The 50,481-nt window shown below is 48.8% G+C and overlaps 1 long non-coding RNA gene across 1 annotated transcript; it reads right to left on the reverse strand.

Moving 5' to 3' along the window:
* Positions 1-20,052: 20,052 nt before the first annotated feature.
* LOC109318556 lies at positions 20,053-40,891 on the reverse strand. Its single transcript, XR_002103270.1, has 3 exons — positions 40,825-40,891; positions 27,485-27,488; positions 20,053-20,065 (listed from the first exon to the last, which is right to left on the reverse strand). It is a non-coding gene; the product is annotated as an uncharacterized LOC109318556 (long non-coding RNA).
* Positions 40,892-50,481: the final 9,590 nt, after the last annotated feature.

Genomic DNA, 50,481 nt, shown 5'->3' on the forward strand with positions numbered 1-50,481 from the left:
CAGCGTTTTGGTCACTTTACTAGCCGCAGCATCGCACTGCAGGCTCATGTTCATCTTGTGGTCAATGATGACCCCCAAGTCTCTTTCTTCCGTAATACAACAGTGTATGAAACAGTGCTCAGGACTGTAGCTTGAAGGCAGCCTGTTACATAAGCCAGACCCACCTCAAATGCAAGCTGGGCTTCCAGCTTCCCCGAAGGGATGGAGTGGAGGCTGCTGTTAGCCCATTAGTAGCTATAGGGTAAGCCCAGGCCATAGGAACTGAAGACACCCGTTCTGGCAATGATGAAGTGGCTGGCTGTTATATTGCCCCTGGGACAGCACTCAATGGATAAATGATTTACTCACTCTATACTAGTTAATGCCTCTTCCACAGTTTATTTCTGGTTCTAATAAAAACATTTCAGTCTCAAAGGGAAAATCTAAAAAACAAGACAGAAACACAAAGACTAAATGAGGCCCAAGGACCCACGCAGTGCCAACTGTTGCTCTGCAGTGGGAAGGCCTATGGCTCCTTATTCCTTCTATAATTAGGCCCTGTCTGCATTTGCCCCAGCATCCACCACTGCTGTAGTTGTGTCCTGGTTTAGACACAACAAGCTGTTCTCTGCAAAAGAGCTGGAAAATCGTCTGAGTGGCACTAGTGCAAATTGTAACCCAGGGCAGTTCATCCTGTTCACATGAGAGATTTGCATCAGGTGCAGCTACACCAGAGGCTGAAACTGGGGCAAAGGCCTAGGCCCCAAACCCTTATATTACAAGGCCGTCCAACCCAATGGGCCTGTTACAGCCAGTGGTACAGATTGCCATTGACACAACAGCCAACTTTCATCTCTCCAGCAGTTTCCTCTTGCTGCCAGGCACCATTACAGGCCAGAGGCTTCTAAACCTGATCTCCATCAAGAACTAAGCCCAGTACCTTCATCTTATTCTACCTTTAGTTTTTATTATGACCAGCTGAATTCATTTGGCAAGGATTTTTATCTCCCTGCCTTTTCTTTGTAGATGGAGGAATGGCTGTGAAAACCCACCTATCATAGAACTGCAGCTAAACAGTTAACCTCTCCTAGGGCCTGTGGCATGAATGCCATTTATAATTGTGTTTTCTGAGAGAGCTATAAAGTTGTTTCCTATCAGTTTTCTGGCTGAGGCTGAGAGTCATCAAGAGTTGCATCAGGGATGAGGCATAATTCAACCAATTATAACTGGCAGGTTATGCTGCACTTGTAAAGTACAGATTTTAAAGCCTGCAATTGCTGATAAACAGTATTACAGGCAGAGAAGAGAAAAATCTATTTTCAGAGAAAGGGGGAATTGTGCACTTAACCCCTTCTTCACATGGTCCTGCTGTGGGGTTGCTGTATATTAATTTACTGTCTTCTGCGACCAGTGGGATGGTGGGACATCCAGAGACATAATCAATATATGCTGTATGAGGCACTGTATGGGAAGAGTTGTCTGAGTACTCAGCACCACCTCAGGGCATTTGATACTGCTGGGAGCTCTTGGCACCACATTGCAGGAAGGTGTCCCAAAGTTTCAGCACAGCTGCTGGATTCTGTAAGGACGGTGCAGCAGGACCCAGGGAGGAGACCGCTCCTAATCCCATCCCGGCCTTTCCTTTTTATATTCCATTTAGATCTGAAAGGGTAAGTGTTTCCCTTTAGTACAATTAATTGCAATCTTGCTATTAGATAAATTGTCCTTTGGTTTCAGTTCAGCTGCTTTAGAATTACAGTTTCATCACCCAAGAGCAGACACACTGCTCCAACATGGCATTTGTGTCGAGGAGGGGAAAGAATAATAACTTAGGTTAAAGTGAAGTGAATCCAAGTGAGGGTGAGGACAGCTACCTGGATTAGGAAATAACACTCTTGCCTTCGCAATACTGCCCCCCCCCCCCCAGCATGTTCAGCTGAACTAGATAAACAGTGTAGTGATCTTAAAATTCTTGCAAAGTGTTTGGAAACCAATGAAGGAGAAATGCTGCCGTCTTGATTTTCAGAATTACTGAGCAGATGCGGTTCCCAGGAACTGCAGCTGCAGCTGCTTGTCCTCAGCAGTTCTGAAAAAGCATCCTCTTCTGTGAAATGCTCATCTTGAGCCACATAACTGTGGACAAACTGTGAGAGCGGGTGTTAATCTTACCACTAGAGAGAGCCCTTACAATACCTGGGGAGCAATAAAAGCAAAGCTGACAAGTAAGAAGTGCTGCATTGTTTAATTTAAGGAGGTACAGGCAGAGAATGCCAACACCTACCATGGCAGGCACCAGTTTTTGATGGTTGTACAAGAGGAATTAAAAAAAGGCTGGAGGGAATTTGCCGTTTTTATCTAGATGTTTATCTATCACACAAGCCACAAGGATTCTTTGTGTGGGAAGTTAACAGGAGTTTCCAAAATATATGCTTTAATCAAACACACAATATTCTTGCATGAAATTCAATGGCCTGTATTGTATAAGAAGCTGACGAGCTGATATATGTACGAGCTGCCCAGAGGGTTTGGTGTTGGGTGCCCAAATCTCCCAGGAGGCACCAGACAACTTGGCCAAAGAACAACAACAAAATCACCCTGTTTTGGAATCATCCTGACGATACTCATTTACCCATGGTGGCAGTGTTATCTCATTATATGCACACCTGGAAGCCTTGAATAAGGAGACTGTTGGAGAACTTTGTTCCCGAAGTAGGGGCAAAGAGGCTGATCAGCTCACTGAAGGGACTCAGCCTGAAGTGAAGCTAATTGCTGGGGAACACTACCCTTTGCATGGAAGATGAAATCTGCTTCACACTGAAAAGGGAGAAGACACTGTAGGGTTTAGCAGGCTAAAGTGTATGCCCTGCTCACACAGGCAGCAAACTGACCTTCTAACCTGCTGCCCGATACCTATGCTCATTTTCAGTATAACCTGCAGAGAGCAAATGCAGCAGATGCAATTTTTTTTGGCTCCTGTCAAAAAAGTGCATTAAGTGCTGCTTACACCTGCAGCTTTATTAGGGTCGTGACCCAGCTCTGACTCCTGCCATCTGGACCATAATCACAAAGTCATCAAAAACAAAGATCAGGCTCTTCCAGGTTTGACATCACACCAAGAACATGCTGAGGCAGATGCACTGAGAAATGCTATTGTGTCCCATAGCACTATCTGTTAGCGAGCACTGAATAACAGTGGCCTCTCTTTAGAGTTTATGCTGGAATATAGCTGGAGTAACTCAAGTGAACTCTACAGAGTCACATTGATCTAAAGTGTGTTTAAATGAGAATATTCTAAGGTTGGCATAAACTCAAGTCGAGCAGTGCCGGGCCACGCACACTGCACAGACCAGGTCAAAATTTCAGCAAACACTTTTCAGCTGTTCTCTTGTACCTTTTACGTATACCTGTGCAACTCCACTGACTTACTGGGAGTACTCCTGATTTCTACTAGTATCAGTGCAAAATCAGAGTCAGTTCGCCAGCTCCTTAGTGGGAGCATCTACATGAGAGGCTACTGCACAGTAGCGTCAGAAAAAAATCTGTATGGTGATGGCACTGAATAGTAAGGCAAGTATGCAAGTACTAACAACTGCACAGTCCCCTGCTAGTGTAGACACAGCCAAAATCAACCTTGTTCCACTTCAGCCAAAGACTCTAAACCAATTTGTTTCCTCCAGGACCTGGTCTTTCAAGATAGTGAGTACCTTTCACAGCTCACACTGACTCACAGGCCTTGACCCTTAAGAGTGTAGTAGGTGCTTCCCATTACTCTAAGATTTGGGTAAAGATTCAGGTCAGCTATTCTGAGAGATTCCTGCATTTAGTAAGGCTTGTCTGGATCAAGGAGTCATTGACCCAGGGTTTTCATTCTGCTGCTGCCAGGGAATCTCTGGCATTAAACAAATCACAGAGGGTGTGTCTACACGATACGCTCAACTGCTCAGTAGTGTAGTTTACTGCACATTAAGCACATACATCTGTGTGCACATGCTTACTGTGCAGTAAAAAACTTTGATCATGAGTAAATTTGATACCTTAAAACACAGGTATCACCTCTTCTGCTTCAGGGCCAGGCTGCCTCTGTGGCAGCTCCTGCCTCAGACCTTTAAAAGTATGCAGGCATTTTGAGCCCTGGGGCACACCAGCAGGCAGCATGTAGGTGCTGCCTCCATAGCTGGGGCATGAGGGTGCATCAATGGAGGGACTGCCTGCTGGCTAGTCCCGTGACGAAGCACCCTCGTGCCCCAGCCAGGTTCTCCACAGCACAATGAGCCTGGTCGGAACAGCCCTGGGCTGTTGCTAGCTGGGTGCAATATACTCCATCTGGGGTAAATATACTCAAAAGTTTTTTTGCTCCCAGGCATGCATTCAAATGGCACACTTAGAAGCAAAAAATTTCAGACCAGTCAGCTCCAGAGTGTATTTTTGTGCATTAAGTGTACATGTAGATGTGCCCACTAGCCATGTGATAAACTCCTTCTTGATCCCAAGTATGGCAATGGGTCTGACCCTGAGTAGAGGTGCAAGAAGACCCTCTAGCCAGGAAACCCTGGTTTTAGTCCCAGCAGGAGAATTGGCACACCCCAGTCAAAATCCCCAGCCTTGGCTACAGCCAACACACAGTGCTTCTAAGAAATTCAAGAAAATAAAAACCCATGAGAACAGGAAGGGAAAAACATTTCTTCTCAGCCCCATGTAGCAACCAGCAAAGCCCAGAAGCATGGAAAAAATAAGGACACTCCATTCTGCTCTGCATCTTGGGGACAACACATCTCCCCCCAACTGGACAGCCAGGATTCCCCTTTCAGTATCCTCTCCAAAAACTTATCCAGCTTCTTTAATCTTCTTTTATAACTTATCCAGTTGTGGAGATCTGCTTCATTCTCACACTGCAGAGCATGGTCCTCTCCAATATCCACCTGCTTCAGGCTGCATAGCTCTTGTCACTGTTTCCCAGGGATCCTTGGAGAGGGAAGGCACTCTTGGGCTTCCAATTGTTACTCTTTCTAGAACTGTCCAGGCACAGTTATTCATAGATCATCGCTGCCCAATGCTTGTCCAGTCACTTCTTGACCACCTCCAACAATGGAGATTCAATAGCTAGACACTCTACTCCACTGCCTTACTGCTCTAACAGTGAAAAGGTTTTCCCCGATACCCACTCTAAACCCACTTTTCTGCAACTTCAAGCAACTGGTCCATGCCTTGGTCTCTACAGCAATGAGAAAGGTGTTCTCTCTCTTCTTTCTGGCAGCCCCTCAGATATATGAAGACTGCTATCATGTCCCCTCTTAACCTTTTCCACAGGCTCAACATGACTGTTTCTTTCAAATTCTCATATGCCTTCAAGCCCTTTCCCATTTTTGTCAGGGGCCTCTGGACCCTCTCTAACTTCTCCATATTCTCTTTAAAATGTGGACCCCATAATGGCACACAGTCCTCTAGATGAGGCTGAACTAGAGTTATCTATGTAAAGAGGCACTATCACCTCCTGCATCCTTCATCAAATGCTCCAACTGATTCAGCCCGAAGCCACATTTGCCTTTACTGCACCTGCATCATATTGCAGACTCATATGACATTGGTAATCCACCAAGATTCCTGGAGCCTTTTCATTAGCATTGCCCTTGTCACCTATTTTGTGTTTGTGCTCTTGATTACTCCAAGATGTAGCATTTTGCATTTGTCAGCAGTGACCTTCATCCCATTGGATCTAGCCCAGCTTTCCAATTTATCAGGATCCTTCTACACCAGGGTTGAGCAAAATGGCAGATCTGGTCGGTAGCCAGACTCCATGTCCCAGAAGCCTCTGCCAGTGTTGCTCTGGCAGGTCTCAATGGAGACCCAGTGATGTACCGTGGATCTCCAGTGCCCAGGGGCCAATGCTTGCATTTGCACCCTCCCTCCCCTGTCCTTCTCATAACAATACTTAAAGTAATGTTGCTTTAAGAACTCTGAATAGCCTGGCAGGAACCCCCGCCCCCCCAGGCTGGCTCCCAGGGACCATAACCCCCTCCTCCCCCCACATTGGTCTGCCACTGTGGAGACCCCATGAGTGACAGGGCCATGACAGCACAGAGCCAGAATCTCCATAAAACCCTCAGCATTGGCAACAAGAGGAGAAAAATTCCTTCCCATTCCCATTTGGCAACCAGCAAAGATCATAAGCATGGGAAGAAATGAACCAACCACTCTCCATTCTGCAACCTGGGCTAGAAACAGACATTACACATAAACCGGTTTAAGTGATCAGAAACTGGTTTAAATCTGTAACAGAACAGATGTTCAGTGCACATAAACCAGTCTGAGAATGGCCGAAACCTCATTATGAGATAAACCTGGTTGAATGTTGTATCAGACTTAAATGATTTGGCTCAAACCGATTTATGCAATATCTGTCCCAGACCCCTTGCTGGTTTAAATTAAATCAGACTCCCCCAGCATCCTAGCGTGCTCTCTGGGTGGGGCTCTCTGCTGCCCAGCAGAGCTGGTCCCTCCCCTCTGCTACCTGGCTGCAGCTCCGACGGTCTCTGCAGGTGTCCTCTGGCTTCTGCTCCCTCACCCCACTCCCCACTCTCTGCTAAGCAGGCATTCCCCTGTCCCTCACAGACACCTCTCAGCATTAGCTAGCAGACCACATGCTGGCTACCTCTGAGCTGTGGAAGATGGGACAATGGCAGAATCAACAGGTAGCTGGTAATGTCCCTCTGTTGTTTTCTTAACGGGGTGATAAACACTGAATTGGGGTGATAAATGTTCCCACCTGGGCTGGTCAGGAGAGCGGGGAACCCCTCCCTAATCATAGCCTGCTGCTATGGCCTGGACATGCCCCCCTCCACTCAACCCTGTGGAAGGAAAGGGAGGGCTGCTCTAGCACCCCCTAGCTTCTAGCCTGAGCCACTGTAGGCATGTGCCTGCATTTCTGGGATGTCTATCTGGTTACAAAACTAATTTAGTCAAGCCAGGTTAGACTAACCTGCAAAGATTGAATCAATTCAGGCTCAGGCTTTTTGAGTGTCTGCCCCTATCCTTAGAAGCAGGAAACTTCATAATTCACACCCCATAACTGGACAGCTAGAATGCCGCTGCCTGACATCCCAGCCCCTTTAAATTTCTTTCTCTGTAGTCTTCCATGGTTCAACTTTAAGAGTCCTCTGATCATATCTCACCTAATCATTTCCCCACCATTTTAGGGGCCTGGGGCATTGGAGACATCTTCTTTCCTGTTCTCTTCCTGTAGCACACACTGTAGTTTTGACCTAGCACAAGCCTTTGGGACTGATAGACGGCATCATAATAGAGGGTGGTTGATGGCTGGTTTTACTGAGAGGCCAGAGTGGATAATTTAATGGTCCCTTCTGGCCTTGAACTCTGTAAAAGTACAAAACATTCATGTCACTTTGGTGGCCAAAAGCCATCATCTGGAGGTAGTGATCGGTCACTGCCTTCCTGGACACCTGAAAGGGAAGGATCCATTTCTCTTACCTGTACCTTTGGCTTTTTTTCCCCCTAGGTTTTGAGATGTTAGCCCCAAACAGCCCAGCCATGACTCTGTGATTCTCCTACCTATTATTTACTAGGTGGATTGGACTTCAGGGTTGGAAGGGTCCTCCTGGGTCACCAAGTCCTGTTCTCTGCATTTGCAGGTAATCATTTACCCCAAAAATCCTAAAAATTGTCCACTTTAAACCCTTCCTTCCTACACAAATACCAGAACCACAGAACATATTACACCTCCATATTACACCCTAGAGCCTGCCACAAGTAAAAACAGGGAAGACACGGCACTGCCATGCCCTACCACTGCAGTGACACAAAATTAGTTAATATATGCTCAGAGGATCTGAGGAAAAGGATCATACCTTACACTACAAAGAAAGGCAATCCTCCACTCCAACACACACACGGCACCCATCCTTGGATGAAAAATTCCTTCCTCATCCTAAATCTGGGAATTGGTTTGGCCCTGCCTAGTTGAATTGAGGGGGATACAGACAAATTGCTGAGGTTGTTAGCTCTGGAGCCTGAAAGCCCTTCTGGAGCAGCAAGATGAAAAAGGAGCATTCAAGGGCTTTTAGACTCTAGCACTTATAAAGGTTTGAGGATTATGGGGTATGTTCATGAAGGTAAATCTGACCCCACCCTGGTAAAACTCAGTTGTTATCAGATCAAATTATTTTCTCAGATGGTGTAGAGGCAGCATGATGAGCACAGCTGAGTGTACTGTGACAGAGGACAGACTCCTAATCCCAGTTTCTCCTAATTTATCCCAGTCTCCTCTTCCCATCATCTTCTTTTCCCTAGAATGTTACACTGTCAGATCTGATTAGATAAAACACTGGGATTTATTCCTGCATGGCTGGTGATAAGCAGGTTGGATGTGTGGATCACCACATGGGACTAAATGGATAGGTATCTGGAGGGCCATGTGTAGTGGAAAGTCCCACCTATATGGATTCAATTGCAGTCCTCTCCCCTGACATGTTGGGGGTTTTTTTTATTGCTATCCCCCTCTCAGTTACACAACCAGTACACCCATAGGGGTTTACTGGGGACATGAGTCCAACAGTGCTTCAAAATTTATCAAAGCCTCTGTGGCTGGAGTTAAAACTTGGGGATTTTTATGATTCTTGGTTCTTAATAGAAACTGGGAGCATAGGAGAAATTGTGTAAAAAAAACCCTCGACAAAATACAGAGCAGACTTCAGTGACACCTGCTGGTAAATGCAGGATGGGGGTGGGGGCAGGGCTGTGATTAGTCCATCTGCAGCACCTGCTGGGAAAGGCTGTGTTATCTGTGCTTATTTCCAGGGCTGCCACTCCCAACCCCTAATAAACAAGTGCCAGTGGTTAATGATCCTCAGTGTTTACCTAGCAACTTCCACTTAAAGACCCTGAAGTATTGCACCAGCTGCAATTAAACCTGGCAATGCCCTTTGAGGCAGATAACATTAATGATATTCCTCAGCTGGACAAATTAAGACCCACTCAGGTTAAGTGACTTGCTTATATTGCCACAGGGAGTCAGTGGCAGAGCTGAGCTGAGCTGGTCGGGTCGGGTCGGGTCGGGTCGGGTCGGGTCGGCAGGCAGGCAGGCAGGCAGGCAGGCAGGCATTCTGACTCTTGGTGCCCTGTGCTAATTAGGGATCAGTGCTAATGGACAAGAAGTCAGCCTCAGAGACTGAACAAAAGTGAGGTAGGACAATGAGATGGGTTTAAGAAGGAAATTGGAAGGTGGGTCTGATTTAGGATAAACCAGAAACTCTGGTGAGTCTGAGATGGCATTTGTGAGAGATTCAGGGATGGTGGTGGCAGCCCCTGGGCTAAGACATTTGGAGATCACAAGCTTGTGAACCCATAGGGATAGAAGAGAGAGCAGGACAAGATCTGGGGAAGAGTGTAGGAAGCCCAGTGAGGACTGAATGAAGCGGAAGCAGAGAAAGGAGCCAGTGAGCACAATGGCCCAGAGACCAACAGGTCAGCAGCATGGTCACATACTTTGAGGAGCAGATTGCATGGCAAGAACAGCCGTGGCAGGAACTGGAGAATCTGCAAGGGGGGCTTGGCTCGGGCACCCTATCATCAGCAATGGACCATGGGAAACCCTCCCTCCTACTGTAGACTGCTGCCCAGGAGAGGAGAGAGGAACCATTGTCACTGCATTTTAACAGGGAGTTAGGTATTTTTCTGACTAGCTAGTGTCCTGGTAGCTATATCTGTTAAGTGGTCCATTTTTATACTTCTAAGCATGAGCTGATGCAGTGCAGGAATAAGAAGGGAACTCTTACTCCTGTCTCTTCCCCACCATATTTAGCATTGCAACCACTATGTTTTTGCCTTATGTGAAGATGGCAGCTTTTCAGTTTTAGGAATCTGCAGGTTGTCTGAGGGAGTTGTCATTAGGTATCAAATTAACATGCAGCATGCCATAGCTGAGCTGCACACAGAGTGGTCTGTTGTGGAAATGTCACTATTTTGTGTGCCTGGCTTTTTTCTTGTTTTGTTCTTTCCTTTCTAATGTAAAATAAAAGCGATTTAGATTATCCCACGCAGATGTCCTCTGTGCCTGGAAATCCAGTCATGCCGCTTTGTACAATGATGCATACGGAGCGCGGCTCTGTATGTGTGGTTTCTTCAGTACATTGAAGAACAGTAGGAGGCAGAATACCGCGTTTGAGGTCTCCATGAGGTAGCTACTCACACCGGCTCTTTCTAAGTAAAACTAAACTCGTAAAGCTTCAAAAGCAATAGGTGACTTGCTTCATAGATAAAAGCATATCCAAAATGGCAGCTGCAGCCCTCTTCCCTGGGCTGGCTGGCCTGGCTACCTGGTGGGGGGCTTTGCTACCCTTTTAGGACTTCCCATTGACTTCTGCGCACCTCTTGAGCCACAGTCTAAAACAAGTTCTGAGGGGTATTACTGTATGCTGTAAAGTCAGTTCAATATTTTGCTGACAGGGCCACTGCCAAAAAGGAATGTAGTAAGACAAGGGCAATCCTGAGAAGGAAGTGGATGAGCTAACTGCTCTCAGGGTTATCAGCAGGGATCCTAGTTTCTCTGATAAAAATTGCAAATTCTCCGATTAAAACCCCCAAATCAGCAATTGAAATGAAACACCACTATATATAAGTACCAATTGAACACAATGTTTTATTTATATATTTACAATTTTAAAGCAATTTGGAAGCCTACCAGTGCCTCAATCACTATAATAAAATAAATTCCAAATACCTATACGTAGTGATATTTGATTTAGTGTTTATCATGGAAAATCAGAGCTCCCTGCGCCCCCTTCACTCACCAAGATGCAGATCCAGGCCCCTCACTATCACCCCCAGCCCCCTGGCCCTGCTGATGCCCCTCACTCTCCACCCACAGCCCCCTGCCCTGACCTGCTGGTAACACTTCCCCCCTACAGCCCCCTGCCTCAAAGCCCTGCCAGAGGGGGCCTCAACTGCCAAAGCTATAGGGCCAGGGACCCAGGTCCACAGCCTCCTGCAGCAGTGTTTAAGTCCTGGTTGCCACCCGGAGGAGACTGCAGCCCCAACAGGGAGCAGAGAATGAGGCCCAGATCCCCCTCCCCAATAGGCAGTACTGCTGGAGCAGAGCCTGGAAGAGGGGAAGGGGGGCACAGATGTGTGCTCACTGCAGGCTCAGGCTCTTCGCCCTGCTGCCCTCTCCGCAGGGCCTCCATAGCCCAGTAGGCAGGACCCAGCATGGCATGGCAGCACGGAGCCAGGAAACTCCTTGCCACTGCAAGCCCTGCACTGCCCTGGAGAGGCACCCCCTGCCCACCCAGCAGCAGAGGCACAACTCTGCTGCTGCCCCTGCTGCAAGGGGCACCTCGCCAGGGCACTGCGGGGCTTGCAGTGGCAGGAGTTTCCCTGTCCTGCTTTACCCTGCATCCCTGGCTCTGTCCCACTCCCCACCAGGGCCCTGCAGCTGGGCGGTGGGAATATTATCCTTCTACTGTTGTCATAATGGGCGAGTAAAGAATAAGGCTCCAGGACTGGTAAATTTTCTTGACAACTTAGCAAGGCCAATCATACCTGATAACCAGAGATCTGGGTTTTCTGTTTCCCAGGGCACAATAGAAAAATAGTAGATATTCCCTTTTAACTGACAAAAATGTAGATTTCTCATTTTAACAGAGAAACATGCAGATTTTCAACTTTTGCAAAGAGCTCTCTGCAGACTAGTAGAGTTCCAGCCTGAAAGGGGCTGGGGGGACCAGGAGCAAGGCAGTGGGACAGGGGGTGCCGTGTGCATGTATATGCACATGGCTGCCAGGCAGCCTGGAGAGCAGCTCCTGCAGGTAAGTCTGGTGGGGGGTAGATTGAGGCCCCCATAGGGAGAGAGGGAGTTGGGGAGAGCTGGGGCATGGTGGTGGCAGGAGCACAGCAGCAGTAAGCAGGAGCTCCCCCCAGTGTTGGCGGGGGTGGGGGAGCGCCGATCAGGAGTCAGTGATCACCTGCAGACACCGCCGGCGACAGCAGCAGTGGCCAGGAGTGATTGTTGACCGCCCACAGATGCCACCAGTGGTGTCAGCAGCAGGGTGGCGAGCAGTGACCTTTTCATAGGGGGTATACCGCCACACACCCACGTGCACCTCCTACATGTCACCAGTGGGTAGAGTAGGGAGAAAGAGAGAGAAAGACAGATAAAAAAAAAATTGTCCCAATGTCTGGGAACTCCTCCCTTCTCCTCTTCTTTCCCCTTTTTCTGAGGTCTGAAGGGATTAATGCTGGAGAGGAAGGTATTGATTCCTTGGGTTGACTGCCCAGGAGTTAGGCCTGGCAGTCTTTAAACAGGGTTGAAACCTGGGAGTTTCTAATCCTGCCAGCTTTGGGAAGGGTTGAGGTTTCTAACCTTCTGCTCCCAGTGGAGCTGTGTGACCCAGACTACCTGCAGCCCAGGCCTGGAGGGTAGGCCTGGCTTTCCCCCTTTGTTCTTTTGATGGTCCTTTGCTCCAGCCAATCTGTGTGGTTGGGTCAGCTGCAGCCAGTAATCAACCTGGCTCCCTTTTTAGTTTTTCCTGCAGTTTCTATCTCAGCAGGCCATATAGTTTCATAGTTTCATAGTTAGCAGGGTCGGAAGGGACCTGAGCAGATCATCAAGTCCGACCCCCTGCCATGGCAGGAAAGAGTACTGCGGTCAAACGACCCCAGCAAGGTGATTGTTAAACCTTGTCTTAAAGACCCCCAGGGTAGGAGCCAGCACCACTTCACTTCTGGAAGTTCGTTCCAGATCCTAGCCGCCCTGACAGTAAAGTAGCGCCTCCTGATGTCTAATCTGAATTTACCCTCTGCCAGCTTGTGACCGTTATTTCTAGTCACTCCTGGGAGTGCTTGGGGGAACAGGGACTCCTCCAATGCCTACTGGTCCCCCCTGACTAGTTTGTAACAGGCCACTAGATCCCCCCTCAACCTTCTCTTATGGAGGCTGAACAGGTTCAGGTCCTGTAGTCTGTCCTCATAGGGCCTGCCCTGCTGCCCCTGATCATGAAGGTGGCCTCCTCTGGACCCTCTCCACGTTGTCCACATCCCTCCTGAAGTGCGGTGCCCAGAACTGGACTCCAGCTGTGGCCTGACCAGTGTCGCATAGAGGGGGAGGGTCACCTCGCTGGGCCTGCTCGAGATGCATCTGTGGATGCATGACAAAGTGCGGTTGGCCTTCCTGACTGCATCCTCACACTGCCGGCCCATGTTTGTCTTGGCATCAGTGATGACTCCAAGATCCTTTTCTGCCTCTGCACTGACAAGAAGGGAGTTCCCCAGCCTGTAGGTATGGTGCCGGTTCTTCCTCCCCAGGTGCAGCACCTTGCACTTGTCAGTGTTGAATCCCATCCTATTCTCATTTGCCCACCCCTGTAACTTGTCTAGGTCCAATTGTAGCCTATTCCTTCCTTCTAACATGCCCACATCCCCCCACATCTTAGCGTCATCAGCAAATTTGAACAGGGTGCTTTTTACCCCCTCGTCCAAATCACTGATGAAGATGTTGAACAATGGGGGGCATGAGGACCGAGCCCTGAGGGACTCCACTGCCCACATCCCTCCAGGTCAAAAATGACCTGTCCACCACCACTCTCTGGGTGCGGCCCTCCAGCCAGTCGGCGACCCATTTGACTGTGTAGGTGTCAACACCACAGTCCCCCAGTATTTTAATTATAACGGAGCAAGAGACAGTGTCGAAGGCCTTCTGAAAGTCCAGAAGACTATGTCCACTGCTACCCCTCCATCTAAGGATTTGGTGACCTGTTCATAGAACGCCACCAGGTTGGTCTGACAGGACCTGCCTCTAATGAACCCGTGTTGGTTGTCCCTCAGCATAACCTCCCCTGCTGGCCCCTAGCGGACATGTGCCAGTATAATTCTCTCAAAAAGCTTACCGAGGATCGAGGTAAGACTAACTGGCCTATAGTTCCCTGGGTCCTCCTTCCTCCCTTTTTGAAGATAGGAACCACGTTGGCCCTCTTCCAGTCCCCCAGCACCACACCAGAGCACCACAAGAGCTCGTAAAGCCGTGCCAGGGATCTGCAATGACCTCTGCTAATTCCCTCAGCAGTCGGGAGTGAAGATCGTCTGGACCAGCTGATTTGAATACGTCCAGTCCCTCCAGAAGTTCCCTGACTAGATTCTCCCTGACCCATGGCCTAAGTCCTCCCCTGGGGCTTGAGGGGAGCCCAGTGGGGGTGCTGATCTGGTCCCTGCTCAGGAAAATGGAGGCAAAGAAGTTTTTAAATATGTTAGCTTTGTCATCTGGTGTGATGACCAAATTTCCTAGCGTGTCTTGCAGGGGCCCCGCGTTACCTGGAACCTTCTTTTTACCCCCTGTGTATTTAAAAAAGGACTTCTTGTTGTCCTTGATCAGGGAAGCTAGTCCCAGTCCCATCTCTTCCTTGGCCTTCCTGACTGCTCCCCTGCATCCCCAAGCAATCGCAGTATAATCCTCCCTGGTGATGGCCCCTCTCTTCCATTGGGTGTATGCCTCCCTTTTAGCTAGAAGACATTCCTGGATGCTTTTGGTGAGCCATGGGGGCTTTTGTGACCTCCTGCTCCCTTTGATCCGTGTTGGGATTATCGCCCTTTGGGCTTGGAGGATCGTCTTCTTAAGGAGCAACCACTCTTCTTGTACACCTGGCTCCCCTCCCCTCTAGGACCTCAGTGCTTCCCCAACTATTCTCCTTAGCTCATTGAAGTCCACTCTCCTGAAATCTAGGGCTGCTGCCTTGCTGCAGACCTTTGCCACATTGTGCTGGATGGTGAATTCCAGCAGGTGTTGATTGCTGTCGCTGAGGTGGTCAAGCACCCACAGCCCCCTCACCAGGTCGCCTCCCGTGGTCAGCACCAGGTCCAACAAGGCATCTCCCCTGGTGGGACTGTGCACCTCCTGGGTTAGTTGGAGGTCCTGCATTTGGGGTAGGAACCTACGTGAGCGGTCAGACCTGGCTGACTGCTCTTCCCAGCAGATGTCTGGAAAGTTCAGGTCACCCATGATGACCATGTCCTTTGACCTAACTACTTCCATGAGCTGACTTAAGAATTCCTGGTTGAGCTCTTCCCCTTGGTTGGGAGGTCTGTAGTAGACCCCCACCGTTAGGTCTCTTTCCCCTTGACTGCCTTGTATTCTAACCCAGAGCACTTCAGAGTGCCCCTCCTCTGATTCTTTGTTAATTGATGAGGATGTGTATTCCTCCTTAATGTAGAGCGCCACACCCCAACCTTTCCTCCCTGTCTTGTCCCTCCTGTACAGCCTATAGCCCTTGATATTCACCGCCCAGTCATGCGTTGGGTCCCACCATGTTTCAGTGAGCCCCACTATGTCTGGGTTGGTGTCAGCTAGCAGGAGGGTAAGTTCCTCCTGCTTGTTTGCCATACTACAAGCATTTGTGTAGAGGCATTTGAGGCCTCCTGTGGATCTGTGCACTGGCCCCCTAATCACAGCATTGCCCAGGCCCCTGTTGCTTACCTGTGTATTTGTTCTGCTCGTCAGTCTAGGCTGGGCTGTACTTGTGAGTGCTGCTTGGTTTAGCGGTCCAAGGCTTCCTCCGCCCTTGTCTTCCCCTTCCCCTGACAAGCCTAATTTAAAGCCCGCTGGAGGAGATCCGCCAACCTAGAAGAGAACACACACTTACCTTTAGGGGAAAGGTGGAGCCCATCCCACCTGAGCACGTCTCTTGTTGTGATGTACGGGTCGTAGTCAAGGAAGCCAAAGCCCGCCTCAAGACACCATTCCTGAAGCCGCCAGTTGGTCTCTGAGATGCATGTCTCATGCCATCTTCCACGTCTGCTCACTGGTAGAACAGAAGAGAAAACCATCTGTGCACCTATCTCCTTCAGCATGCCCCCCAGAGCGTGGTAGTCCACCATCAGGTGATCAGGGCTTCTCCTGGCTGCATCATTAGTACCCACATGGATTAGGACCATGGGGTAGTAATCAGTGGGCTGAATCATGGCTTGGATCATCCCCTTCACATCCTGAATCTTTGCTCCAGGTATGCAGTAGACCTCGTGTGTCAAGGGGTCCTGGCGACAGATGGGGCCCTCTGTACCCCTCAGGATGGAGTTGCCTATGATGATCACTTGACACTTTCTCCTCCAGGACTGCTTAGCTCCTTCGGCCTGTTTGGAGTGTGGAGAGCATGGAGTTGCCTCCTCTCTGGTTGCCTCCTCTCCCTTCTTCTCCTCCAGAGTTGCCAGGTCCTCAAACCTGTTCTCCAGCCAAACTGGAGAAACTGGTACTGCTGTGTTACAAGCAGCCCTGGTTCTGGAGGTGACCGTCTGCCACTCTGCAGTGGAGGGCACTTCCCGGGGTGCTTCTTCCTTGGGTGTGTGGCCCTTCAGGGAAAGGAAATAGCTGTCAATTTCTTCCTCCACCTCCCTGATTCCCCTCAGCTTGCTAACTTCCTCCTGGAGCTCCCTCACCCGCGCCTCCAGGGCCCTAAGGCGGGCTCCTGCAGGACAGGTGTGGGGGGTCCCCAATCCCTGCCCCCTGGGCCTTGCTGGGCAACCCCTCAGGCCTGGGGATGGGGGGACGCCAGCTCCCCCATGGGCTCTGTCTGGGTGGAGGCCCCAGACAAGCCCCGGGTAGGCTGCGCCCCCCAGGCAGGGGCCCTGGCAGTACTTTGTGTCCACACCATCATAGGAGTTGCTGCTTGTTTTTAGCTTAGTGCAGTGCTTTTGTCCTGTCCTAGTAGGAGTCTGCCTCCTGGCCCTTCCTGTTCGCCTGCCAGTGCGAATGCCGACACGAACGCGGGCGTGCTCTTACAGAGTGCACTCTGTTTGTGTGCCGAGGCTCGGGAGCATGGCTTACTACCAGCTCAGCTAAGAGGGATCCGGGGGGCTTCCCCTCTGGATCTGGCTCAGCTGCGTCCGGTCCCTCTGTCCACTTACCTTAGGGGGATCAGCTGATGCTGCCCCTGCTGCTGGCTCCGCAGATGCTGCATCCACCTCCACCTTGGGTCTGGTAAGGGGCCACATGTGCGTGCGGGACACACGTGTGCCTGGATCCCTCCTCTCCCCACTGCTCCAACCCATACATTTTTTGCGGGGTATATGCTGGCTGGAGCCACAGCCCTACCTCCTACCCCACCCCACTCCCCACACATAGCCTTAGCCTCTCTGTGGGAGCAAAAATCAGGGCTCTATGGGCTCTACCACTTCTCCAGGAGCAACATAGGTCCCCTCGCACCACAACAAAACTGCCAACCACAAGCAGCTTCCGGACGTGCGGTGAACCCCAATCATGAGACAGCTTTGTAGTAGACTCTGGAACTAACCCTCTGGGAACCCCCCAGTCCCAGATGTGCCTGGGCTGGGGTGAAGTATCTCTAAAGACGCTCAGCCTATGCACTGTAGTTGTAGCAATAACATTGATATTGTGTTTAAGGGTTTTTTTTAATGTTTTATTTGTGTTTTGATAATAAATTTGTATTTCTGGGTTTATACTGCTTGCAAGAAGGGGGATTTGTCTGTGTGGAATACCCCAGTCAAATTAAACGTTCCCAGATTTCTGGTTGGGGCTCGAGCCACTGGTATAATTCATTGGGTACGCTGAAATGTGAACCTGGCCCTTCCTGCTGCCAACCAATGCCCTGCAGAAGGATTACAATAGGATCTAAGCAGGTAGCTTCACCTTAAACACTGTTATCTGGGACAGACATTGCATACACCGGTTTGACCTAAATCAGTTAAGTTAGATACCACATTCAACCAAATTTATCTCAAACCAGTTTCAGCCATTTTCAAACTGGTTTATGTGCACTGAACATCTGTTCTGTTACAGGTTTAAACCAGTTTCTGATCACTTAACTGGTTTATGTGTAATGCCTGTCCCTATCCTGTGAAACAAAGAAAACCACAGGTGTGCTGTGATATGGGAAAGTGGCCTGGGCATGAAAATCTTGTCAGGCTGAGCAAAGGAAATCCTCCACAAGGAAATCATAAACCAGTACACAGCCAATTTGGGATGCTGTGATGGAAAGGAAACCAACCTACTGTTTCTGGACACCTAGTGAATCTTTTTATCAAAGAAGGAAGCATTCTCTTCCTCTCTTCTTCTGAGACTTTATTTATTTTAATACCAAAAAAATATGATGCCATTTTAATTGTGTACTGTGCCATTTAATTGTGTACTCACACCTGCAACAGATACCTGAGAGGCCCTTCAGCACCTGAATCTTAAAAAAAATTCAGGTGTATAAAGCCACCAAAGCTTAACTCAAGAGTCACTTTATTCCTTCCAAGTTTTGCATAGTCTCTTGCTGGAAGCTGTGGATAAATAACAAACTGTGACTTTCAGTTCAAAACTTCCCAGTGCCATGGTCTATCCTCAAGAAAATCTTTTTTTCAAATAATCTCTTTGTGCATTTGGGAGCATCTGCTTTGCCCTCCAAGTTCATTGGCATTGCATCTGAGCATCTTGGAAGCTGCTCAAAAAGGCTAAAAAGTGAGACAAGAGCAAGCCGGGGTGATCTTTGATAAATCTCAGGAACTGCTGTAATTCTACAGGGATAATATTAACTCCACTAGGGGGAAGCAGAATCTACAGATGAAGTAGTTTCAGTCTAATAATGGCTTCAGTTGCTGGTGAGATTGTGTGAATTGGCAACAAAGGAAAGGGAGCTGCAGATACTGGGGGAAAATGACAATATTAACTCTTAAGCTGCTGGCATTTTCTAGCACGTATGTATTCTTGGGGGGAGGGGGCAGCGAAAGTGTGCGTGCACGAGTGTGTGCGCGCCTCATTGCAAAGGGTTTGAAGTCTTTCTTCATTAAGTAAAGAGAAGCAAAAGAGCCTGGCTAATTCCCATTTATGTTTAGGAGGCTCATCACGACAGACTGTATTTATTATGATTTAGTGAGTGAACAGACATGATGAGAAAAAGCAAGGCTTTTGCCTCCCAAAATGGAGCTTGTTCACAGATTTGGTGAAGTGCAGCCTGGCTTTGGTTATTCATGAACATTTGCATAATGTGCTGGCAAATACACTGCAGTGCTCCTTGTAAGAATAGTATTGTCTCGCTAGCAGGAGAGAGCCCACTCCACTCCTCCATGCCTGAAGAAATGGAGTCAGTGGCTATGCATGCAGCGGGAGTTATAATCTCTGCGGATTAGTGAGGTTCTGCCGGACTCATGTAAATCACAGCTGTAGCCTAAGTTTAGTTCTTTTCTGTTCTTGATCAGTTAAGGACGGGGGGCTAAATTCAGAGCTGGCCGTGGATCCTTTTTAGTGGCTGTGCTGAAGCAAAGGAATATTCAAGATTACTGTAATGCCCACAGTGGGTAATGCCATGGCAGCGGCTCTGCAAAGGTAAAGCTGCACAACTTGTGGAATAGGGAGCATGCTGGGGTACGGCAGCTTCAGCCCAGAAGGAACTGCTGCACTCTGCATGCTGCCTATTGCTCCATGCTCCACGTGTGCTGTCGGGGCAGCGTGAGTTAGGGCAACCCCGCGTGATCTGCACCAGACAGTGTCTTGTAATTTGCATGACCCTCATGCAGCTGGTACCTCCCTCACAACTTGCTCCCTCCAAGAAAAAATATGAGACAAACTTCACTAGTACTGTATACCCTGTACAGAGAGGGACTAGGCAGTAAAGCAGAAAGACACACACACACTCTATCTATCTATCTATCTATCTATCTATCTATCTATCTATCTATCCTCCTCGCCCCCCACCCCAACTGGTCTACTGACTGCAGGTGATGTGTGAACATTTCATAACCTTTAGTGAGCATCTATTATTCATCCATGTTGCAGTCACAGTTAAGAACATAGGTGCAAACACAGGCAAATTTTAGGCTCTAATTTCACAGTTTAGGGCCTGCGTTGGATCATTGGGCTAATCTCGTCTGACCTCCTGTGTAACACAAGCCAGAGAACGTTACTTCTTTGCTGAGCTCAGGCTTCTGGCTAAGCCAGGAGATATGTTTTCTAGTCTGGGTGTACATTTCCCAGTGGTAGAGGATTCCTTGCTATTCCTCAGCAAGTGGCTGCAATATCTGTACTCTTAACACTTTGGACCTTTTTCCTAAATTTGAGGTTCTCTCCACCTATCTCCGAGCACATCTACACAAGATGCTGATTGCTGAGTAGGCCTGTGTGAAGCTTCAGTCCCTGATTCAATTCAGCAGAGATTCGGCCCAATTTGGTGGCCGAATCTCTGAATCTAAATCGAATCAGAGGACCCTTTAATTTCTCCAAATCAAATTGGAACCGTCCAAATCGATTCAGAAAGATTTGGAGATTCAGACATAGATACAGCTTTAAATGTTTTTTCTACATACCTCTAGGTAACCGGCAGCTCGTGAATGCTGCTATGCTGGGGCGCATGGAGTATCCCACACAACCACAGGGGACTCCCCAGCACGCTTGGCAGCAGACCCGGAAGTGGATCAGAAGCCCTTTTGTTTCATCTCTGGGTTTGCTGGGGAGTGTGCAGGGGGGGCCCTGTGCCCCCCCCAGCCAAGTGACTAATGTCTCCTGGGTCGGGGGGGGGCACCTGGGGTCCCCCTGTAGCCGATCGCTGAGCTGGAAAGGCGTGGGGGGGGGGCTTCCCAGCAGACCCATAAGTGGACCAGAACTACTTCCAGTCCACTTCCGGGTTCGCTGCCAAGCATGTGGAGGTCCCCCCCTCCCCCCCGGCACGCCTGTGAGACGCTCCATCCACCCCAGCATCGCAGTGGTCACGAGCCACACCTGCTACCTCGAGGTATGTAGAAAAAACTTTTAAAGCTGGGTCTACGTCCAAATCTCTCATTCTGCGAATCAGCATTGAATCTTCAGATTCAGATTCAACCAAGTTGAATCAGGGACAGTGATCCAAATCATTGATTTGGATCACTGTCCCTGTTTCAGGCCAAATCCGAATCGAATAGGGCCTGCTTCACACACTCCTAACTGCTTACTTGCCTGATACTACTACGCACTAGTGTTGCATGGCAAAAAACAGGCCAAGAGGCTACGGTGCAGTAGCATCATTTAAAAGGCATTTGCTGGTGCTCCTGTGCAGTAGTTTTACTTATAGTGCATTTATTTAGTGCTAGTATTTATTTAGGTACTAAATAATTGTGTGGTAATCAGTGTGCCATTGCATCTTGTGTAGATGCGCCCTCTACGTATCAAAGCTATGGCCTCCATTTGCTCCTAGTATCCTAGCTGCCCTGCAGAAAGAGATGGATAACAGAGCCTCAGACAGCTAAATCCAGTTAGGTGCAAGAAAACTGCCACACAAGGTCCTTCATTTATCTAGCAGTGAGTCCTAAATCCATACCCAGGTGCCACATGGTGGCCTTGTTAGTGACTGATGTCCCTTAGTGCCTTTCTGCTGCAAAGTCCCGTAGGTGCCTAAGATGCCTCTGGTGGATGTGCACAACCACTCAGGTCCCACACTGCTTAGCTGTGCGGTGCTCTTAGTCATGCCTAAGCCTCACTGGGATTCTCAAACCAGGTGGCCCCTGAAAATCCTGCCTGGTGTGCTAAGTACAGAAGGGATCGCTGGCTAGTGGGAGGGTATGAAATCTCCCAGCGTTCCAGGCTCGAATGGTTTTAGGACATCTAGCCTGATATTGTTGGGTGTGCTCTGTGTGGGTGTGGGAAGGAAGGGCAGGAAAGTTTTCAAGCATGCATTTTTGCTTTTATATGGGCTGGGGCCTCACTGGCCAAAAAGGAGGAGGCTTGGGGTCGGGGTGTAGGTTATAGCCATGTTGGTCTAAGGACATAGGCAGACAAGGTTCTTTGGGTGAATCTTTGAAAGGCTCTTTGGAAGAGCACACACCAACTGCAGAGACTTCCTCAGTCTGGAGAAGGGTTTTTGAACTCAAAAATTGTTTTAAAAAAAATTCAAACTATTTAAGTTGGTCTAATAAAAGATACCAGATTCACCCAAAAAACCTTGAGGCTTGGGATAAGCGTGTGCAGCTGTTCTCTCAGAAAGGGCTCCACTGCTAGCATCATCTGCTGTGGGAGCTAGGGACCATTTTGTCAAGATCTCATCAAGTTTGTGATTCAGAGGCTGCTCATTACTCTCCTGCCAGGGACCTGCGAGAAGGCACTTTTACTTGTGTGTTTCCTTTTGCTTCCTGGCTGACAAGGTTTGCCTAGTGAAGGCTTTTAGAAAGTCCTGTGTTTAATTCGCCTGGGGCAGGGAAATGCAACCATCCTTTCCCCTCAAACCCGTCTGTCTTGCGCCTTCACAAAGTCTGTGGTAGGGAGGCTGAGGAACCGTCACTGAAGTGTTCCATACGGCACAGCAGCTTGTATCAGGGTCCCGTTCAACTGGACTGCTGAGCTGAAATACTATCTACGACGAACTATTCCCAGTAACTGCCACTGAACAGCATCTAAAGTATCTCCTTAGTGCAGCAAGGGTGGCAGTTGCTTGCACCCAGATTTCTTCAAATCTGCTACCAGCTAGAGCTTCAGTGCAGAGAGGCATGGGCATGGGGTTGCTGCAGCGGGGTGGCAGTGCATTTTTTTTCTTGATGCAGGACACAGCAAACACTGGCTAATTTAGGCTTGTGAAGCCACATCTTTTGTATTAGCTCATCACTGATGATCTAGCAGCCTGTGATTCTGATGCTCACATTGCTGTGGCCTTCCTGGTCAAAGAAGCCATGTTGTATCTCTTCCTTCTGTTCCCAGTGGACAGCTCTACCCCTGACTCCAAAAGCAGTTAGGAGAGAGGGCTAGATCCAAGGCCCCTCTTGGTACTTCAGAATCATAGCAAATTAGGGTTGGAAGGGACCTGTGGTGGTCACCCAGTCCAACCTCCTGCTTAAAGCATCCCCAACTAGATTATCCCACCCACGGTTTTGTCTAGCCAGGATGTCACTCCAAGGATGAAGATTCCCCCACCTGTCTAGGTAACCCATTCCAGTGCTTCACCACCCTGCTAGTGAGAAAGAGATTTTCCTAATAACCATCCTAAACTTCCCTTGTTACAACTTGAGACCATTGCTCCTTGTTCTGTCATCTGCCTCTATTGAGAACAGTTTAGCTCCATCGTCTTCAGAACCCCCTCATTTTCATCACCAGACTAGGTAAACCCAGTTTCCTCAGCCTCTCTCCACAAGTCTTGTTCCTCACCACCACCCCGCAACCATTTTTGTTGCCCTCTGCTGGACTCTCTCCAATTTGTCTGCATCCTTTCTGTAGTGGGGGGTCCAAAACTGGACACAGCACTGCAGCTGTGGCCTCACTAATGCTAAATAGAGGGGAATAATCACTTCCCTTGATCTGCTGGCAACGCTCCTACCAAAGCAGCCCAGTATGCTGTTAGCCTTTTTTGCTGTTGGTTTATATTCATCTTATTGTCTACTGCAACCCCCAAGTCATTTTCTGCAGAGCTGCTGTTTAGCCACTCAGCCCCCAGCCTGTAGTGGTGCATGGGCTATTTCCATCCTAAGTGCAGGACTTTGCACTTGTCCTTGTTGAACCTCTGGATGAGATTTCTTTTGGTCCAATCCTCCAATTTATCTAGGCCTCTCTGGGACCATCTATATGAGGCATTTACTGTGGAACTGCCTAATTAGCACCTAAGTAAAGTCTCGATGTCTACACGTGCAGCCATATTAAGCTGCAGGAAACTAATTAACTCTGCCTCAGGTTAGTACTTGTAAAAATGAGTGCTACCCTGCGGCTGTGTTCTTTAGCGCACAGCAATGCACCTGTAGATGCTGACAGGGATGGCTGGGGCACGAGGGTGCTTCTGTGCGGGGCTGCCTGCCAGCTATCCCTACACTGGACTCCCCCCCTCCATGCCCCAGCCAGCACCTCCGCAGAGTTTTGAGCCGGGTTGGAGCAGCCCTGGGCTGCCAGGCTGACTTCCAGAGCTCTCTCCCACCAGGGCTGCAAGATCCTTTTCTGCCTCTGCACTGATGAGAAAGGAGTTCCCCAGCCTGTAGGTATGGTGCTGGTTCTTCCTCCCTAGGTGCAGCACCTTGCACTTGTCAGTATTGAATCCCATCTTATTCTCATCCGCCCACCCCTGTAACTTGTCTAGATCCAATTGCAGCCTGCCCCTCCCTTGTAGTATGCCTACTTCTCTCCACATCTTAGTGTCATCTGCGAATTTGAACAAGGTGTTTTTCACCCCCTCGTCCAAGTCGCTGATGAAGTTGAACAGTGCGGGTCCGAGGACCGAGCCTTGGGGGACCCCACTGCCCACATCCCTCCAGGTCAAAAATGCCCCATCCACCACCACTTCCTGGGTGCGGCCCTCCAGCCAATTGGCGACTCATTGACTATGTAGGCATTGACACCACAGTCCCCCAGTTTTTTTAATGAGAACGGGGTGAGAGACAGTGTTGAAGACCTTCTGAAAGTCCAGAAAGACTACTTCCACTGCAACACCTGTGTCCAAGGAATTTGTGACCTGGTCATAGAAGGCCACCAGGTTGGTCTGACAGGACCTGACTTTAATGAACCCATGTTGATTGTCCCTAAGCATACGCTCCCCAGTTTGCCCCTTGCAGATGTGCACCTGGATAATTTTCTCAAAGAGCTTCCCCACGACCGAGGTAAGACTAACCAGCCTATAATTTCCTGGATCCTCCTTCCTTCCTTTTTTGAAAATAGGGACCACACTGGCCCTTCTCCAGTCCTCTGGCACCTCGCCAGAGCACCACGAGTGCTCGTGAAGCCGTGCCAGGGGTCCCACAATGACCTCTGCCAATTCCCTTAGCACTCGGGGGTGGAGGTTGTCAGGACCTGCTGATTTGAACATGTCCAGTCCCACCAGAAATTCCCTGACTAGGTCCCCACTGACCCTGGGCCTGGCTGCGCCTCCCCTGGGACCATCGGGGATCCCGGTGGGGGGGATGCCCTGGTCCCTGCTCAGAAAAATGGAGGCAAAGAAATTGTTAAATAGGTTCTGAGTCGTCTCTGTCAGTTGTGAGCTCCTGGAGTGGCGGCAATGGCACTAGCAGGAGAAGAAGTTTTTTTCTGGATCTGGAAGCAGGAAGACTGTAGCATGTCCATGAGGGTTACTGATAGAAACAGTGCAGCCTGGGCTTGGTGTGAGAGAGACCCCCAGCAGGGACCATGTTGAGGTGGCAATTAAGTGACTGCTGTTGAATATGTGGCTTGTTGCTCTTTGGCTTTCCCCAGGTCCCAAAGCTTGACTAAATCTAAAATATTGGTTGCACAACTTCCTCTCCTCCTTAGTGCTGTGAAAGTCATGAATTGGACAGGCTCTACTTCAGAAGTTCATCAGCCAGAACAATAAGGGCTGGCAGAGCACCCCAGGGAAACTGGCCCAAGCCCTACACTGCAAACTGCTCTCACATTTGCCTTTATTATAAAGCTTCTAAATGATGGGCACTGTCTGCGGGAGGGGAGAAACTTGTCTCAGTGCTTGACTCCTTTCACCGGGAGGGTACTTTCCACAGTGGCCCTCAACCTGGGTCAGTATGTAAACCTTTTCAATTTCTTTTCTCTTTGCCCTGAAATTGCTTAAAGGAAATGGGACCATGTTACATTAACATTTGCCTTAAAAATCTGCAGTGGAGGAAATTACGGCACCTCTTTCCCTAGGCAGTGCTCTTCTGCTAAGGGCATGAGCAGGTGGCTTTGGTGCCGAGGATGCCTGCTCACAGATCTTTTAGTCCTTTAAATCCCCCTTTGCCCATAGGGGGACTTCTGATATTTACAGTTCAGCTTTTGGAGAACTCGGGAGCTGTTCTTGGAGACTATCCCACTAAACAAGAACCACCAAATAGTAATAAAACCAGCAGATAAAGGAGGAGCTATAGTAATCCTTAATTGTGAAGACTACATAAAAGAAGCCAACAGACAACTCTCTGACACTACCTACTACAAAAAACTAGAGGAAGAACCAACTCCCCTTTTCACCTTAAAACTGAAAACCACCATGACATCATTTCCATCTGAACTACAAGATAAACTAAAAACTTGATCCTCCCACTACCTAATCCAGTAACTTTTTACATGCTCCTTAAAATCCACAAACAAAGGAACCCAGGCAGACCTATAATATCCAACCATTGAACCCTAACTGAGGAAATATCACGTTTCATCAAATCCTTCCAAAACCTCTTGTTACCTAAAGACCAAATTTTGTCCAAGCCATGAAAGACTTTCTACAAAAACTTAAACACATTGACCACCTTCCCAGATATACCCTCCTAGCCACCATGGATGTTACCAATTTATATTCCAACAACCAGCACCAGGATGGCATCCAACCCTGCCTTACTTATCTATGAGAGCAAAATTACAACTCGGAGTACAGACCGAAAGATATTACTAAACTTATACACTTCATCCTCACACCACAAGTTCTGTTTTAACAATCAACACTTCCTGCAGACGATGGGCACAGCTGTGGGCACCAAAATAGCTCCACAATATGCCAACGTTTTCATGGTCCACATGGAAGAAGACTTCCTCAAGAACTGCACCATCAAACCCATGCTATACATAAAATATATAGATGACTTCTTCATCATTTGGACTGAAAACCTGCAGTCTCTGATAGATTTCCATCACGAATTCAATAACCATCACCCATCAATCAGACTATCTCTCTGCACCAACTTTTCCTTTTTGCTTCAGTACAAAATGAAAACCCTCATGAATCACACACCATTAGTTATGACATAACATCCTTTCCAAGAACCTATACAGAAAATCCTCAAACAATTACAACCCAGACTAGAAGAAGACCTGATTCTTAAAGAGATCTTTCTAGAACCTCCCATTCTAGCCTTTAAACAAGCACCAAACCTTTCCAACCTCATCACCAGAAGCAAACTTCCTGTGGCCCAAAATACACCAAATGGATTCAGGCCATGGTGGGACAAGAAATGTAAAATCTGCCAACACATCTCCACCACCCCACAATAACTACTCCCCACAACAGAACCATCAGCATTCCTGGATCTTACACCTGCACCACCAGTCATGTGGCACATGAAGAAACAACAAACACTCCCTGTGTCCACAGAAGGGTTTTTGTAGCCAAAAGCTTGTAAAAAACAATTTTTGCACCTATTTAGTTGGTCTAATAAAAGACAGTATATTATTTTTACCCAAATTACCTTGTCTGCCTATGTCCTTAGACCAACACAGCTACAATCAACACCCCTAACTCTGTAATTGCATTCTCTGTCTTGGCAAAGGTTGTGTGTTAGGGCTGTGCAGAACAGCACTGTTTCACTTTGATTTCTGTTTCAACAGAACAGTGTTTTGTTTCGAGTTTCGTTTCATTTGGAAGCACTGTTCGGTTTCATTTTGCTGTTTTGAGTTTCACCCATACCTCTGGAGGAGTCCAGCAGAGACCTCCCAGGTATGCAGGGGGAGGCTGCCGCTGCCGCCTGGCGCTGCCGCTGGGAGCTGAGCCCAGTGGAGGGAGGCAGAGCGCAGCCCTGGCACTGCACTCTGATTCCCCCCACTGGGCTCAATTCCATGGGGTTGGGACCTGCTGGGCGCTGAGCTCAGTGGAGGGAGGTGGCGCGCAGTCTATGTGCTGTGCACCACCTCCCTCCACCCGGCAGCAAGCCACTGGGCACTGAGCCCAGTGGAGGGAGGTGGCATGCAGCCCCGGTGCTGCACGCCCCTTCCTCCACCAGGCAGCAAGCTGATAAGTGCTGAGCCCAGTGGAGGGGGTGGAGCGCAGTCCGGGTGCTGTGAGCCGCCTCCTCCCACTGGGCAGCAAGCTGCTAGGTGCTGAGCCTGATGGAGGGGGCTCAGCACGTAGCAGCTTGGCAGTTGCCTCCACCAGGCAGTGAGCCACTGGGCACTAAGCACAGCCCAGTGGTGGGAGGCAGGGAGAGCCAGGGCTGTGCGCCCTGCCTGGCTGAGCCACATGGGGCTGCAAAGCTGCTCAAAGTGCAGCCCTGGCTCTCCCCTGCTTCCCACCACCTGGCTGCTGCTTCAAAACTCGAAATGTTTCGAAACTTTTGAAACATTTCATTTCGAGGCTGTTTCAAAGCCCTTTGTTTCATTTTGATTTCGCTGTTTTGAGCTCAAAATGAGTCAAAGCAACGTCAAAACGAAACAGCTGGCGAAATTTCACACAGCCCTAATATCTGTAGCCCACTATGCTAGCAAAGATGCTGGTTTGGGCCCACCATTCTCTACTATGCAGGCTGTGCCCTCTCTGAGCCCGCAGGCAGTCTCTGGGGCTACTAGAATACAGAGCATTCAAAACTGTCCACAGTCTAAGATGTATTTAATCATACTAAGCAACAAAAAGGACTGGTTGAAAGTGAATCAATGAATGCACCTTTGCTCCTTGGGTTTGCTCAGGCCTCCCAAAATGAAAAAAAAAAATGTGCTGGACTGAGTATTGAGCAGAAAGGCTTGACATCTCTCACATACTAAGGCAGCTGATGCTTTCAGACCTGCTCTGCTCTTACTCAAGTTTCTTTCCTTCCTTTGCTGTGAGTGTGAGCAGGTCATTCTTGCAATGCCATGCTTATTTGTTTGTGTTTGGATTATTCTTCTTTCCTTGAAACCCCTTCAGACATGCTGGCGAAGACCTGTACTTCGAGGTGTTTATAGAATATAGCAAGGAGCTGAAGTTGCTCAGTAACAAAGATGAGAGGAAGGTCTATTCTAAGCCAGTTTTTACTAAGCTCCATCTTCCTTTGTCCATCTCACCTAACGTGACATCTGTTCTCATTAGAAGGCAGGAATGCTTTAGGGTGGAGATATTATGCTAGAGCCTACACCACCTCCAGTCTCACCGCAGCTCTTTCTCTCTTCAGTGCAGTAAGGAGCTGGGCAGTCCACTATCTTGCTTTGCCCCAACATTGCGTTTAGATGTCCAACTGTCATGGAATTAGGTGGCAGGACAAAACCCAAATTCTTATAAATAGCGGATAGAGTATTGCTGCATGCTTCTCCTCCCCAATATATATAGCTAGAGGGGAGAGGTAGGACACCCAGACTCCAGTAATGGGGCAAGTCCCTGAGAGCCTGAAAGGGAATCTATGCCAAGGAGTGGCTCCTATCTCCCCTGCTTGGTGCTAGACTTGGAGGAGAAGCCTGGAAGATTACTGCTGATTATTTTCCCTCCTCATTTGGACCCCTGGATATTATCCTTGCTTGCAAGGCAGAGTAAGAAGATAACATGGGAGGATGAATGCTCTATAAATTAACTTTGGAAATCAACATTCAGGTCTTTTCTCTGCTACTGACTGGTGGTATCACCTTGAGAAAGTCATTTAATCTCTCTGTGACATAGTCCTTAATCTTGAAAATGGGGATTAAAGTCCTTCTTTGTGTTGCAGAGATCAATTCATAAATATCTGAGAGGCCACAGTGAGGGTGCAAAGTGAAAGACCCAGCTCCCCCTCTTGTAGACCTTTTACGTGAATAAAAATCATGAAGTTAATGGGTTCTCCATGAGCTCCAGCTATGATCATGTCTGCTAGAAACTCCTGTTTTCCAAGATGTTAGGCACATCTTCCCCACCTACTGTAGCTGTCTAACTTTGAAGATCCAGCATAGATGTCCTTATAGGGGCTTTAGAGGAAGTATCCTGCCATATGCAGCTGTGAAAATGCATTTGATAGTCTTTCCTCTCTTCCCCACTCTTCCTCTACCAGTTTTTGGTTGGAGGAAACAAGGATGAAGGCTGTTGCTCTGAGCAGGAGGTTGCAGCTGGGACTGCTGTCTGCAGGGGATAGGAATTATGGCCTGAGAGGACGGGAAGGAGCTGAGCCAGCTGGACAGGAATTGGAGCCACTAGCTGGACTGCTGTGTGTCTCGCCACCTTGTGGGGCTGTAAAAGATATGGCAGCCCTTGGCACAAAATCCTACTGCCCAGAAAAGGTTTCTCACCTCTGACGGGACCCCAGGCAAGGGCTGCAGCGGTTACTGCATGTCAGAAGACCTCGCTGAAGAGCAGGCACCACTGTGGCTCTTCTCTTGCTGCTCAAGAGGACAGCCCAAAGGGGAGGAACAAGTAGGAGAAGTGGGTAGCAACAGTGGGGGCAGCAAGGACCGAGAGAAAAGAGGAAGGCAAGGAGACCCAGAAATAGCCTCAGGTTTCTTTAGTTCTCCCCAGACACCAGTCAGAGTCCAGCTTTCTCTCCAGTAGCCCTACACAGGACTGCCCTCTAGCACGGCATCTCTATCTAATACCTCAGCTGGTCTCCACCTTATACCTCACTACACATTGCTGCTAGGCCTGACATCTCTATGTTCCCTACCCCTGCCACTGACTGGGTCAGGGTTTGTCAACCAGAAGCCAAATATTATAGCTACATGCAAATTAACAGATTAAATTGAATGAATTAATGTGCAGCTGCAGCAGCACAGAACTTTACAGTTTGGCAGCACCCAACTTGACAAGCAGGACAAAACTTCACAGGAGTGGAGGTGGTGCCTCACAGACCCTCAGGACCTGCTTTCCCTAAGCCCTGGCATGGGAAGGGATCTGTCCCTGTGGAGTTACACTGTAGTGAGAGAGTCTGGGTCTGGTTCTGCTGTGCAGCAAATACCTCCGCTGGGACTGCTGCCTGAGCAAGTCTGCCTAAGCAGCTTTTGGGAATCCTGCAAGGATGGCAGGGCAGCTATCACATGCTACTCATACATGACCCAGAGCTCAATGCACAGGCCAACCAAGACCAAGAGAGCACAAGAATCTGCTATTTATGGTCCTTTACTTTTCACCTAACCAAAACAGAATTAGCTGGGGGGAAAAAATACTTGGTGAGGAGTCATATTGTGGCTGGGCTGATGCCAGGGCCAACAGTGCAAGAGCGAGACTGAATTGTGTTATCATCTATTCATATAGTTCAAAGGCTCAGTGCTCTACTGGCTCCCACATTGCCTTGGACTCTCCACACCCACGCTGTCCTCAAACTTTCCCTTTAAGACCCTGAAGATATGTTTTTAGTTTGATGTTTTGGGAGGAAGGTTTGCGAAGACAACTGAAATACATGACATGACTGTAAGCTTTAAGACAAAACATGCCAAGCTGTGTTGTGGAACAGGGCTTGTTCTGGAGGCACTAGCTCCAGCACAGGCTCACAGGAGCCTTTTCTGGGCCAAGCCATGTAGTAAAAGGGAATACAGGCCCTGCCCTTTCCTGGGGCGTCCAGGAAAGCCAAATGTCCAGTGAAGGTAGGGCTAGCCCTTCTTCTGGGCCCCTGCACTCAGCTCTGATTTGAGTGGTGCTGCAGGGCTGAATGCCAGCCTTGTAACAGCATTGCAGAGCTGACTCCTTGGAGTGTGGTAGCACCTGCAAGAAATTCTTCCTGGCTTAATCAGGCTACCAGGGGCTGATTAGCCCCTGCCATGTGCCTTACTCATCAATGTAAAGCAATGGCATTTTATACTTGCTCTGTGGGGGACACAATCCAGAGGCCCCTTAGCCCCCCCCCCCCCCCCCCCCATGCTGCCATTGTCTCGTGCAGCCAAGGGAAGAGCTGTCTTCTGGTGTGAGAGGGGAGAATCAGGTTTCTTTCTTTCTTTCTTTCTTTTTCCCGTGTGTCTTGTAGCAGAAATGTTTTAAGGAATCAGAAACTAGAACCCTAACTATGGGGCATCGAACACCTGCACATATAGGCAAATATGGCAGAAATCCCAGTCTGTTGAAATATTGTAATAACACTTGTGTGTCTCCCTGGGTGTTTATCTGTGCACCACTGCTCCCGGCTGGATGGAAAGACAACTCTGGAACTGTGTGCCATTAGCCCTTTGCTGGCAATAGTTAGGTGCCTTTTTTTCCCCCATTTGCTTATGTGGTGTTGACCTGTAGTAGCAGAGAGGAAGCTGAAAGCCTTGTTACACATCACACTTAGCACACACTAACTGCACTTCCAACACTCATGTCCAAATGTTAAAGCAGTGTAGTGAGGAATATCTCCAGACTGTATTACCTAACACTTGTTGAGCTACCATGACTGCTCCATACAGGTAATAGGATCAAAGGTGTTTGTAGGGCTTCCAGACTTCTTACTGCACTAAAGTCTTGGCCCAGCAAGACTCTGGTGTAGTAGAGGAGGCATGGGAGCCAGTCAAACGGCTGTTTGCCAGGTTCTCACTGCCTCTACAACACCTGAATTTTGCTGGGTTAAGGCTCCAGTGAAGTGCAGGGGCTGGGACCAGCTCCTGCGCCCTGCTGATATCAGTCCCAGCCCTTGCACCACACCAGAGCCTTGATCCATCTTTGGTGTAATCCCAGGATTGAGACCAAGAATCAGCTGATTTTTGGTCTCACCCCTGGGATCACACCAGAGCCATTATTTCAAGGCTCTGGTGCAATACTGGAATTTGGTTTTAACTGGGGGTAGGTCCTGTCCCCTCCCATAAGGGTGTCAAGGAACTGGTACTTGCTCTCAGTGAGGGCAGTAGTTAGAAGGGCGTTATATTTAACTTGTAGTAAGCATTAACATGCGACTGCTCAGAAAACTTTCTAAGTCATAATAACGCTTACTAGGGTCTAAGTATAGTGTGTAACAGCACCCCGAGAACTCTTTTCTCACAGATGCCGTGACCATCCCAATGGCAGTGATGTGCAGCACAATGACAGCCTGAAAGGGCAAGGTAGCTGTGGATTTTTTGTTCTCTGCCTGGCTTCTGGTGCTCACGGGTCAAATGCAAGCGAAGTTGTGGGCACTGTGGTTAAAAAAAAAAACTGGAATAAGGCACAGGAGACACAGGGACCCTCCTCATATCTCCTCTTCACTCTTCTCTTCTGGAGATTGGTTTATGCCTCTATAAAAGGAGGACAATGAGAATGCAGAAAACAAGTAATGTTGTTGTAAGTAATTTGAGGGATGGGCCAAAGGTCTTCCAACACTGTTCTGACCAAAAAAAAACTCCTTGCCTGCTCTAGCTGTGGCCTGAAAGTTTTGTGGTCTTTGCCAGACATTAGGACTAAGCCCCAAGGGACTGTTGCACCCTGCATAGGTGCACAATAGCACCCGTGTACACAGATAGGAGTCCTTCTTTTCTCAGTCATCGCTGTCTTTTGCCATACAATGAGGGCAATGCTACTTAGGTTTCCTGAGTTTGAGCTGTTCACATAATCCCTCACTTGTACTGAGGGAAGGCAGACAGAAAAGTTATTTCTTGAAGCTGATCTCAGTGCCGGGGGAAGAAACCTCAGCACCTGGAGGGGGGTAGGGGAGTGGCGGTGAAGGGCTACAATCCAACTTGCATCTGGTCACCAAACCATCAGCATCCCCAGTCTGTGCCAAGGTATGTGATATGGTCACGTAAGTGCCATAAGCAGCATATGACTTGGCTCTAAGCAGCCCTAGCTAGGGTCCTTGGGCCTCCAGGAGCCGCAGCCACAGCCGCAGCGCTTCTGCAGCTGGGAGCCTGGCTGGCAGCCGGAGCATTGTTCTGACAGGCCAGGCTCCGGCTTCGGGTGGTGCCCACTGCCATCACATGTGCTGCCCTGCTTTTTTAAGGAGTGGGTTTTTTGATCCCGGGATCTCTGAGGGTCATCCCCACCACCAACCACACTGCAAAGTAGCAGTGCAGGGAATGCCGGCACTTGTGATGTCTGATGCTGCAGACGGGTCTGTGGCACCACATACCACATGTCCACACTCGTCTGGATGTTGCCTAAGGGTGCAAAGCATAGGCACTTCCTCTCAGTACAGGCAGTAGCTGTCAGGGTGTTATTTTCTCATCAAGAGGCAGCCAGCAGTAACTGCAGCTGGGAGGGGCAAGTCCCCTTGGCAGGGAATAGGTGTTAGGGAGATCAGAGTTCACTTTCTGGAGACAGATACTTGGAGATCTGTATCTATCTCCTGTGCTGTGAGCCTGAGATGATGTTTTCACCAAGGGTAGCAGCATACCCTCTTGGTTGAAAAGAAGCAGCAATTGCTGGTATTGCTGCTTCTGGTAGTGAAGTGATGAGCTGTTGAGAGCTGTAGGGGGTGCTCTTGTTGCTTTGCTAGCCTGGGGACCAGGGGTGTACAGAGCAAGGTTCATGGTTCCCTGGCCCACCTTGCCCCAGGCTCCCCCTTGAAGTGACAGGGAAGCAAAACCTCTTTGAAAGAGAGCTCTGATCTGCACGGGCTGCTCATTTGTAATGGGTTCTGTGTTCATGCTGTGGCCTCTGTATATGAGCACTCAGCTGCCTTGTCATCAGCCAATTCGATCCATCAGCTTCTTGACAGGCTCAGAGAATAAAAATAACCACCCATTTCTAAGTGCTTATTATGGCACTTTGAAAAATGCCTCTGCAGGCGAGCCTGAATTATTCCCAAAGTACTCATTTTTTTAAACCGTTATTTTAATGTAATAAATTATTTGTACTGAGAAGTAAAAGATAATCTGTGTACCCTGATAGCTCTTTATACAGCAAGAGGCAGGGGCTGTGCCTACTTGTCGTATCTTGGGGACAAATGAAGGGTTCAGGGGCAAGGGGGAGAGGAACACCTTAGGGATCTCAGACTGCGGAGGGGAGAAGAATCAATCTAAAGCAGCCATACTGCATACACTGCTCCTGATTGTCTGGTGGGAATCAGGTGTGTGCATGGTGGCCTAAATGTTACAGGGCAACTAAGGACTGGCCCAGAGGGTTTGCTTCCCCTGTACAGAATAGCCAATACCCTGCACAGTCACAGAAAGGAGCCTCCCCTGCGAGGGAGCACCTCATTACTGCTCTAGATCTAAGGTCTAGATCTAGCTTGATTATACCCGTGTAAATTAAAAGTAACTTTACTTAGCCTAGTTTTTGTGACCCACTGTCACATGGCAGCATTCTGTGATGGAAGACAGCCCCTGGTCCTTATATGGAGCCCAGGTCCCTTTGGCAACTAGCCTCCCCATGCAAAGTAGCCTGCTGCAGTGCAGAGTAAACCAGATAGCTGCAGGTGCCTGTACACAAGCTCAGAGCCTGCTCTGACACGATGTAATTACAGCATATTGGAGCGTGGTAATTACCGTGCTCCAGTAGCCTCCTGAATCTCATGTAACAGTGTCTCCAAGCTTCAAAACAGTTGCGGGGACATTTGCACTAAAGCTCATCGAATGCGCTTTAGTTCAAGCATCCACACTGCCATTCTGAAGTGTGGGGAAGCTGATACACAAGACACTCCAGGCACTTTAATTATACTCCCCACCCCATCCTCGTAGCACATGTAAAAGTCCACTGAGACTTTAGGCCTAACCTCTTCCATTTCGTAGCACCACTGCATCACTATGGTGCAGACCGATTTGGAGCCAGAACTCTTTCCTTCAACAGCCAAGTGAGAAATGCTTCTCAAAGAATATGTCAGATTTAGGATCAGTCCACAGACTAACTCCCATTTTCTCTCTGAACCATCCCCTTGCCTTTGCAACTCACATCATCTCTGTGCACAATGCTTTACAGACATTGGACTTTTGCCATGCGCAGCACTTGTGATCCACAAGTGTTTTACAAGTCTACCTTGTGTTTGCTCCACAGAGGATGTGGGTGTGTAAAAGCTGTAGAGACTGAAGCAGCAGCAGCCCCAGCCCCAGCCTAGGCTCTCCTGCCTGCCCCGCTGCCCTATGCTCCTGGGGGGGCAGAGAGGGGGCTCTACCAGGAGGCCCTGGAGCCCCCCATCCCTGCTTCTAAGGTAAGCAGAGGGGTTTTTTTTCCATTTTCTTCTGTTTTTTTTTTTAAGTGATGTTGCCTGGGGTTGTGGGGGCAGCCATGGGGGCCTGAGGGTGCAAGCTGGGGGGTGAGGCTGGGCAGGGCAGCCACTGGGGGGGCTGCAGCAGCTGGTGGCGGATGGGGCCAGGTGGGGCAGCAGTCAGAGGGCTGCAGTGGGGCATGTGAGCCTTGCAGAGGGGTGGCCCCCGTTGGGGGCCATACCCCTTGTGTGGGGGCTGATCCCCTTTTGGGGGTTTAAACCGGGCAAACCCCTTGTGAGAGGGCTGAATCCTCTGTTGGGGGTCAATACACCTTGTGTGGGGGCTGAATCCCCTGTTGGGAAGGCATAGCCCTTGTGTGGGGGTGAACCCCCTGTTGGGGAGCCAAACTCCTTGTGTGGGGGCAAAACTGTCTGTTGGGAGACCAAACCCCCTGTTGGGGGAACCAAACCCTTTGTGTGGGGGCCGAAACCTATGTTTGGGGGGGCGTAGCCCTTGCGTTGGGGCTGAATCCCCTGTTGGGGAGCTGTACCCCTTGTGTGGCGGCCGAATCCTCTGTTGGGAAGGCATAGCCCTTGTGTGGGGGATGAACCCCCTGTTGGGCGGCTGAACCGCTTGTGTGGGGGCTGAAACCCTTGTGTGGGGGCTGAATCCCCTGTTGAGGGGCTGAACCGCTTGTGTGAGGGCCATCGCCCTGTGGGAGGGCAGCAAAATATGTATTCATGAATTTATGAAGCATGTATTTGGAATTCACTTTATCATTATGATAAGAGACTTGCTTTAACACTATAGATATATCATTAAAACATTGTCCAACTGATCGCTGCCTCTGTTTCACTCTCTCTCTCTCTTTATAGTGGTCTTTTGTTTTACTTGTGGAGGAACATGGATTTGGGGGTATTTTACAGAGTGACTTTGGGATTTTTTTTTTATCGGGGGTTTTTCAGTTTTCCAATAGGGAACACCAGAATTCATCCTACGGAGGCCAGTGGCAGGACCCTACCTGCTCAGAGCTGGCACCTTGGACCAAACTGTCTGTGGCTGACCTCCTGTTCAAATGGGGCCAGGAGGACATGCTTTGATAGTTCAAAGCAGGCCACCACACCCAGAACTTCTTTCAGGCAATAGCTGCCCAGATGGCTGGGCAGGGGGCACATGTGGCAGTAGTGCCACACAGAGGCTAATCCTGCAACCGCAGTCCACTGGCAGCTGGCCTAGAGGGGCAGATGCCTCTACTGGCTGTTCAGTCCCCCTCCAGGTCTGGCAGGTGCACAGCAGGTCACAGCCAGGCAGCAGCCCCCACTGCTAGACTGCTGCAGTAGGTAGAAAGTGCAGGGAACTCTCAGGGGTGCTTCAGCAGTCCAGCTGGCACAAGGGGTAGCATCCCCAGGTACCACTGGCTGGGCCCCAGAAGCTCCTGGGAGTGAGTAGCCCTGAGCTACTTGCCAGGGCAGCTTTTTATACTGCTAAGGCCAAGATAAGGCAACTTTTTGTATTGCTGGGGACAGCACAGGTGCTGGCTCCAGACTCTAGCAACTCCGGCTGCAGATCCAGGAAGAGCCAGGCAGGGTTATTTTGCCTCAAGTGGCACAACTGGCTCCACACCAAAGTGCATGTCCAAGCACGTGCGCTTAAGCAAAAAGCCCCAGCTCAAATTTTCACAGTTTCTATTTGAGATGCTGCAAGCACACGTGCTTTCATGTGTGGACATACCCAAAGAGACTGAATTCAATGAGTAGTCTTCTCATTGCGAATTAGACAGTTCTTCGGACACCCAGCCATCTGAGAGGGCTCTTCCTTTACTTCCTCCTGCAGACAATCCAGGTCACCATATCAAACAAGTTCAGAGCTTGCATGCTTCTTGGATTATCTATATTTCTCAAAACTCATAAAATGGCACAGAAAGAGTCAACTGACCATACTGCCTGTCCTGGGATAGTAAAATAACATAGCCTTATTGGAATTCTTCCTTGTTGAAAAATTGACAATTGTAGGTCTATAGAGACTTTGCAAATTATTTCCCTATAACTCTCCAGGATTTTTTTCAAAAAATTCTTTCAATGAAAAAATAAAACTAAGCATCAAAATGTTTGCATTTCACAACCCATTTTTGATAAAAATGGTGGTCATAGTTTGAGGAAAAGATTTGATGAATGAAAATCAGAAAGTGAACATTTAACAAAAAGAAAAATGATTTCTGATCTTTCAGAAAATGTTGTCCAATTTCAGCCAGCTTCACTGGGAAGCCAGCTTACCAATTCCAGATTCAGGGAGCAATTCCCTGAAACCCTTTCCTATGCTTCTTGACTTCGCTAGTTGCTGTATGTGTCCAAGAGGGAATTTTCCTGGTGGTCAGATTAGTATGGACTGGGGGGGAGAGGGAAGAGGGGGGGAGGGTTGAAGGAGTTACCTTTTTCTGTGGCAGGGGGCATGGCCTTCGTCTTATGATCTCTTGAGTGTATATTAACAGCTTTTACAGCACCAAGACATTGGCTGCCATAGTCCCTTTGCTTTACCTGTGTCATTTTAGAGTGTTTTGTCTTAAGTTGTGTCAGGGTTAACAGTGCAGTTTTGCTAAGCGTTCAAGCAATGGATTTTTACAGGATGGTTTGGATAGGGCTGATTCTGCCTCAGGCAGGGGGTTGGACTAGATGCCATAGGGAAGTCCCTTCCACCCCTACTTCTCTATAAATCTCTATGGGTGCTTGTAGACATGTAGGACATCTGCTCCGATGCACTGTAATTACAGTGTCAGACCAGACTCGATTAATTGAGTCAGCTGGATCATGCTAATTACCATGTTCCACCAGCCTCGGCATCTCATGTATTCAGCATCCCCATGCTTCAAAATGGTGGTAGGGGCACTTTAACTAAAACTCATTGAACAAGTTTAGTTAAAATGCCCCCACTGCCATTGTGAAGCATGGGATGCTGAATACATGAGATGCGGTGGAAGCTTTAATTAGAGCCACTCTAATTAAAGTGCCGCCCCCCCCACCCCCCGAGCACGCATAAAGATGCCCTATGATTCTTTTGACTACAGGATATCCATTCAAGAAGCATCTGGGGAGAGGGGGATGGGCTGTGCAAATCTTTGGGCAGCTTCGTTCCCAGTCTATCACTGTTAAGCAAGCAACTCTGCAGAGAGGGAATTGCTACGACAAGGAAGTCCTCCAGTGTGGGATGGGCAGCCCAATTCATTCTCTTTCAAGATTTTCAGAGAAATCTCCAGAGTCATTTCCCAAGTAGGGTATCTAGGAGGAGTCTCCTGCAGATTCCCCTCTGAAAGGCTTTGTATAGCTCCTCCATTTTATCACTTTCTCCAGTTGTACGCTGGTGAATCTGGTCTAACGGGTGCTTTTCTGGGAAAGCAAAGACATCGCATAGTGCACAGGGTGCATCGGCCCCAAAGCTGTCCTACAGCAGGGCTGGAGTCGCACAGGGTCCACTCTCTCTCTGCTCGGATATGGGAGGGGTTAGGGCCCTTTACTCACCAGGGCCCTTCTCCCTGCTGGGCTTCCCCCTCCCTATGTAGCTTGATTATAGGGTAGCCAGTTGAATCATTTTAATGAGCTCAGACTGCTGCTGTGAGACACCAGTAACTATGGCAACTTCATTCAAAGGTGTTGTGCTTGGTATCTGTGTCACAGGATTTGTGTTTCAGGGGATCTGATTGGACAAGACAGGGGAAGGTGGGAGCTCTTTGGGGATTTAGGCTCATTTGCATGAGGGGTTCCTTTTAAAGTGGTGATTGGCAAAGCTCACGGGATTTAGAGTTGCATGAAGTGGGGACTCCCAGCTGCCTGGGGATTGCAGGCCGTCCTACTTGAGTTCCTGTTACTGCCAGCTGGTACGGACTTGCATCTCTGCAGTGACTTGTCTCAGCACTGCACACTCACCAGAGATCCATTTATTGAACCCCAGCAAAATGCTTGGTTCTCATTCCTTTCTGATACATGGTATAACATGAGGTAACTCAATGGCTCTAGGCTCCTATCTGTAAGACAGCAGGACCAGTGAGACAACCCAGCTCCCCATCACTATAGTGCCAAATTTCTGCAGTGAAACACAACCCATTCTGAGCTCAGCAATGCCAGGGTAAGTCAAGGGATCCAACCGAGGCCACTGGAGTTAGACCAAATTTAGACCAGCATCACTGACAGAAGTAGCATATCCATCCATATCCTCAACAGATGGAAATCATGGTATCTCTACTGAAGTCAGTGAGTCTATGCCGATTAACATCGGGGTCTAATTGGTGATTCTCATCCAGGGTACCACAGTACCCCGGGTCTTTGTAAGATACTTTTAAGGGTGCCGCACAATATTAGCACTGTTAAATGCACCAATACTTACCTGTGATTCACAAGATAAACCTCGAGATTTCAAACATGAATCCATAATGTGAAAAACATTCTGCACTGCTGTAGGCTTTCTCAGTTGTTTGCACCAAGAGAATTGTTCTATTACTTTTCCGTAGTCAAAAAATCAAGTGAAAACTAAGGGCTGGCATTTTCTGAGGGATGCCTGGAGGATAAAAGATTGAGACCCACTGATCTAGATTCACCAGGGAGACTTGGGCAGCTAAGTCCAACCCTGAAAAGTTTACTTCACACTGGGATTTACAAAGCCCCTGCTCAGCAGTCGCCTAATGCTGTAGGTGTCTACAGTCCCTCTGAGTCTATGGCCTTGTTACACCTTACGCTGAATCACACAAAAGTTGATCAGTTTAGTGCTAGCTTGGAGTCTGGAGTGGTCACACTTTCATCTTGAGCAGCACATCTGAGTGGGGGTGGCCAAGCCTTCATAGAATAGGAGCTGGGTTGTACAGATCAAGAAGTAATCCTGCCCTGGAGTGGCATACATTTTTGCTGCATAACGAGTGCTTTAAGCCACTTGAAGGTATTGATGTGTGGAGAATCCAGGGGTTAAGAACTCCAGGAGCTGCCCGAAATTACTGTGTAACAAGGCCCTAAATTTATGTTGGCACAATCGCCTGGGAACTTCCAGACCAGCTGCCAGGCATGCCCAGAAGAGGTTCCTGACAGCCCTGAGTTGCCCAGTCCCTAATCTATGGCTGAGCCCCAACAGGATTGTCAGACTAATTATTTCTTGCCTTTCTCACAGAATTTCTCACCCCACACAAAAACAGCAAGGAGGAAGCTGTGCCCCATTTACACCAATTATTCCAGTACTCATTTGGAGCGTGAAGCACATGAGTTAAATCTCTCCTTTGCCTGATTAAACTTAGCTACCCCAGGAGAGTTCCCTGCATGGGACACTACTGCGCAGTGGTTACTGCGTATTTATTTACTGTTTGTATAATCAAGTGCTAAATAAATGCACAGTAACTAGAGGCAGTGTGCAGTAGTGCTGACGAATGCCTTTTAAGTGATGCTACTGTGCAGTACTGCATTACACTGTGGGTGCTGTGATGTGCTACTGTGCACTATTACTTGGCTGCTGCTCAGTCAGCATCTCAGGTAGAAAAAGGACCAAGCACTTTGCTGAGCCTTGACAAATTTCAGAGTCAATTAACTAATGACAGGTTATTCTGTGGTGAGTCGCTCCTGTTGAATTGAAGCTGTTCTCTGTTGCATAAATACCAAAGTTCACTGCAATATAGCTTTGAATCACATCCATGCTGGGCACATCTACACAAGACACTGACTGCACAGTAACTCCACCTATTATGCATGTATTTAGTACTTGCTTATTCAAGTACTAAGCCAGGCAGGGAGTGAAGCAGGGGCCAGGATCAGGGCCAGGGGCAGGGGTAAAGACTGGGAAGGCCCTCCTCCAGTGTGGGACTTACCATTTGTCCAGGGCTGGCAAGGCTGGCAGCTCAGCATGGGCATCCACATTGCCATGGGTGACTGGGTGCGCCTGGTGTCCACGGCCCACAGTAGGCAGCAGGCTGGCACCTGGCCCCAGCATGGAGCTGGCACTGCTGTTGGTGGGTAGTGATTTTGCCAGCCATTCCTCCTGGCTGAGTCGGGGCTATGCCGAGGGCAAGGCAGCTGCTGGCCAGAGCTACCCAAGCTGCCAGTGGATGCAGCAACAGGGGGGTGGGGAGGGCAGGGCAGGATGCTGAAGACCTGAGGGCCCCTCTTCAAGGGACATGTCAGCAGAGGAGTCAGGGCAGGCAGGGACTCAGGAAGGCTGTCCCTGCTGGTGACACAGGGGTGTGGCCTGGATGTGGCCCCTGATGGTGGAGCCAGGGCTTGAGAGGGAGGAAGTTGCTGAGGTGATGTCCCCACACCCTCTCTCTGGGCCCCTGCGTGACTGTCCCTGTGATGCCAGCCCTGGATACCTGGTACAGCATCCACCACAGGGCACAGCCAGGGACTGGGTGCCACATGGCAGAGGCCCTTCACCATAGCACCTGCAAAGAGACACTGCGGAGAGTGAGCAGCATCAGGGAGCTCTGCTGGAAGAGAAAGCCAGGCAACAGCCCTGGGAGGATCTCAGAGCTGGGCAAAGGGTTCAGCAAGCTGCAGCCCTATGCAACACTCACCTGTGGCCAAGCAGCCACTCTGCAAAGGCGGGGCAGGATTGTGTTGTTGTTTTTAAATTTACCTGCACCCAAGATAAATTTGCCCAAGACTTGCCAGGCTGCCTTCAGCCAAAATGTACATGTCCATATATAGGCTTGACTCCCACTGGTAATTCCAGTTTTGCTGCATACACTTGTATACAATAGCACAGCACTGCAGGGTACAGCAGTAGATCCAAAAGGTGGTGATGAAGAGTAAGAAGCACTCAGGGTTGTCAAAATGCACCCAACCCAAACTTGAGATGGCACCTACTTTGGAGAGGGGATGTCTCCTCCCACTCTGCTGTCCATTCCCTCCGCACTTCTACATTCCCCAAACATCAATGGTTCCAGTAGCATATCCCAGCATTGCGGATCTCGTCTGGTCACTTTTGTGAGCATACTTTTGAGGGTCTGACTGAGCTGTTCATCCATGCCATCTGTTTGAGGGTGATATACAGATGTTTGAAGGTGCAGGATCTTTAACGTAGTGCAGACTTCCTTGAACACCAGGGCCATAAAATTGTTACTGTGATCCATTAATATCTCTCTTGGCGGTCCCATACAGGTAAAAATCTTCAGCAGTTCTTGCACCACTTTTCCTGAATTTACAGTTTTCATGCAACCGCTTCTGGATATTGGGTGGTGTAGTCCACCAGCACCAAAATATATTAGAACCCGTAACACGAGGGCATCCCAGGGCCTCAAGTGATTCAAGCCTCTCTCTGGCTCCAAGCCCCGTCCTGGGGCTCTGAGCCCCATCCCCGGGCTCCAAGACTCTCTCTGGGCCCCAGGCCCCTCATCTCAGGCTCCAAGCCCCTCACACTAGGACAAGGGCCCCAAGCCCTTTCTCACTGTACTCACTACATTAACCTGTATCTCCTTTCCCAGTAGCTGCCCTGTTTGCTCACCAAGGCTCAAGGACCCACCCCCTTGGAGCCTTACTCCCAGCTCCATTGCGACCTCAGGCTCATCTGGACTCCCCGTGTCAAGATCTCATGACTCACCAGGGATTTGGGGGCTGAGCTGATCAGGTGCCCCTACTCACTTCTTACAGGGGAAGTAACTGCCCTGGCATTTCTGGGGGGCTGTTCCACCACAAACAGTCCCACCAGGCCACCCTTACCCAGTAGGGTGCAGTTTCCAGTCACGCCCAGGACCAGGAGCCTCCTGCTACCCCAATAGCTCCTCCCTTACCTCCAAGCTGTATTGAGAAGTAGCTCAGCCAGTGGTGTCTCCGCTGTCAGTGGACTGATGCCCTGTTGTTCAGGGCCCGGCCCTTATATGCAACAGCTGGGCCCTGTTCCCCAATTGGACAGTCCTGCCTAACTGGGGCTGCAAGCAGCTGCAGACTGCCTTGCTGCTGCTGCTCAGGCCCCTGCAAGTAACAGAGCACCTTGTGCTTTGTTACAGAGCCCCACATTACACTGGGGCAAAGGTCCCATAGTATCTACTGCCACCCACTTACAAGGCTTTTCCATAAGTGGCATGGCAACCAATGGGGCCCCTAGTGGGTGCCCCGAGTGTGCCAGCTGGCACTTGGAGCAGGACTGGCAAAACTGCCCTACCTCCTGCCGGATCCCTGGCTAAAAAATCCTGTGTAAAAGGTGCTGTCTGGTTTTATCCTCCCACAAGTGGCCTCTTGTGGGGAGCTCATGGGGGAGTCTTAGCAAGTGCCTCCAGTTCGTCTTTAGCAGCAGGAGTTAGGTGACCTCATTCCCTGGCCCCCACCCATGGTCTACTTGCTACAATCCCCCTGTACTCCCTTTACCTCGAATCGGGGCACCATTCATACCAGGTCAGGTCTCACTGCTTCTTCTTTTATTCAGACAATGTGTCCTTCAGGCCCCAGCTCATGCTTGGCTGGAATTTGCCCGAGAACACCTCTACCTGAGGCCCCAGCTAAGATGCCTTTCACTGTGCAAGGGTGCCCAACAACATCCACAGGCAGGGCCAGTCCTGGCCTAACAATACCAGATAAGCCAAATGCCTAGCTAAGCACAGGTGTGTAGCTGTGTTGGTCTAAGGACATAGGCAGACAAAGTTCTTGCATGCATATCAGCCTCTGGCTCTTTACTATTCATTCTACCCAGGAAGAGCACACACCAACTGCAGATGCTTCCTCAGCCAGACAAAGAGTATTAAAACCTGAAAGCTTGCTAAAAAGAATTTTTCCAACTGTTTGAGTTGGTCTAATAAAAGATATCAGATTTACTCAAAGAACCTTGTTTAGCTAGGCACACCCACACTTGATAGGCATGTCCTGCAACCATCAGCTGCACCCAGGCTCTCTCATAGGTCTGGGGCTTGCCATGGAGGCAGACCAGTTCCAGGTGGCCTAGCTTTTGATGATCTGCTTCCCACACCAATTCCCATCACACCACTGTCCGCATGGAGTGTCTACGAAGGCCATCACTCATTGAGGCCTGGCTCAATGAGTGAGGCAGGATCCATCTATTGTGTGCCCCGTTTTCCCTGAGCACAGCCCATCACAGGATCCACACTCCATGTCTTCCACAGGGGCAGGCTCCCTGCCATGGTACAGTTCTTCTCCTTGGCCTGCCTCTCATACAATTCCTGTGCTTCCCTGGGGCAATTAGGGGCATAGTGTCTAGGTCGTCCGCACTGGAAACAGAGACCGCCTGACCCCATCAGAAGTGATTGTGGGGATTGTCCCAAGGGGAGGGGCCCCCGGAGGGACCCCCACCTCAACCTTCTTGGATCACAGGTCCATTGCCCACCCCCCCGGACACGTTTGTGCCCGGCTGCAAAAAATCCTCCACCCACTTTAAGGCATCCGATTTAGATAGGTGCCACTGCACCAATGATTTGATGCCCTCTTCTAAGTCCCAAATAAATTGTTATAGGTCTTTAATCTCTGTCACTTCCTTCAAGCCCATCTTGAGGTTGCAACCAATGAACTAACCGCTGGGTGCTTCATGCTCCAGAGGCATTCTTGCTCTGAAACCTTTGGCGGCACAGTTCATTTTCTATAGTTTTAGGTACCATTAGCCTATAAGTCAAACCGCTGTTTCTTTATTTTTTTTTTTCATCTTAACTTTTGTTAAAGCTTCTGCAAATGTGAGTTCTGGATTTAACTGCAATTGTGCTGAGAAACAAGTGTCTCTGATGCCCACAATGATTTTGTCTCTTACGATTTCTTTCAAAACTACATAAGTGCAAGTGTTCAACATAAGTATAAACAGCAGTAATGAAAAGATTTAGGTGTTTCCCCTGGTTCCTGGCATCTCATATTAAATTTGTTCCTTTCATATATAACATTTCATTTACCTATAAAGTGGGCATCAAAAGCCTCTTTTCACTGTCTTACAGTTTTTTCATTTTTTCTCTTCTTGCTATCTGGCCTCTTCTTGAAACCTCTCTTTTTCAGTTTCCAACTCAGCTGATCACTTTTCAAATTCTTGCCGCTCTTTAGCCCTCTTCTGTTGCTAGCTCAAAGCTTTCAGAAACTGATAATGGCTTGTTTTTCCTTCTCTGGAAGGAAAGGCTCTTGATGCACCACAGGCTCCTTCTTTCTGTCTTTTCATGTCTTCTTTAATCTGTTGCTTCCAGCTCTGTAACTTAACAGCTCCCCATTCATCTATCTGGAAGTAGAAGGGTTTGGGTTAGGTTGGGTTCTTCACCTTAACTGGCTGATACGGTCCTGCTAAGGCAGGGGTATTGCTTTAAACTTTAGCACCTCCTCCATTTCTCTGTCCTAGTGTGGAAGCACTGAGAAAATATCTTCCTTCTCTAACACCCAGGGCAAAGGGGCCCACTGACCCATGCCTTCCAATCTCTCACAAGGAAACAGAAGGAAGTTTGAAGAAACTACCTTGAGATCTATGTTCCTTGCTTAGCAGATTGGAGGGTCGCAGAAATACACTGACTCTTGTTACCATCTTGAGGAGCAAGAGGTCTGATAAAGATCCAATTCCAATAAAGCCACTGAAGGTCAAGCTGTCACAGGCATGACCTGAACATGGGCAGAGGGGCAAAGGGAGGGAAGGGCTGGGTTCAAGGGTGAAAAATGTCACGAGCTTGGTAAAGTTCAAGAGCTGGATTGTTCAAATAGTAGTGGCTAGGGAGAGAAGCTGGCAGGAGCTAAGTACTGGGATCTAGGCAAGGGTTCAGGCTAAGCAAAGGCTTACACCTTTGCCAGCAGAATCTTTCCAAGGATGCAAGAAGAAGCTGATGTATGAGCAGCTGCCTGGACCCTCAGGACTTCTCTCCCAATGAAAGGCCTTCACTTTCATTTGCAGACAGAACTGGGTGTTTGGCAGGGTCAGAGCACAGCGCTGTAAAGCTCTCTGGGCAGACACTGAATCCCCTAGGGATCACCCAGTTGGTGCAGGGTTCATCACTCATCATGGGGATGAGGGACTGCTCTGCATTAGATGCTGTCATTTGTGGGGCTTGCAAGCTGTCACAAACCCGAGAGGGTCCAAGAGTCACAAGCCAGGAAGGCAGGTACAGACAGTAGGGGCTATGCAAAAATTCAGGCAAGGGCTAGCTAAACACTAGGAGCTAAAAGAGCAACAGGGATTAGAAACCAGGAAGCCAAGGATCAGGAGCCAGACAAGGGAACTCGGAGCTGAGAATCAAAGACGAAGACTAGGAGCAAGGACTCAAGAACCAAGAACAGGCATTAGGACTGGGTTTGGCCAATGGGGATATCTACCCTATTGCAAGTTCACAGAGCTTGCTGCTTCTATAACCCTTCTGCTAGGCAGTGGACAGCAGTAAGACATGCCAGGTTCAAATTTAGGGCTTCACACAAGCTTTCTTTTCTGACTCAAGCTACTGCTCAGAAGCCCAAGAAAATAAATTTTAACTGGGTGCACCAAACTTCCCCATTCACAAGCAGCATTCAGCTATAACAGTGTTTATTAAAGGGGAAAATGGATAAATACACAACCCCCCCCCCCAAAATATTAACACAATCCCAAACAGTTAGCAATCTTAGTCACTGAAAGCCAAATGCAGGTGCTACCACCTGACCTAGTCTGCTGGTGGTAGAGCCCCTGAGTGGCAGCCCTATGTCAGCCAAAAGTGGCAGGTACTGGTTATGGAGGCCCACCCCAGATACCCCTGCTATTCCTAGTCACCAAAGGCTCTAATACCTACGTCATCTCAAGGGGCAAATGCTGGGTAGGAAGGCCTGCCCTAGAGTTCACTACTGGTCTGCTGCTAGAGATTGATACTCCTTTGTTTCCTCTAGCAGGGCCTGATAAGAGCAAGATGTGGCAGGTGAATTAAGCAAGGACACGAGCGGCGAGAGGAAGGCTAGAGTGGTGCCAAAAGTGTGGATAATGTTGCACCCAGAACAGAAAATAGGGATGAGTGGCTAGAGTAGGTGACTCAGGTGCAATAACACAAAGTGGGGGTAAAATACAGTTAATTGCTTAGTTTTGCCCCTTCAGTGTACTCACTTTGCTTCAGTGATTGAAAACAATTCAATTTGTAGGGCAACAGGAGTTCCACTTACTGGATACCAAAGCAGTGCAAGTATATACCTGACATGTAACCCTGTCTCACTGAAACTATTGTTCAAATGTTTCCAGAGGAATAGCCCATGATTACATCTGAGGCCAGATTTCCTTCTTAGTTTACTTGGGATAAATATGGGGCCACACTTTTAGCTGATGGAAACCAGCATAACTCTGCCTCCAATGAAGCGGCTCCAACTGAAACCAGCTGAAGATATGGCCTGTGGAATTCAGTGCGGTTACTCCAGATTTACACCATTGTATCTGGGATCCACAATCCAGAAAGTTTAGGCTTAAAGCAATGCAGCATTTTAGAGCACAACTTTGGTGTAATCAACAGTGAGCTGTCATTTAAAGCAGTGGTGCTCAAACTTTTGGCCCCAAACCCCAGGATCAGGCCCTGCACCACCTCACATGCCTGATCCAGCACTCAGGGCCATGCAGGGATCCCCGTGGGTCCAGAAATTTGCCATCGGGGAAATGATGCCACTGCTCCCCCACTGGCCAATTTTCAGAGCCATGGGGAGCCAGATCTGGCCTGTGGGCTGGGAATTGAGGATCCCTGGTTTAAAGGCTTAGTAAAAATATCCTTTCAGGAATAATTAGAATGAAGAAAATGGGTGGTAGTTTAGGAGAGGTTGGAATTTCAAGGGTGGCATATGCCAGGAGAAAAGGGATAAACCTTACTCTTGGTTTATGGGCACTCCCACTACTGAGTCTGCTCTGCCTTACCCACACAGACACAAAATATGGAGAGAATATTTAAGTTTATCTGAAACCTCAGGAAAAGGTTTCCAGCTGGGCTGGGGCCATTCCTTATTTTATCATTTTGCCCTGTATAATGAATCCGACCAACATACATGTCACTAGGAAAACCGCACGAGAGACACAGCTTAGAACACAAGACTGCTTACTTGATCCTGAAGTGTTTTGGAAGAAAGAGTCAGTTTTGACCAGAACAAAAGAAAAAAAGTAAGACTGCCAAGAATGAAAAGCTTTGACATTTTCAGAAGCAAAACAACACAGGGCTGTTTTTCTACTTTGCAATAACATTGTGTTTAGACATTTAAAATAATTTTAGTGGAAAAATGGTGACATATTTTGAAACCAAGCTTTGGGGGAATTTCCAGTTCATGAAAACTCAAAATTAAAAAAAAAAAAAAAATTGCCTGGGATGGGAACATTTTTTGAAATCTCAAATGTTCATGCAATGAGAGAAATCATCTCCCATGCTAAAACCTTATGCTAAAAAATGTGGTTTCTTCCACTTCAACCCCAAAAGTCTCTTGGTCAGCGGTAGGAAAAGTTGTTTTCTTTACAAGTTTGCAGATGGAAGGAAACACATTTGCTCCTCTGTGATTCTAGCCAGCGGCTGGTAGTGATGAACACACACATATACACAAGCTAAGATCACCTTAAAGAAGCTGGAATTGCAAAAGATCCTATTGACTAAGATCCCACAATGGACAGATTAGCATCCTTCCTTGCTGAGAACATGGAGGAATATCTGGAATACATGCTATCTCCCCCAGAGTTGAATATTATTAAAAGGGACTGCCTTGTAAGGGGGGATGGCTTTGTAGGTAATGGGCTGGTCCCTGATTCAGGAGATCAGTTAGTTCCCTATGCCAGCGTGCTTTCCTTTAATTACTGAAAGCACCTCTTCTGGAGCCATCTGGCCTTCTAGGTGCCTCTATTTTGGCTTTACCACACCTAAAAATGAGGCACAGCACCTTAGGAGGGGAATCCAAATAGATAAAGTAAGGTCTGTGGTTCTCATCCTTTTCAGTCACCCATCCTCCATCACATTTTGAACGTGGAAGCATCCTCGATTGGGAACCACTGTTGGTGCTGCCTCAGCGTACCTCAGGGCTTCTCAACCACGTGCTGCTGCCCTTAGGTAAACCTGCCCTGCAAGTCTGCTGCAGAGCCAGCCTAGGAAGGGCTGTGGTATGTGCTCACTCCTGCTGCATTAGGGCTCTGATAACCTTAAAGGAGGCAGAACTGGCTACTGGCTGTACCCCTTCCTGGTCTGGCTCCTCCCCTGCTCGTCCTGAAAATTGAGGGACACTCGTGGAACTGTCCCACACGCCTCAGTTTCTGGGAGGTACATGGCAGGTGGGAGAGGACCAGGAATTGCTACAGCCTAAGCCAGATCTGTCTTTATGTGGGTTATCAGAGAGCCATTATGCACCAAGAGTGCATGTGCTGTGGCCCTGAACACAAGGCAGTTTGACCTGGCTGCGACTGCTGTGCATCAGGACATCCCTGGTGGCGTCTTATGGTACCCTGGTTAAGAACCACTGGGTTAGCTACCTAGGATCTCTGTTAAGTCAACTAAGAGTTAGGAAGTATTAGTTTGGGGGCAGCCAAACCTGGGGGCTAATTATGGAATCAGGGTTACCAGAGTGGAGAACAAAGCCACATTTGTAGAGGGTGTAACCTGGGTGGTGGCCCAATAGTTGCCACCCTTGCCCAATATCAGGGATGGTGTGGTGAGAGTGGGGGCAGGGCTTCCAGCTAGCACCGATTTACTTTCCAGCCGGCCCCTGCTCCCCACAGAGCAGCCTGGGGTCCCAAGAAGGTCTATTACTTAACTGATTTAACTAGTCACACTTTATTTACAAAACAAGAATAATAGGAAAGGTTATTTACAAGTGACCTGAAATGGCATAACCAGAGTCACAAAACAAACCACAATGCAGTAGTCAGCCCTTGACTCAAGAACCGCAGGTCGGGTAACTGGCAGCTTTCAGCCACTGCTGAGGTGCTACCACAAGGAAGCAACATGGTCACCCCCAGCAGCTCCAGCAGGCTTCCCAACAAATGACAGACTGCAACAGTGTAAGCTCTTCTGGTCTGCAGCAATCAAATTGTATCAAACCCCAACCCCACAAAGAGGCTGAAGGGTGACTCTC

The sequence above is a fragment of the Crocodylus porosus genome, unplaced genomic scaffold (genome assembly GCF_001723895.1).
Source record: "Crocodylus porosus isolate Cpor-Errol unplaced genomic scaffold, CroPor_comp1, whole genome shotgun sequence".
NCBI classification, from domain to species: Eukaryota; Metazoa; Chordata; order Crocodylia; family Crocodylidae; genus Crocodylus; species Crocodylus porosus.